Source organism: Miscanthus floridulus, chromosome 11 (genome assembly GCF_019320115.1).
Source record: "Miscanthus floridulus cultivar M001 chromosome 11, ASM1932011v1, whole genome shotgun sequence".
Lineage (NCBI taxonomy): Eukaryota > Viridiplantae > Streptophyta > Magnoliopsida > Poales > Poaceae > Miscanthus > Miscanthus floridulus.
Window position 1 is genome coordinate 98231253 of NC_089590.1, and position 72089 is coordinate 98303341.

The 72089-nt window shown below is 45.9% G+C and overlaps 1 protein-coding gene, 1 long non-coding RNA gene and 1 pseudogene across 2 annotated transcripts; 2 read left to right on the forward strand and 1 right to left on the reverse strand.

The window, feature by feature from the left end:
* The first annotated feature begins 35367 nt into the window (after positions 1–35367).
* LOC136492578 (uncharacterized) lies at positions 35368–36482 on the forward strand. The gene is made up of 3 exons (XR_010768126.1): positions 35368–35673; positions 35973–36150; positions 36246–36482. It is a non-coding gene; the product is annotated as an uncharacterized lncRNA (long non-coding RNA).
* Positions 36483–43475: 6993 nt separating this feature from the next.
* On the forward strand, positions 43476–47258 carry LOC136494164 (cell division protein FtsZ homolog 2-1, chloroplastic-like). The gene is given in 9 exon segments (XM_066490324.1): positions 43476–43744; positions 44285–44971; positions 45057–45077; positions 45079–45357; positions 45484–45574; positions 46130–46254; positions 46500–46592; positions 46765–46830; positions 46909–47258. Coding segments are annotated over 8 exon segments (1383 nt in total). The 5' UTR covers positions 43476–43744; positions 44285–44374; the 3' UTR covers positions 47020–47258.
* A 598-nt stretch (positions 47259–47856) lies between these two features.
* Positions 47857–55061, reverse strand: LOC136492522 (mitochondrial carrier protein MTM1-like; annotated as a pseudogene).
* Between the last annotated feature and the right edge of the window lie 17028 nt (positions 55062–72089).

Here is a 72089-nt window from a genome sequence, read left to right on the forward strand (position 1 = left end):
GCTTGGGAATCGAATTTGAAGCAAATCCAACCCAAGACTTGGTCAATTTCTTAAGTCTAAAAACAGATTGACAAAGCTATGTTTAGTAATTTTTGTAGAGAAATTGGGTTAAGGAGTGGTGTTGTATTATGGCTTATTTTAGTAGCCTAATATACCCTCTTAGGTATAGCAAAGGTGGTTTGGGAATTGGATCAACGGTTTAGGTTTCTCGAGTGCTTTAAAAGCCGTGCTTGGCGTGTTCTCGGGCTATTTTCCCAGTTGAGCGCGATCACCAGCACCCGGGGGCACGATGTCACCGCGTCGGGCGTTGGCGCGCTCGGCTGCCATCGCGGGCCCGGTGTCCTGGCCGTTGTTGCCGTCCTGCCCGACTGCTGCTCTGGCTGCATCGCTGGCCGCCTCGGGCCGCCGCCGTGTGGAGCCGTGGCCGGCCGACTCGTCTTGCCGTGCCGCCCCATCGCCCGCTGCCGCTGCCGTCGCGTCACCGTCCCGCTCTCGCCTGTCGCTGCACCGCGCTGTACCTTTGGTCTGCCTGGGCACTGTGCGCTTGGGGCTGGACCGCCGTCGCCATGCCATTTATGGCACTGCGGCACGCGGGCCACGCCGACCTCATGCGCATGCCGTCGGCTTGCGCCGGCCGTGGACCACACTGGTTGCGTCACCCGCATCGCGCCATGGTGCACTCACCAGCTACCCACCACGTCCTCACCGCCACTTGTCTCTCGTTTCTCCCTTGCCCGCCTCTGTGCGCCCGACCGCCTCTGTTTCCGCCGTCACGTCACGGCCATGGTGAGCCAGGGTGCAAGCACTTGCCTTCAAATTCGCGTGCTCGTGTATGCGCCTAGACGTCCACATGCCAACCGTCCCCACCCCGCTTTGAATTGAGCCACGACGAACTCCAATTTGGAAGTTCCCCCTCCGTCGTGCCATTAAGGTCGGGACCAGCCGTGGCCGAGGGCAGCCACCCACTGCTCCACCCCTCGTCAATCCATCTTCACCACAAACTCTGCCTCCACCTCCACTTCACCATGCGCACCTCACTAGCACCTCTACCACCTCGCCGTAGTCACTGACGTGGCCACGCCATCTCGGAGCACTGCCGCATCCCATCACCCGCACGTGGCTAGCCCTGTTCGGGGAACCTCCGGCCAAACCACCACCGCAGCCACAACTAGGGTAAGATAGTGATTCTATAGCGCTAGCTAGATCACCCCGTGGTGGCTTAGGGTGGCTAGCATGGTCACGCGCCATGGTCACCACTTATGCGAGCTCCACCGCTCCTGTAACCTAGGCTAGTGTAGGCGCTAGAGTTGTAGATAGGGGTTGGCCCGTTAGTGGAGCCAGCGTGGGTCCTAGTTGGCTGGCGTGACCGTCCATTGCCACTGCTCGTCGTGCCGGAGCGCACAGGGGAGGCCGAGGGTCTTGCTGATGTAAAGAATAGGAAGTCCCGAGATGTCAATAGAATACCATCGGCAGTCCTCCAAGGGGTATCCCATGAAGATAGATTGATCGACAGAGAGGCGTGTAATCAAGAAAAAGACGGCAACAGAGACACACGAGTTAGACAGGTTCAGGCCGTCAGTATGACATAATACCCTACTCCTGTGGTCTGTTGGTTTGTATTGGCTATCATATGATATTTTGTGAGTTTGGAGGGGGTCCCTGCCTGCCTTATATAGTCCGAGGGGTAGGGTTACAAGTCGGTTAGATCTGAGAGATAACCAGAAAGTAATAATAGATTACAGGAATCACGGGATCATACGTATCCTAATAGATCTTGTAGTATCTTTAGGATATCTTCCCAGTGTCTTGCGGGAGGCGTCGAGCAAAGTCATGTGGTTTGCCATGGGTATCTAGGGTCATACCCCCCATAGCTAGTCCCCAAGCGCCTTGTACCCATTGTGCAATGCCGTCTTGAGCTTGTCTGAGCAGGTGTGAACAAAGCCGAGCAGTCAAACTCATGGTCCGACCACTGTGATAAGTTGCCGAGCAGTTGTGAGCAATTGCTGAGCAGCGTGAACCATCGCCGAGCAGCTTGAGCCGTCGCCGAGCAGTGTAGCCCAAGTACGGCTTGCCATAAGGGTGTAAGGAGCTCAAGTTCAAAACCAAAAATTTCTTCGCAGTGAACCAAGTGTGCCTACTTAGAGTCCGACCTCGAGAAAGGGAGATAGTCTTCTTCAGCTTCAAGAGGCACAGAGTCTTCCAGATTAAAGCAAACACACTCACCGCAAGGTGAAGTGTGCCCACTTAGTCCCCGAGGTTGACAGTAGATGATGTAGTCATGTGGTGCCAGGGTCCAAAGTAGAAGAATAGTAAAAGACTAGCCGAGCAGGCAGCCAGTCCCCGGGCGTAGCCCCGAGGTGAGAAAAAGCACACTCACCGTAAGGTGAAGTGTGCCCACTTAGTCCCTGAGTCTGATAGTAGGTGACGTGGTCATGTGGTGCTAGGGTCAGAAACAACAGTCAACTGAAGAAAAAAATCCCCAATGCGGTGAGGAACCTAGACGTAATGCTGACGCAGTCCCTGAGCCACGAGAGGAAATCTTGGAGAAAACAAACCGCGGAGAAAAAATAGGAGTAATGGTTGTACAGTAGTAATTACTGAGCCATAACGGTTGGTGGAGAAGTCGGCGAATATTCGGCGAGCCATAACAAATTGCGAAGATAAATCGGTAATACAGGCCACGATTGCGCGAAAGCCCAGGTAACGGCCCACCTTGCTGTTGCAGAGAATTCTGAGAGGCGCAAATCATGGGAGCGGTTTCCCAAAAACCTTCGAATGCAAAAGGGTGGGGGGAGTGCTTTATAACTGCACCACCGCACCCCGCGCTCCCATCTTTACCACTTTGCCATTTCATCTTCCTCCTCAGCTCTCGCATTTCTAGATCCACATCCACGTGCGCTTCCGCTGCCAGTCTCCATCCGAATCTGAGAGATGGCGCCTAAGAGGGGAGTTGTGAACCCAAAGAAGACAAGCCCAAAGAAGGCAAGCGTCAGAGCCAGCCGTGACAAAGAGTGGGTGCCGTCGCGCACGGGAGAGGCGGAGCTCAACAGATTGGTGGAAGCGGGCGTTCTTCCTGAATGCGTCACCACTGGATGGCGGCCAGCCAACGGTGAGCTCTTCCTAATGCCTTATACTGATGAAGCAGTGGTGTTTGAGGATTATTTCTGGCGAGGGTTGGGATTTCCTGTTCATCCTTTTTTGAGGGATCTGTTGGAGTTCTAGGCACTTAGTTTGTGCAATCTCCACCCAAACACCATCTTGCATATCTCGATCTTTATCCACTTCTGCGAAGCGTATTTGGGGATTCTTTCGTACTTCAACCTCTTCAGACACCTATTCTAGTTGAAGAAGAAAGGCGGCGGCGGTTCCAAGGTGGTCGACGGTGTATATCTACAACTCTAAGATGGGATGGTGAGCGAGTACATCACTGTACCGCTGAATACTTCATTGAAGGGGTGGAACGCTAGGTGGTTCTACATGAAGTAGAGCCACATTGCAATCCGCTGCGACGTCGACCACATCCCGGAGAGCCAAAAGAGCTGGTCGAAAAAACCAAGCAATGCTGACATGGAGCAAGTGAAGGAGCTCCTTGGCTTAATAAAGGGCGTGAAGACCAATAGTGGATTAGTGGCAGCGAGCTTCATAGTGCACCGTGTCTAGCCCTGCAAGGAGAGGGCCCACACAACCTTTGATTTCAAAGGGGAGACCGACGGTACCCGGAAAAGGACGGAGATGCTATCGAGGGACATTGTGCAGGAGCGGGCCACAGAGCTATTCGCTCCACTTGCCTCATTCAACTTGCCAAGGCAGACAAGACCCTTTCACTGCCAGAATCTGCATCCTCAGGTAAATATCTCAATTGTGTGTTCCTAGCGCTTTTTATCTTTTGTCATTGCCGAGCAGTGGACTGATTCACTTATACAAAGATCCATTCGTAGGAAAGAGTGGTGTACTTCTCGGGCATGCCAAGGGGCGATTGACCATTGGCAGTAGATGTCCGGCCACTAACATAGCATGAGGAGGGAGCTGTCAGCATCTTGACGGAGAGTCCATCCCCGGTGTCGAAGAAAGTCTAGGGGGAAGAGGGTAGCGGTAGATGAGGCGGCCTAAAAGAAGAGAAAGATGGCAGGTGCCACTCCCCTCAAGCCGGGTGGTATCTCGTTTGGCGGTGACCAGACCACTCGGACGTGGAGTACCGCAATGTCCGAGTGGTCGGATGACGATTAAGTTCTAGTGGCTCCTCCACTGAGCATGAAGGCGCCTCCGCGCAGCACGCGCGCGGAGGAAAAATTGAAGGGAAAGGAGGGAGACCCCCAATAGCAGGTGATGGGAGTCCCTGAGCAGCAAGCAAAAGGAGTCCTCGAGCAGTAGGCAAGAGGAGTTCTGGAGCGACGGGTGGAGAGAGTCCCTGAGTAGTAGGTGAGGAGAGTCCTAGAGCGGTGGGCGGAGGAGAGGCCGACGATGGAGACCACAAGACCTCCACCCCAAGACACAGGAATCGACCCCAAGGCCATGGCTGAGGGCTCAGGTAGGCAGCGCCAGTTTAGGAAAATCTCTTAGAAAGCCGCTACGTAAGTACCCTTGTCTTAGAGTTATTTGGCTGTCATATCCTTATCCTTTTTTGGCAACTAACAAGCTGATCTGATGCAGCGCGAGGCATGCGAAGGATCCGACCCCGCCTGTCTAGGCTGACGAGCAGCCGAGGGCTGGTCCTGGGGCAGAGGCAATGTCAACGGCTCTCGTCCCGGAGTGCCTGGGCGCTCGGCAGCCGGCGGAGGAGTTAACCACCACTACTGATGGACTTGGTGGCGGCGAGAGGCTGGCGTCGATGGTGGTTGGGTCGGCGACGGTGCCCGGGGCAACGGCAGAAGCCATTGGATCTTTAGGAGCGGAAGCTGGAGTCACCGATGCCGCGCCGAAGGCCAGAGTGGAGAAACCTATAGTGCCCAAGGAGCAAACGACGCTCCCTAAAGCACCAAAGGGCATGGTCGGACACGCTATCCAGCCATAGAGCCCCTTGGTGGTGCCTCCAGCTACGGCGGGGGAGGATAAGGTGGAAGAGATCGAATGTGAGGAATCTCGACCCCAAGCTATCCGAATCCTCCACAAATGCGGTGACGAGGTAGTGGTTGTTGAGGAGGAGGACACCACTAGGGAGCTTAGGAGGCTGGAGTCCACCCTTGCCAGAGTGATGAAACATATCAAGGTCAGTACTGCATCTGTAATGTTCATCTTTAACGTTGGAGATTGTTCTTCTTCATAATTTTGGCATTTTTGCAGGGGATAACTCGGACTATTGAGCAGCGGCGCCAGCTGATAAAGAGGATGGAGCCCCTCACCGAGGAGAATGAAAAACTCAAAGAGGTGATGAAACTTATGGAGAAGAACATCTAGAGGGCCCCGCGTGAGCGAGACCTTGCTGAGTCCAACGCATGGGACCTAGAGTACCACAAGGGCATCCTATCCGAGCAGCTGGCGACCGTGTCTGAGTAGCTACGTGGCAAGTCTGAGTAGCTAGCCACTATCTCTGAGTAGCTATCGAATGCTTCCGAGCAGCTAGAGCGAAAGTTCGAGCAGCTCAAGAACGTATCTGAGCAGAAAGCAGGTATGGCGTATGGGCGGATGTGCTTTGAATTGTTGAACAACCATATTTTTGGTGATGACTGTTGTGCTTGTAGAGCAAGATGCGGAGCTTGACCAGCTGCACCAAACTGTCGGGCAACTCTAAGAGGAGAAGGCAAAGGAGTCAGGGCGAGTAAACAAACTAGCCGAGGAGCTAAAAGGTGAGTACTTCCTGGTCGGAGTTGCTGTTGAAGTAGTTTCCTTACATGATGGAACCTTGTAATGCTTGCAGACTACCATTAGAGGGTCAAGGCATAGTTTGATGTGCTGGTGTAGGAGTCCATGACCTAAAGGGACAAGTTCGATGCCGTAGTTGCTGAAGTCAAACCGGTGCTCGACTGCGTTGACCTGGAGGCGGCTCCTCAGCCCGATGACAGGCCGCCGCATTCAAACACTGTCATCGAGAGGTGCAAGGCGATGTGGGAGAACTTCAAGAGCTTCAACCATGATGCCATTGTTACCGCCATTACTCACGCCCTTACGGTGGTCCGGTCCCACTACCCAGCCATTGACCTTCAGGCGATAGGGGCTGGATTCGCCAGAGGGGTGGGCGAGGCAGAGCACCCGTAGCTGGAGGATGAGGTGGAGGACGCAGCGAAGAAGCTGGCCGGCGACATCGACCTGTTTGGCGAGACGAATGGCGATGGCGAAGCTTGGTGATCTGCTCAGAGAGTATGCTGTAATAACTGAATAGAGTAGTTAAAAATGCGCAAGGGCACAGACAAACATTTATGTGTATGTAGAAATGTTGACATGTGCATGTTTATGCAGTTTGTAGTGTTGCGGTGAATAAATCGTTGTAGTATTAACTCTAACGCAATTACATGCAGTATAAGTAGCGTCCGAGCAGTTAGCTCGTTACTAAAATCTTTGGCCTTAGGTAGCCCATAGTCCATAACGTTGAGCGCGGAGCCTGTGCACATGTTGGAGGAACAGGCGTGACCAAGGAACCGCAGCCGACCACCCATAACGCAGAGCGTGGAGCCCGTATCACGTGTAGGGAGAGATCGGAGACTGGGTCTTCTCCATAGAGAACAGAACAGAACGTGTGCTGCTCAGCGGTTGATGAAATAACTTGGAGATAAACGTAGTATAAGTGGCATCCGAGCAGTTAGTTCTTCACTGAGCTCTCGGCCTTGGCTAGCCCACAGTCCATAACGTCAAGCGCGAAGCCCGTGCACATGTAGGAGGAATAGGCATGACCAAGGAACCGCAGCCGACCACCCATAACACAGAGTGTGGAGCTCATAGCACGTGTAGGGAGAGATCAGAGACTGGGTTTTCTCCATAGTGCACATAATAGAACGTGTGCTGCTCGGTGGTCGATGAAACATTTCGGAGATATGGAGAAACGTGGTGGAGTGTTTATGGCGATCACATGTTGGAGATATAGAGAAACGTGGCAGAGCAGTTATGGCGATTTCGTATTGGAGTTCATTATGGAGTAGCTTAGAGCTTGGCGACCATAAGTGCAGATTAACTATAATGGAGAAATAATGGAGATAAATTATGGCGACCAAAACTTTATCCATCATGGATTAGAGAATACATATCTGGAGCGTTTCAAGGATAGAAACATATAAGGTGCTCGATGTGCCATGAATTGGGGATATCGATTCTGTCCAAGTCATGTAGGTGATAAGACCCTGGTCAGGTAACCTCTTTGATGACGTAAGGCCTTTCCTAGGGGGAGGAGAGCTTGTGCATCCCTTTAGTTTTTTGTTTTCTATGGAGAACGAGGTCATCGATAGCAAATGAACGACCTTTGATGTTGTGGTTCTAGTATCTCCGCAAGCCTTCTAAATATTTGGCCTTGCGGACGCAGGTGATCAGGCGTTCCTCCTCAGCCCTGTCGATGTCCTCTGTCCAAATAGCTGCGGCTTGCTCTTCATCATATTTTTCCACCCTAGGTGCTCGGAAGGCAACGTCCGTTGGTAGTATGGCTTCTGAGCCGTAGACCAAGAAATATGGAGATACACCGGTGCTGCGACTAGCTTGAGTATGCAGTCCCTAGACCATAGCTGCTAGCTCTTTGAGCCATCTACCCGAATGCTTCTCTTCTTTCTGATATAGCCTCTTTTTGAGGGTATCAAGGATCATGTTATTCGCCCGCTCGACCAGGCCATTGGCTCTAGGTTGGGCAACGGAGACGTATTTGATGGAGATTCATCGATCTTCGTAGAAGCCCCAAAAATGATGGCCAGTAAACATAGTTTCGAGGTCGGTGATAATGCTGTTTGGGAGACCGAATCTGTGGATGGTATCTTCAAAGAGCTCGACTGCTTTCTTTGCAGTAGCCGAGACGAGTGGTTTATACTCGATCCACTTGGAGAACTTGTCGATGGTGACATATACGTACCAAAAACCACCTGGCGCTGGCTTGAAAGGCCCGATCATATCCAGTCCCCTACATGCGAAGGGCCAGGAAGCTAGGATGGTCTGCAGTTCTTGTGCCAGCACGTGTATTTGCTTGGTGAAAAATTAGCATCCTTCACAACATCGGACGAGGTCTTCTGCATCGGAGATGGCCGTGGGTCAGTAAAAACCAGCTCAAAAAGCTTTGCCGACCAGGTTTCTCGAGGCCGCGTGGTTGTCGCAGGAACTAGAGTGAATTTTGAGAAGTATTTTCACTCCCTCTTCTTGGGTGATGCATTTCTGCAGTATCCCTTCCTTGACACTTTTCCTCATCAATTTGCTGTCCACCAGCACGTAATGCTTGCTTTGACAGATTAGGCATTCGGTTTCAGTCGTGTCGGTTGGTACTTTGGCGCTGGTGAGGTACTTGACGAATTATTCACTCCAATCGGCAGCCAGCGAAGGTACCGTAAGTACCAGCTGCTCAGCGGGGGGAATTTCCCGATGTTCCTTTTCTTCCTTAATGGATGGCGCCAAAAGATATTGAACGAAGACCCCCGGTGGAATCGCGGTGCGAGAGGAGCCTAACTTGGATAGGTGACCAGCGAGCTGATTTTGATCTCGTACCACGTGGTGGTACTCGATACCATAGAATTTCCCTTCAAGCTTCCTGATTTTGGCGCAATATGCATCCATCTTGTCACTGGAGCAGGACCAATCTTTGTTGAGCTAGTTAATGACCAGTGCGGAGTCCCCGTATACCATGAGGCGCTTGACGCCGAGCTCAATGGCTATACGGAGTCCGTGGAGACACACTTCGTATTCGGCGGCATTGTTGGAGGCCAGAAAATGTATTTAGAGAACATATCGGAGCTTATCCTTGGTCAGCGTAATGAACAGAATGCCCACATCAGCACCGTTGATGTTGAGGGTGCCATCGAAGTACATCACCTAGTTCTTGGGGCAAGTAGCGGTGATGGGCTCTTAGATCTCGGTCCACTCAGTGATGAAATCAGCGAGCGCTTGAGACTTGATTGTAGGTCTCCTTCTAAATTCGATGAAGTATGTGTCAAGCTCAACAACCCACTTGATGATGCGGCCATTAGCCTCTTTGTTGCGGAGAATGTCCTCTAGAGGGAACTTGGTGACCATGGCGATCTTGTAATACTCGAAGTAGTGGTGGAGCTTGTGCGACGTAATCAGAATGGCGTATAGCAGATTAAGGACCTCACTGATGAAGTAGACCGGACGTTGCACCTTGTAGGCATGACCGGCCTCCTCACGTTCGACGACGATAGCTGTGCTAATGACGCGAGAAGTGGTGGCGATGTAGATCAGTAGAGTTTCATCTGGTCGAGGCACCGTCATGATCGGAGGCTTTGTTAAAAATAACTTGAGCTGCTCAAAAGCTGTATCCGCCTCCTCCGACCAGGAAAAGCGCTCAGTGGCCTTGAGGAGTTTGAAGAAAGGTAGTCCCTTTTCATCGAGGCGCGATATAAAGCGGCTGAGCATAGCCATGCAACCTATAAGCTTCTAAATATCCTTGACGCATGTTGGGTGTTTCATGTTGGTGATGGCGGAGACCTTGTTGGGGTTGGGTTTGATGCCACGTGCGCTAACAATGTAGCCTAGGAGTATGCCGGATGGAACTCCAAAGATGCACTTTGAAGGGTTCAACTTGCATCTGTACCTTTTCTGGTTGGCGAACATTTCTTCAAGGTTGGCAATGAGATTATTGGCGGTCTTGGACTTGATGACTACATCGTTGATGTAAGCTTCGACGTTATGGCCGATCTATTGATCGAGGCCCATCTGGATTGAAAGCTCTAGTTTGGTTTTGGTTAATTGATGAAACCCTAAGTGCTAACCTAGTTTATCAAAGTGATTATGAGATAGGTAGCACTACTCCAAGTGATGAAGCAATGGCAAAGATCATGACGATGGTGATGATCAAATGCTTGAACTTGAAAAGAAGAAAGAGAAAAACAAAAGGCTCAAGGCAAAGGTATAAATAGTATGAGTCATTTTGTTTCAGTGATCAAGACACTTAGCGAGTGTGATCATATTTAGGTTAGATAGCCATACTATTAAGAGGGGTGAAACTCGTATTGAAATACAGTTATCAAAGTGCCACTAGATGCTCTAACTCATTGCATATGCATTTAGGATCTAGTAGAGTGCTAACACCGTTAAAAATGCTTGTGAAAATATGCTAACACGTGTGCACAAGGTGATACACTTGGTTGTTGGCACATTTGAGCAAGGGTTAGAAACTTCACCGATGCCCTATACAGAAAATACAGGGGTTCACAGAGTGACCGGACGCTGGTCGTGTAGTGACCGGACACTGGGTTTAGAGTCCGGTCGGTGACAGCAGTAAGCACACAGTCTCAGTCTTGTGACCAGACACTGGCGTGTAAACTGACCAGATGCTCATGGTTTGAGTCCGGTCAGTGCTGACATATGCCAACGTGAGGCACACAGAGGGAACATTGAGTGAGCGGACGCTGGGTGAGTCCGGTCAATCATGACCGGACGCATCCGGTCATGAAATTTCGTGTTTGGAACCTTACTGGAAACGACCAGATGCTAGGGTCCTGCGTCCGGTCACTTTCTAACTGACACGTCCGGTCATCACTTGACCGTTGAGATCGGGCGATTGACGTTTGAAGCTGATGACACATGGCAAGCATCAGGCGACCGGACGCTGGGGTCCTACGCCCGGTCGAACTGACCGGAGCGTCCGGTCACCCCGAGTTGTGCCTAGTGAAGGGCTACAACGGCTCTATTTCATGGGGGCTTCTATTTAAGCCCCATGGCCGGCTCAAGCTCACTCTTTTGGATTTTTGCATTGACATAGCAACCTTGTGAGCTTAGCCAAAGCCCTCCCACTCATCTCCATCATTGTTTCATCATCATTGTGAGATTGGGAGAGAATCCAAGTGCATTGCTTGAGTGATTGCATCTAGAGGCACTTGGTGTTCGTGTTTTGCTGCGGGATTCACTTTGTTGCTTTTGGTGGTTGTCATCACCTAGACGGCTTAGTGCAGCGGAGGAGGATTGGCACGAGTCGGTGATTGTTTGTGGCCATCTCCGGTGATTGTGAGGGGATTTGTACCTTCCCCGGCGGAGCGTCGAAAGTTAACTCTAGTGGATTGCTCGTGTCATTAAGTTACCTCACTTGTGGGTAGGTTCTTGCGGTGTCCAAATTGTGTGGATGAGGTTTGTGCAACACCTCTTAGCCGCCGAACCACCAAGTGTTGGTCGACACAACGGGGACGTAGAGTATTGGCAAGCACGTGAACCTCGGGAGAAAATTGGTTGTCTCTTGCCATTTGGTATTCTTCCGGTGATTGATTTAATATTCACCTTATGATTGGCTCACTCCTCTACACGGTAGTATAATCACCCTACTAACTCATTTATATTCTTGCAAACTAGTTGTGACAAGCTCTTTAGTGTAATTAGAATTAAGAGCTTGCTTTGTTATTTTAAATTCATCTAGTAGAGCTCTTTAGAGTAGCAAGATTGAGAGCTCTTAGTGAGTAGTAGCATTGCAAGTTGTGTGCTTAGTAATTATTACAACTAGAATTATTGGATAGGTGGCTTGCAACCCTTGTAGAGCTAGAGCATGTTTGTATTTCGCTATTTGTCATACTAATCAAATTGCTCTAGTTGATTTATAGATTTTTAAATAGGCTATTCACCCCTCCTCTAGCCATATTAGGACCTTTTAAGTGGTATCAGAGCCGTGGTCACCGTTTGATTGAAGGCTTAACAACCTCGGTGTCAAATTATGGCTCAAGTTGTGTTCAACCATGTGGAGGGCAAACCACCGTTCTTTGATGGCACATGCTATGATTATTGGAAGAGAAAGATGAGGATGTATCTTGGTTCAATCAATGATCAAGTATGGGAGGTGGCCGGGAATGACTATGCTATCATTGATCCCGATGACCCCACCAACCAAGACAAGACCAACAAGTAATGCAATACAATGGCTCTCAACACCATATACAATGCCATTGATTCCAAGGTGTTTAAGCAAATCAAGGATTGTGAAAGATCAAATGAGGTGTGGAGGAGATTGGAGGAAACATATGAGGGCACACCGATGGTGAAGAATGCTAAGTTGTACATTCTCAAGGATAAGTTGACAAGCTTCAAGATGAAAGAAGATGAGAGCATTCTGGAAATGTTCCATCGGTTGCAAGTGATTGTAAATGACTTGAAGGCCTTGGGAGAGAAGATCAAGGATGATGATGTCTCTCATCGGTTCTTGATGTGCTTACCTCCAAGATTTGAGATGTTGAGATTGCTTATCATAAGAGGAGGATTGAAGGAGATTACCCCTAACCAAGTACTGGGTGATGTCATGACCCAAGAGACATACCGTGTGGAAAGGGAGGGGGATGACAAGGATGACAAGAAGAAAGAAGAAGACAAGAAGAAGAAGAGTATAGCATTCAAGGCTAGCTCATCATCATCCAAGAACAAGGGTAAGTCCAAGAAAGAATCAAGTGATGATGATGATCTTAGTGATATTGATGATGAAGCTATGGCCCTCTTTGTACGCAAGATGGGAAAATTCATGAAGAAGAAGGGCTATGGTGCAAGAAAGAGAAGAGATCACACCAAAAGTAAATAATATGTGAGAAGATGCTACAATTGCAAGAGTCCCGATTATATTGTAGCAAATTGTCCCTACAATAGTGACAATGATGAGGATGAGAAGAAGAAGCACAAGAAGGATAAGAAAGAAAAGAAGGAGAAGAAGGAGAAGAGAATGACCTTCCAAAAGAAGAAGAAGGGTGGAGGCTATGTGGTCACTTGGGATAGTGATGGCTCTTCGGATAGTGATGACTCTAGTGATGATGGCAAGAAATCTATCAAGAAAGCACTAGCAAGCATCGCCATCAACAACAAGCCCTCCATCTTCGACACTCCTTTAACATGCCTCATGGCAAAACCCACCAAGGTAAAATATGATGTGATTGATGATGATGAATGTGAAAGTGATGCTTGTAGGAGTGATAATGATGATGAGGAGTACTCCAAGGAGGAGCTCATGGACATGTGTGAGCAAGTGCATACTTGCTATGAGATGAAGAGAAATGAGTGCAAGGAATTGAACAAGAAAGTCAAATTTCTTGAGCAATTCCTTGATGAGCTCAATGCCACTCATGAGAGGCTAATGGAAGCCCATGAGAAGCTTGGCAAAGCTCACTCTAAGCTTGAGAAAGCTCACTCCTCTCTCATCGAGCAAGTCAAAGAGGAAGCCAAGAAGGAGCGAGTGATTGTATCATATGATGTGGGACTAACATGTGATCTTATTGATGAATCTTTTTATAAGCCCATTATAGTTGCTCCCACTAAAACTTCTTGTAGAACTACTACTTCTACTTCACCTTTGAGTGATGGTCTCACTTGTGATGCCTCTTTAATGGTGGAAAATGAGACCCTCAAGAAGGAGGTGAATGGGCTCACTCGTGCCTTAGGCAATGCCTATGGTGGAGACGCGCGCTTGCTAAAGTGCTTGGGTAGCCAAAGGTTTTCTCTCAACAAAGAGGGATTAGGCTATACCCCCAAGAAAGGCAAGGCGGCCTTTGTCACTCCCAAAGTTAACTTTGTGAAGAGCAATGGTCGGTTTTGTAATAGATGCAAGCAAGTTGGGCATGTAGAGCAATATTGCAAGATTAACAAGAACAAGCTACCTATTGTATCCTCAATTAAATTTGATTCTTGTTACATGCTTATTAAGGGTGCTAATGGTGTGAAGGCTAAGTTCATTGGTACACCAATTGTGGGCCCAAAGAAGAAGGCCATTTGGATACCAAAGACTTTGGTAACTAACCTTCAAGGACCCAAGCAAGTTTAGGTACCTAAAAAGAATTTATCCTCTTTTGTAGGTCAATTACAAAGCCAGAGGAAGACATTGGGTGCTTGATAGTGGGTGCACACAACACATAACCGGTGATCTAAGAATGTTCAATTCAATCAATAAAAATAAGAGCAATGGGATTGATAGTATCACATTTGGTGACAATGGCAAAGGCAAGGTCAAAGGGCTTGGTAAGATTGCAATATACAATGACTTGAGTATTTCCAATGTGCTACTAGTAGAAAGCTTGAACTTCAACCTTTTGTTGGTAGCTCAATTATGTGATCTTGGTTTCAAGTGCATATTTGGTGTGGATGATGTAGAGATTATAAGTGTAGATGGCTCTAACTTGATATTCAAAGGATTTAGATATGAAAATCTATACTTGGTTAATTTCAATGCTAGAGAATCTCAATTGACAACATGTTTGATCACTAAGTCTAGCATGGGTTGGTTATGGCATAGAAGGCTTGGTCATGTTGGAATGAAACAATTGAACAAGTTGATTAAGCATGACTTAGTTAGAGGTTTGAAAGATGTCACATTTGAGAAGGATAAGCTATGTAGTGCATGTCAAGCCAGAAAACAAGTTGGTAACACACATCCTAAGAAGAGCATGATGCGCACATCTAAGGCATTTGAGTTGATGCACATAGACTTGTTTGGACCAACCACATACACAAGCATTGGTGGAAACAAATATGGATTTGTGATTGTGGATGCTTTCACTAGATACACATGGGTATTCTTTCTTGTTTACAAGAGTGATGTGTTTGCAACATTCAAATCATTTGTTAGGGGCATTCACAATGAGTTTGAAACAACTATCAAGAAAGTTAGAAGTGACAATGGTAGTGAATTCAAGAACACTAGAATTGATGAGTTGTGTGATGAATTTAGAATTAGACATCAATTCACGGCCAAGTACACTCCATAATCAAATGGCCAAGTTGAAAGAAAGAATAGAACTTTGATTGATATGGCAAGATCAATGTTGAGTGAGTACAATGTGAGTCATTCATTTTGGGCCGAAGCAATCAACATGGCTTGCTACTATAGCAACCGACTCTATTGTCACCCCATGATGGAGAAGACACCTTATGAGCTATTGAATGGAAGAAAGCCCAACATAGCATACTTTTGGGTTTTTGGTTGTAAATGCTATATATTGAAGAAATACACTAGATTGAGCAAGTTTGAAAAGAAATGTGATGAAGGTTTCTTGCTTGGTTACTCCACTACTAGCAAGGCATATAGAGTTTAGAATTTGGCTAGTGGTACTCTTGAGGAGGTTCATGATGTGGAGTTTGATGAAACAAATGGTTCTCAAGAGGAAGATGAGAATCTAGATGATGTAAGAGGCACTCAATTGGTCAATGCAATGAAGAACATGGACATTGGTGATATAAGGCCTAGAGAGATGATTGATGTTGAAGATGACAAGAATCAAGTGCTCTCTAACACAAATGTGCAAGCTAGTGGTTCTCATGATCAAGTTCAAGCGAGTACTAGTGATGACAAAGTGCAAGATCAACAACAAGTGGCTAGTTCATCATCTCAACCAAGTGATCAATCAAATGCAAGCAATCAAGTGCAAGTGCTTCAACCAACCAATGTTGCAAGAGATCATCCTTTGGACACTATCATTGGTGATATTTCAAGAGGTGTGCAAACTAGATCAAGATTGGCTTCATTTTGTGAGCATTTCTCATTTGTGTCATCCATTGAACCTAAGAAGATAGATGAAGCTTTGAAGAATGTTGATTGGGTCAATGCTATACATGAAGAGCTAAATAACTTCACAAAAAATCAAGTATGGGAGTTAATTGAGAGGCCTAAGGATCATAATGTGATTGGAACCAAGTGGGTCTTTTGGAACAAGCAAGATCAAGATGGGATTGTAATAAGGAACAAAGCAAGATTAGTGGCTCAAGGTTACACTTAAGTTGAAGGTCTTGACTTTGGAGAAACATATGCCTCGGTTGCAAGATTGGAAGCAATTAGGATCTTGTTAGCCTATGCTTGTGCCCACAACATCAAGTTGTACCAAATGGATGTGAAGAGTGCATTTCTCAATGGGTACATCAATGAGCTTATGTATGTTGAGCAACCTCTTGGTTTTGAAGATGAAAAGAAACCCAACCAAATTTACAAGTTGAGAAAAGCTTTGTATGGATTAAAACAAGCACCTAGAGCATGGTATGAGAGATTGAGGGATTTCCTACTCTCTAAGGGATTCAAGATGGGAAAGGTTGACACCACTCTCTTCACCAAGAAGCTTGGAAATGACTTGTTTATAATGCAAATCTATGTTGATGATATCATATTTGGGTCAACAAATCAAGATTTTTGTGAGGAGTTTGGTAAGATAATGGCAAGTGAGTTTGAGATGTCTATGATTGGAGAGCTTAGTTACTTCCTTGGTCTTCAAATCAAGCAAATGAAGAATGACACATTTGTGAGTCAAGGCAAGTATATCAAGGACATGCTCAAGAAGTTTGGAATGGATGATGCTAAAGCTATTAGTACACCAATGGGAACAAGTGGAAGCTTGGATAGTATGCTAGTGGCAACATGGTGGATCAAAAGATGTATCGGTCTATGATTGGAGGCCAACTCTATGTGACCGTATCAAGGCCGAATGTGATGTTTAGTGTATGTATGTGTGCTAGATTCCAAGCCTCACCAAGAGAAAGTCATTCGAAAGCAACAAAGAGAATATTGAGGTACTTGAGGCATACACAAAATGTTGGATTGTGGTATCCTAAAGGAGCAAGATTTGAGTTGATTGGATATTCGGACTTCGATTATGCGGGATGCAAAGTTGAGAGAAAGAGCACATCGGACACATGTCAACTATTGGGAAGATCACTTGTGTCTTGATCATTAAAGAAGCAAAATAGTGTAGCACTTTCAACCGCCGAAGCGGAGTACATTTCGGTCGGTAGTTGTTGTGCTCAATTACTTTGGATGAAGGCTACTTTGAATGACTTTGGAATTAAATTCAAGCAAGTGCCATTGCTATGTGACAATGAGAGTGTCGTAAAGCTCACCAACAACCCAGTTCAACATTTAAGAACAAAGCATATTGATGTCCGCCATCATTTCATAAGAGATCACCAACAAAAAGGGGATATTTGCATTGAGAGTGTGGGCACCGAAGATCAACTTGCCGATATCTTCACCAAGCCACTTGATGAAAAGAGGTTTTGCAAGCTAAGGAATGAATTGAACATACTTGACTTCTCCAATATGTGTCGATGCACCCCCCATTATATGACATGCCTCTCCTTCGAGCAAAGCAAGGTAAAGTTGATTGACATGTCATCCATCCATTGCTAAGGACTTGTTTAGTGCATCTAGTTATTCCTATCATGTCCTAGGCTCATTCATTAAAATCAAATAAATTTGATACTTGTATGGTACCACTATTGCTTGTATGTTAGAAATGATCTAGTGGTAACATATGACATATTTGTGGGCTTGTAAACCTAGTGTTTGATCTAGAAAATAAGCTACAAGTGTTTAACTCAGCATGGTACAAGATAACCCTTATTTGGAGGTGTGAAGAAGCTTTTCCTTAGATCAAACCAAGTTAAATATCTTTTGCAAGTAATCTAGATTGAACCAAATTGGGAAAATGATCCTCATTTCACATGGTTTTATCCCAACCTATCTATAATTTGAGCTCACCTTTTGTGCTAATTATTGACAAAGGAGGAGAAATTCACAAAGATAGTAAGATAGAAGGAGCAAACAAATGAAATGAAATGACATTGACATTGTAAGGGGGTCATAAAAACAAAAAAAAATGCACACAAGTAAGGGGAGCAAGCTCATATATTTGCATTTCATATATTTGCTTGCATGGCACAAGTTCTAAATTTCAATATCCATGCTTGTGTGGTGTATGCTAGTTATATGCTTGAATGGTGAAATAAAAAAACTAGCATGCATAGGCTAAAGTAACTAGACTTATGTTCATTTTATGGAAACTAGACCCTTGCTTGTAATGTTGATCTCATGGGGTATTCTAGTTTTTGTATATGTATAGTTACTAATGGTGCTAAGGATGGTACATTGGTGCACTCCGATTGGTATCACGCTTCAAAGGTCCATCTCTTATACCTTAGCATCATACGGTAGAAATTGTCTCCTATATTTCCTATCTAAGCATATGTGCAAGCTACAATCCAAACTCTTAGCACATATGTAGGGAAAGCAATTGCTACCATTTGGAGTTCATGAAACTTGTCCATATTCTTTTACACATGGTAAATATGCTTGGGCAAGCAACATGGATTCAATTAAATCTCAATTCATATCTTTGTGTAAGGGTTGTCATCAATTACCAAAAAGGAGGAGATTGAAAGCTCTAGTTTGGTTTTGGTTAATTGATGAAACCCTAAGTGCTAACCTAGTTTATCAAAGTGATAATGAGATAGGTAGCACTACTCCAAGTGATGAAGCAATGGTGAAGATCATGACGATGGTGATGATCAAATGCTTGAACTTGAAAAGAAGAAAGAGAAAAACAAAAGGCTCAAGGTAAATGTATAAATAGTAGGAGTCATTTTGTTTCAATGATCAAGACACTTAGCGAGTGTGATCACATTTAGGTTAGATAGCCATACTATTAAGAGGGGTGAAACTCATATTGAAATACGGTTATCAAAGTGCCACTAGATGCTCTAACTCACTGCATATGCATTTAGGATCTAGTGGAGTGCTAACACCCTTGAAAATGCTTGTGAAAATATGCTAACACATGTGCATAAGGTGATACACTTGGTGGTTGGCACATTTGAGCAAGGGTTAGAAACTTCACCGGCTCCCTATACAGAAAAGATAGGGGTTCACAGAGTGACCGGACGCTGGTGGTGCAGTGATCGGACGCTGGGTTCAGAGTTCGGTCAGTGACAGCAGTAAGCACACAGTCTCGGTCTTGTGACTGGATGCTAGCATGTAAACTGACCAGACGCTCATGGTCTAAGTCCGGTCAGTGCTGACGTACACTGACGTGAGGCGCACAGAGGGAACATTGAGTGACCGGACGCCGGGTGAGTCCGGTCAAGCATGAAATTTTGTGTTTGGAACCTTATTGGAAACAACTGGACGCTGGGGTCCTATGTCTGGTCACTTTCTAACTGACGCATCCAGTCATCACTTGACCGTTGAGATTGGGCGATCGGTGTTTGAAGCCAATGACATGTGACAAGCATCGGGCAATTGAACGCTGGGGTCCTGCATCCGATCGAACTAATAGGAGCGTCCGATCTCCTCGAGTTGTGCCCAGTGAAGGGCTACAACGGCTCTATTTCGTGGGGGCTTCTATTTAAGCCCCATGGCTGGCTCAAGCTCACTCTCTTGGATTTTTGCATTGACATAGCAACCTTGTGAGCTTAGCCAAAGCCCTCACACTCATCTCTATCATTGTAAGATTGAGAGAGAATCCAAGTGCATTGCTTGAGTGATTGCATCTAGAGGCACTTAGTGTTCGTGTTTTGCTGCGGGATTCACTTTGTTTCTCTTGGTGGTTGCCACCACCTAGACGGCTTGGTGCAGCGGAGGAGGATTAGCACGAGTCAGTGATTGTTCGTGGCCATCTCCGGTGATTGTGAGGGGATTTGTACCTTCCTCGGTGGAGCACCAAAAGGTAACTCTAGTGGATTGCTCGTGTCATTGAGTTACCTCACTTGTGGGTAGGTTCTTGCGGTGTCCAAATTGTGTGGACGAGGTTTGTACAACACCTCTTAGCCACCAAACCACCAAGTGTTGGTCGACACAACGAGGACGTAGCATGTTGGCAAGCACGTGAACCTCGGGAGAAAATTGGTTGTCTCTTGCCATTTGGTATTCTCCCGGTGATCGATTTAATATTCACCTTGTGATTGGTTCACTCCTCTACACAATGGTATAATCACCCTACTCACTCATTTATATTCTTGCAAACTAGTTGTGATAAGCTCTTTAGTGTAATTAGAATTGAGAGCTTACTTTGTTATTTTAAGTTCATCTAGTGGAGCTCTTTAGAGTAGCAACATTGAGAGCTCTTAGTGAGTAGTAGCATTGCAAGTTGTGTGCCTAGTAATCATTGCAACTAGAATTGTTGGATAGGTGGCTTGCAACCCTTGTAGAGCTAAAGCAAGTTTGCATTTCGCTATTTGTCATACTAATCAAATTGCTCTAGTTGATTTATAGATTTTTAAATAGGCTATTCACCCCCCTCTAGCCATATTAGGACCTTTCATGGATGGCCCTTGGGTAAGTTGCCCCAGCGTTCTTGAGTCTAAAGGACATGGTGGTGTAGCAGTACACACCGAAAGGCATGATGAACGATGTCTTGATCTGGTCTTCTTCCTTGAGGGAGATCTGGTGATAGCCAGACTAACAGTCAAGGAAGGAGAGCTGTTCGCAGCCGGCGGTGGAGTCTACAACCTCATCTATTCGAGACAGACCGAAGGGGTCTTTAGGGCAGTGTTTGTTAAGATCAGTGTAATCAACACACATTCTCCATTCTTTATTCTTTTTCTGAATAAGAACAGGGTTTGCTAACCACTCAGGATGATACACTTCTTTTATGAATTCGGCAGCTAGGAGCCATTTTATTTCTACCCTAATAGCCTCCTTCTTGTCTGGCGTGAATCATTAGAGTTTCTGCTTGATCGGTTTGGCGGTCGGCGAGACATTCAAGGAGTGCTTGATCTTCTCCCATGGTACCCTCGGCATGTCTATAGGTTTCCAAGCAAACATGTTAGTGTTGGCACGTAGGAAGGAGACGAGCGCACTTTCCTATTTGGGGTCGAGGTGAGCCCCAATCTTCACGGTCTTGGAGGGGTCATCGAGGCCGAGGCCGACCTCCTTGGTTTCCTTGGACTTGGCGGAGGCGCGATGAGGCTCCAGCGATGGGATCTCTAGGTCATCAGCGGGCACCATTTTGGCGTCGGTGACCACACTAGCCATCTAGATGGAGAAGTCGGTGGCTTCGACGAGGGTGAGACTCTCTGTCTCGCAAGCGTAGGTGATGGAGAGGTTGGCCCGCATGGCTAGGACTCCTACAGGTGAAGGCATCTTCAGCACCAGATAAGCATAGTGTGATATAGCCATGAACTTGGCTAGAGCTAGCCGACCAAGTATGGCGTGATAGGCGGTGTTGAAGTCGGTGACATAGAAGTTGATGTGCTCAACGCGGTAGTTCCTTGCCATGCCAAACTGTACTGGTAGGGTGATCTCTTCAAGTGGTTTGGATGCCCTGCCAGGTACCACACCCCAGAAGGAGGAGTCTGAGGGTGTGAGATATGTTATCCCGAGGCCCAACTCCTTTAGGGTTCCGGCGAAGAGGAGGTTCAGAGCGCTCCCACTGTCGACGAGCACTTTTCTAAAAAGCACTTTTCTAGATGGTTGCGTCGAGGACGATGGGTAAACGCCCTGTGTAGGGGATGTCTACCCACTGGTTGGCCCTGGTAAAGGTGATGGGGACTTTGGACTAAGGGCGATAGCTGGGGTTGGCGGCGGCGTCTTCTATAGTGACGGTGAGCACCCGGTGGGCGGTGAGTTTCCATTCCCTTTTGCTCTCAGTGGAAGCGAGGCCCCCAAAGATGGTGGCGACCACCTTGTTGTGATCCTAGAAGGCGTTGTTGTTGCCCCCAGGTGGTTGATAGCCTATGGCTCCATCATTGTTGTCGTCGTCTGGCTTTTTGGCCTAGAACTCCTTAGCCAAGCCGAGGCAGCCCTTCATCTTATGCTTGGTGTTCTTGTGGAGAGGGCACGAGCCATCGAGGATCTTCTTGTACTGTTCATCATAGTTGCGCTTAGCTCGAGGCTTGTCAACAACGACGATGATATGGTCTGGTCGGCGGTGGCGATGTTGACTAGACTTGGATCCTTCTGTTCGATCATGGCCGTTGTCCCAATGATGACTATGGTCGTCGTAGCGGTGGTCGTTGTGGCATCTATCATCGGGGCGATCGTCGCTGTGGTGAGTTGGGCGATGAGTGCCCACATCTTTGTTGAAGTACACCTAGGCTTCCTCGGCATCGGTGTACTAGTTGGCGGTCGTGATCATCTCGCCAATCCCTGTGGGCGGCTTGCGTTTCAACTTGGAGCGAAGCACGCGGTGATGGAGTCCTCAGATGAAGGCAGTGATGACCTCAGCTTCCATGATGTTGGGAATAGAATTCCTCATCTCGGAAAAGTGTTGGATGTAGCTACGAAGGAGCTCAGATGGCTTCTAGTAGATGCGGTTGAGATCATGCTTGGTGCCCGACTGAGTACACGTAGCCATATAATTGTCGGTGAAGACTTTTTTCAGCTCTTCCCAGGATCCGATGGAGTCTGGGGCAAGGCTTGTGAACCAGTTCATGGTGGTTGGCATGAGCATGACAGGAAGATAGTTTGCCATGACATTGGTGTCTCCTCCGATGGCATGGACAACAGTAGCATAAGCCTGTAGCCACTGTGTTGGGTTCATCCTTCCCTCATAGGGCTCGACTCCAGTGATTTTAAACCCACGGGGCCACTGAAGTGTTCAGAGCGCCTTCGTGAATGCTAGGGGCCCTTCAGGGTTGTCGGTGCCATCGTCTACAGCATTGCCAGCGTTAAGCGGCTCAAGAGCTGAGTCTGGGTTACCGTACTCTTGCTCGTACTCCTAGTGGCGGTGTACTTCTTCTTCATGGTGACCGAAGTAGCGTTCATCGATACGTTGTTGTGCATCTCAGAGATTGTTGAGGTGCACTCGGACATCTTGGTCGACCTCCTAGTCGTGTTGGCGGTGATGTTCAATGCGGTTGCCCCTAGCTCCACCCTAGAGGGGTTGCCTATCGTCGTGGTGCTGGTCGGTGAAGCGACTTGGACGGCGATCGGATCTTGGTGCAGCTGATCGGTGAATCGAGGTTGTGGAGTATGAAGGTCTCTGATCCTGGTGGATCTCGTTGACCTGATGGTGTGCCGCTTTAAGCATGGCGGTGACCTTGATGACCTCTGGTGTCTGCAAGAGCCATGCGAGCTCATTGGTGGCCCCTACCAGATTGGTGCTTGGAATCTTATAGACATCGTGGCCGTCAACACGAACAAACTCATCGTCGAGGTTGTGTTGGAGTGGCCTTCCTTGCGAGTCAACCTGTTGCTCGGCCATCGCAAGGGCAACCTTGTTTGCTCGGCGCTGCGCACGATTGATGTTCCTATTGACGCGGGCGGCGCGGTCCTCCTCAGTTTCCCCTTCCCGCGGGGGGCTGTCGACGCTAACATTAAAGATTGCGCCACCATGGAAAGGAGGGAGAGGAAGTAGTTTGGCGGTGGTCTCGGCGACAGTCTTCGTAGAGCCCTCATACTCAGAGTCTGGATTCTCCTCCAAGATGGTTTGGAGGGATACTCCAGGGCATCAGCTTACGTGTAGCATGTTGACAGTCAGTGGGAGCTAGTCGGCGAGTAGGTCGGTGATCTGGTCAACGTGAGGTTGGACATCTCCAACCTGGTTGGCGAACTTGCCCCTTAGGGCATCCTGGTAGGCGGCAGCGATGTTGGTGAGCCTGAATGGTAGAGCCGCAACCCCTGGAGTTTTCTAAGCAGCCTCTGACAGATCTAGATTGAAGGGTGGTCGGCGCTGAACCAGAGTGTTTAGAGCTGATTCTGCGATGGAGAGGCAATCAGCGAGTTTCTGGCCAACCTGATCGATGGATGCGATTAGATCATCGTTGTTGATCTGCCTCCTCTGGTAGCGAGGAAGCGGGCGGTGAGTTGTCGATGAAGGTGACCTCGGAGGCGGTTTCAGGATTGGATCTGCAGTCGCAGGTGTTGGGGTGATTGGCGTAGAATCGATCTGCACTGGCTCAATGAGCTCTTTGACTCTGTCAGCGTTGATGATCTATGAGATCGATCCGGCCATAAAGATCTGGCCGGGCTGCGGGAGGGATGAAGAGCCTGTGGAACGTACCATCTTGTTCGATATAGAAACAACACGCACACCCCTACCTGGCGCGCCAACTGTCGACAGAATATCGTCGGTAGTCCTCCGAGGGGTATCCCACGAAGGTAGATTGATCGGTAGATAGGCGTGTAATCAAGAACAAGAAGGCAACAGAGATACACGAGTTAGATAGGTTTAGGCCGTCAGTATGATGTAATACCCTACTCCTGTGTTCTGTTGGTTTATATTGGCTATCGTATGATATTCCATGAGTTTGGAGGGGGTCCCTGCCCACCTTATATAGTCTAGGGGCAGGATTACAAGTCGGTTAGATCTAAGAGATAACCGGAAAGTAATAACAGATAACAGGAATCATGGGATCATACGTATCCTAACAGATCTTGTAGTATCTTCAGGATATCTTCTCGGTGTCTTGTAGTAGGCGCCGAGCAGAGTCGTATCCCGCAAGGCTTCGTCTTATGGGCTGGGCCGCCCCTAGAGGCGTAGCCCATGTGGTCTGCCATGGGTATCTACGGTCGTACCCCCCACACGAGGGTTTTGTTGCAAAGTCGCAGTCTGTAAGAATAGTGTTGCGGATCTCGGGTGGAATTGCCGGTAGCTCAAGGGTGTTTTTGCAAGAGTACCAGCGCACGTGGACTTTCTTGTCATGGGCCGTCTCTACGCGTGGGCCGCGCTGCGCCTATGGGTCGTCGCGCGCTTGCGCGCGCACGCGCGTTGGGCCGAATTGAGTTTATCTTTTTCGTGGAGAGTAGAAATAGGTTTTTATTTTAGTTCTAACCTAAAACTTTGGTAAATCATATAAAATCATGTAGGTATCCAAAAATAGTGAAACAAAATTTGTTAGGTTCATCAAAATGTGATCTATCTATTGATATAGTTAGTTTGCATTTATCTGTGAGTATGTTAGGTCCATTAATTTATTTAGGAAAGCTTAGCATTATTTAGATTAATATTTGTGGGAATTTTTGTGGCAAATTGGTAATAGCTTTAACCATGAAATTTTTACAGTAGGTTCATTGTATTATTTTGTACTCACTGTAATTTTTGTAGCCTTAGAATATATTGAGAAATATGGTAGCTAAGTACTCCTTGTTGTAGTATATAGGAAATCCTTAATAAGAGTAAAGAGTGTATTTTAGTTGCTAAGTAGCACTTGTAGACGAAACCCTGCTGGTTTGATGGGAATGATGATTAGCTTGGTATCTTAGTCATTAGAGCTAGCTTAGTGGCTTGGTAGATGTATTCTTATTTTAAGAATTATTGTTGCCTTAATATTGTGTGTTGCATTGTCATTGCATGCATGTAGAAAACGAGTTGGTGGAGTTCATGACCGCGAACGAGTAGAAGTACGAGGAGGTGATTGAAGAGTATGTGGAAGAGATCCTCGTGCAGGAGGAGGTCCCAGAGCCGCCACTAACTGACTGAGCTGACACCGCGCCTGCCCAAGGCAAGCCTCGGTGCATAACCCTTATTTTGAATAAGCATTGAATATATATATATATATATATATATATATATATATATATATATATATATATATATATATATTTGTGATGTGCATTTACGTTATAGGCATTTTATGAAAACCACCTGCATAAATATACCTGTCCTATGAGTCCTACTAGTATAGGTGCGAGTAGCTGCTATGCTTAGGATTTTCGGTAGCGTGAGTAACCTGCCGTTACACGCAATAGGTGATTATGATTATCACTCTCATGATAAAATGGTGAAAGAAAAAATGGAGACCGGGCAGGGATATGGTATGGGTATTGGTGGGTGAAAGAGGTTGTGTCCCACGGTGAACAGGGCATAACTTGGTTATACTGTTTTCCATGTCCGTGTCGGTTAAGGACCGTTCGTTGCATTGTGTTCTAGGCAAGTCACAGATTTATTATCCCGAGCACATACTTATTTATGGGAGCAGAGAAGACTCGTTGCTCTCTTGTCGTGGGTTCCGGCTCTTTCCGGACCGACTGATTGGAGGTGGGGATGGTGGAGGTCTAAGCACCACACTGAGTCTGGGACTCATGTGTGAGGGCTTGGAGTCCAAGTTTGGACGGGGACCTAGACCCCTTGACAGGAGAGTGGTGGGTTGGTCCTACTTGTGCCTGGGGTACAAGCGGGGCATGTGTTTTTAGGGTACCCAGCTGGGCACATTGATTCACGAATCGCTGGGTAATCCGGTACGGCTTGGCTACAGTCTAGCACCATAGTAAGAACTAAAAGATGAAAGATGGTGAAATGAATATATTTGCTCAACTCTTGCTTGAAAGTAGAACATGTGCTTACATACAAGGGTTAGCTAATGAACTAATCATAACTGCTAATAAAACATATACCTAAGGATTCACTACTAGTATGGCTTTTTACAAAAAGGAAACCCAGCAAACCATAAAGCTCCTCATATCCTTTGGAGTCGGAAAATTATTCTCACTAGTCGGGTAAGTCTTGCGAGTATATTGTATATTCAGGGTTTATTTACCCCTGTTGTAGGTGCAACTTAAAGAGTATCTGTTGTGTGGAGGATTCTTCTGATGGGCACAGATGGATCCTTGTATTCTCCTGTCAGATGTTTATTGTAATTTCGCTGTTTAAATTCCACACTCTAAACTTTGTACTGTAATAATGTATTTCTAACAACTATGGTTGTATGAAATGCACTAAGTATTATAAACTCGTTCTCATTATTGGATCATAGAGGAAAAACATGGATTATTCAAGTTCTCCTTTAGGGTGTGCTCGACGGAACTGCTCGAAGTATCTTGCTTTCGAAGTGCTTAGTGTCTAGTGGGAGACGAGCATCTCCGGAAGCGTGCTAATTCAGACGGTTCTGTGACAAAAGCTCCGCTAGGTACTAGCATCTGACCCGCGGCATTGGCGTTGATGTCTAGCCCAGACGTGATTGTTAGGGCGAGAACCAAACAACTATATTTTCAAATGGATGGTTTATATAAAATATTTTTTTTTCAGTCAATCTACTAACTTCTATCTATTATCTGCTTATTACATATCTTATTACTACCTTGGTTTTCGGCATATAGATATAGTTTCTTGTATAAAAAAAACAATCTTCTTCTCTCTCCTCTTTATCTTCAATATAATATCGTTCTTTTGTTTGTTTGACATTCTAATTAATGACATGGAAATTACCATAGCCATCTCATTGGAGTGCTCTAATAAGTTCGGATTTGAACTGTTGCCACATCTGTGTATTTAATTTGCCTAGTTCTCACTCATATGAGCACGGATCGTAAATTCATATCAAAACACAGATCATGAAATCATACTAGTATTGGCGCCCTCTCTTGGTTTTGCTTCAAGCTAGCTCTGTCTGTGTTCTACTCTTATATGTAACCTTCAATTCACCCACCAGAGTTATGTTACACACATGATATGTATGCTTGCTTTGTTTATAGAAAGCTATAGTATGATCATTTTTATCATAGCCTGTGGCCTGTGGGTTGCATGCATTTTCCACTGAGAAAGCTAATAAGCCAGATCATGCGACGAAAAGTACGACGAATTAAATGGCGAGAGACGTAGCTCGATCGGTGCATGCGTGCCGTGTGCCGACATCGATCGATCTGTATTATTATGATTTCTTGCTTGCAGCGGGCTTGTTATTATTATTTAACTCACACAAAACATGCATTGTGGGCTGGCATGGGCTCGTTTTCCTTTTGACGCCGACACCATATTGTTCTACTACTGGATCCTCAATATATAGCAGATCTTTGACCAGTAGTGTTTCCTTTATTTGTCCAGCATGTATATATGTTGAATTTTATTCTACACCCACGTGTAAAATAGCAAAATAGTGTACGTATGTCTGTCTGTCTCTACATGATCTGATTTATCTCTGCTGGTTACTTGGGAGAAGGATGATTTTACAGCAATCTACTGATGGTACAGGTAGGCTTTATAAGTAAAGGTCATCGGCAGGCATGCATAAAATCAAGCTAGATGAACAATGTGTTGGCATGAGACTGACTTATTACCTCAATGAACAAAACGTTGACTGTCATTATCAAGGATGAAAACTCTGGTGATGTGTGCTGTTAGTTATATATATACACGCAAGGCAAGAATCCTAAATGAGACTCTCTGCTCTGCTCTGCTCTGCGTCTGCGGGGTCTGCTCTTGTTAATACTTCTGTTGACTTAATCAATCAACGCAACGCTGGATCGAGTTGTCAGTCCCGTAAGCTGAAATCTCTGACCAATGCCACCGGGACATTTCAAAACATTGACTACTCATTCCCGTAAGCATGCAGATGAGATGAGATCCAGAAGCACCGAATGCTTTTTTTTTTCTTTCGTCTTGCGCTGGCTTTTGACAAACTCTGTTATGTACCTTCTTTTGGATGACTCCTAAATGTATACTCTGTCTGTTCCCAAGAAAAAAAAATGCAATTCTTAGTATGAATTTCAACAAATGCTTGTCGAGATTCATACATGAATTGCATTCTTCTTTAATAGAGGGAGTATATAAGATTTGATTGGTTGCATACAATAAGAGCTATCTAGACTAGTGAGCTGCAAAGTGTTTGGTTGCATGTATAAAGACGTGTACTGACTCAGGCTCCTTATAGCACCATTCGACCTGCATCGATGTACACACATTTCAGATGTGTACTAGCCAATGCAGATGCAGGTTGCGCAAGTGTAGGGCTTGCACCCGCCCTGCACCTCGAGCTCGCTGGACTTGGTTGGGGGGGGGGGGGGGGGGGGGGGGGGGGGGCGGAGGGGGAGGGAAGAGGGAACCACGGCGTTTCACCACATCCATTGTCGTTGAACCTCTTGAAGTAGAAGACTTGTTATGAAGCTAACAAACACCATATGTGTATTCCTATATGCAGCCTAGCTTCCAGTGTAGGCAACCAAACATGTGTACAACCAAACACTACATCTATGAGGACCCTCTAATTAACTAACCTAGATCAAGCTACCATGCTATGATCAACTCTCGATTTAACCTAATTAATCCGATCATCCCTAGATAGCGATCTGTGCTAGCCACTACGCGCAGCAATTATCCAGGTTCATAGTGCAATACATAACTTAATTTGTAGATTACAAACCCTTGATGACGAACTCTTTGCGGCAACAACGATCTAATGGATCGTTGAATCCTCCCCAACGAAGTTGTCAAAAGGTGTCTTGATACAAATTTGGTCCCACACCCAAAGGGCTAGCAAGCCTGGATTATGTGAGGGTTGTTTGGATAGCTCGAGGATTGATTCACAGTAAAGCTGAGAAAATCAGCTTAGTCGGTTTCGGTACATCTATCATGAAGAACCTAGAAACGCCTTCCACGAAGAAGCTCGTCGTATCTAGGGTTGTTCTAGGGTCATCAAGGCCGTTTAGAATGTCCATAGCATCGAAATGCTTATAGAACAACATATGTGGTTAGAAAAGTAGGGTTTAAGGGATAAGAGGCATACAATAGTAAAGAGATAAACCATAGATCAATTTGGTGCCATTGGATCCCCTCAATTTGGCCATGGCCCTTATATTTGTGGAGTGGGGTGTGTCAAAATCTCTTAAGAATCTATCAAAGTACAATTCAAACTCGCTCTACCGCTTTGGCCTCCGAGGTTGATCTTTCGGGAAACTTATTTTCCTCATCTGGATTTCAAATTTGGCTTTCTATATATGCATTCTGATCATCTCGATGAGAGGAATTCAATGGTAAAGTCCAAATCGTATTTTAAGAAAGTTTCAAAACCGGCTAAAGCATTTTTCCTAGAATTAGCCGGAGTTGCAATTTTGAGTGTGAACTGATAATATATTTACATAAATATCATCTGACACGTATGGCCTGAATTGGATACAACCTATCAAAGAAAAATGGCCTTACAGGCCAAACCAACCTCCCACCTGGTGTGACCTGGTTGCTAGTGCCGCCCGGTGCTGCATGCTCGCACCGGACCGACGCTCGCGCTCCGCCTAGGCGCCTGATGCACTTCGCCCGGCGATCGGCAGCGGGGTAGCAAGCAGCAGAAAGCGAGCGACGAACGAATGGTGGAAGTGACACAATTGGCCGGTGCCAGCTCCTCCTTGCAGCCCTACTCCACCCTCCGCACGAGTTTCATATTTCACTCTATTCACTGCCTCGGTGAGTCTGATACATTGTGATTTGCAGGGGGTTACCTGAACATGGCTAATGCAGCCAACTAAACAAACAAGTTTGCGCTCCCCTAACTAGGCTAACCAGTTATGCAGGGAACCAATCACGCGCATAGTAGTATACAACTCCATATCCAGTTGAACTAAACAACATCAAATTGCATTGTCTAACGCAGGATAATGGTATGCTGCATATGGTCCATATGCTATGCCAATCAGGCCCATATTTATACTGCTATTCACCATAGGTATATAAAATACCATTCATTGGATCAGATGAGACATATAGCCTTGAGTTTGTGATTTTTGAAAAGAAACGATCAGAGCTGATAGAAAATCTGCATACCACCTATCCTATAGTATCATATCAGCTTTGGATTGGCAAAGAAAAGTTCTAGCAAAGAAAAGTGCCGACAATGTTTATCCTTCTTTTGAAGTAGTCATGATCAAGAAAAGTCGCCATGGGAAACGATCGATCATACCACCTATAAGAGGTCCTGCAAAAAGACATTAGCACAAGAAAGATCATCTTCTGTTGCAAAAGATACACATCTACCACATGTAATAACCATATCATCCAAGAGGTTGAACGGCCAAAGGGGCATTTGGAGCCTCCTAGATTGGGGCGACTCGGGGTGCGTTCGCCCCCCCCCCCCCCCCCCCCCCCCCCCCCCCCCCCCCCCCCCCCCCCCCCCCCTCCCTCTGAGCCTCCTCTCCGGCCGTCGCTGCCGTCGCCGCCCTCTGGCATGCGGCGGAGGCGACCCACGGCGGGCCCTAAAAATAGGGCGTCGTCCGACCCCTCCACTCCCTAGATATCTCTCCCAATTTTTCTGCCTTGTCTTCCTCTTCACCGATGGTGTCAGTGGCCTCCCCTCCTCTTCCTCGTCTTCGGCTGGTAAATATGAGATCTTTTTTTTTATTGAAAAACACTAAGGGACCATTTGGATCCCTTCATTTTGGGTAATTGAAATCCACTTTATGGATTATTCTATTTAGCTTAGAATTTGAGATATAGATTCGATAACTTTTTTAAAATTCACATATAAGCATATCTCAAATTTATAGGTGGAAGATGAAAATTGATTCTCTATCCTCCAACTTATTGCACGCTCTTTAACTCGCTTTCCTATAGTAGAAATGCAACATATAAGCATCTCTCTTGCATGGCTAACAATAGTATATAAATATATTGCACATACAATCATATTAGCTTATTTAATATGTGCCTAAATTATAATTTATTAGAATGAATTCAATTCCAAGGATAAAACGGGCTAAGTGTATAATTATAATTTTCCTGTTCATTATAATATGTTAGCCTATCCTATAGTCTCTGTACTACTATTTTCCTTCGATAGCAGCGTACATGAGACTTATGTTCAAATCCTATAGATACAATATTTATGCCATGAAAAAGGCAACAGTATTAGTTCCGAGTGAACAATTATAATAAACGATACTGCATCGGGTCCATTTTATCTAGTATACACGCATATCAAGATTCAAACTTTAAAAACTTTGACTAATAATTAGGCTTATAATTTTTAACTATTATAATACAAACTATAAATGATTAGATTTGTAAGGAATTATACTATCCAACGATTATAAGTTCGTAAGTATAAATAATATAATATAAAACAAATGAATGATCAAAGTGTAATCTAGTAGATCGTGTTATTCTAACTTACGCCAGATAAAATGAACCGGAGGGAGTATTTACTGTATAATATATCCCGCGTAATTCACTTAATATCATTACTGATTATACGTACATGAACTGATAGATTAACATCATTACTGATTATTAACAACGTGCTCATGCACCTTGCTGTTTAAGCTACTCGGAATCTTTGCTGTCGACAGTTGTACCAAAGGCTACTAATCGTTCGATCTAGACATCTCGTTATTTAAACCGTCCTTCATCCGAGATCTTACATGTAAAACGTAAGATTTCTCCTAACCGTTTGATCTAGGCGTTGTGTTATATGACGAGAAAGAAGACCCGGAAGGTCTTCTTGCCGTGGCTCCCACCGTCGTATCAGGCCTGATACTCCACGAGTCCACATATTCGGCAGCCCAATAGCAACCCACGAAATCTAGTCTGCAGCCTACTTGGTTCGACTGGCCACGCTGTGGTCGCGACCGCCACCGCCACCGCCAGCTCACCTAGCGCACGTAGGAAACCATGCCGCCGTCGCTTGCCCAGCGCACATAGGAAATTGTGCCACCGCCGCTGCCTAGTGCCCCGCAGGAAACCGCGCCGCCGCCCGCTGCCTAGCGGGAAAAATTGGGTGGAAACTGTATCCACCATGCCTCCCTGCATATATGCTATAAATAGTTGCCACGTATCCAGTCTTAAAGATCCAACAACGCATCTATAAGAGTTCCCCGCAGACTCCGCATGCTCTGATCGTGGTCTCCCACGTCGCTGCTTTTCCAACACCACCATGCGCCATTGAATCTGTGAGAATAAACATATGGCAACTATTTATAGCATGTATGCATGAGATGCCATGGGTTTCCACATGGGCGCTCGCCCAAGTAGCGGATTTCCACCCAATTTTTTTCCTGCCTAGCGCCCCGCGCTCTCGCCCAAGTACTGAAGTACTGTCCCAGCCCAGGCATCGATCCGTCTTGCGTACCACGTCGTCCCTGATCCAATGGTCTGTGGAGAACTGAGAACAAATCGATAGCACGCACACCACTGGACTCCGGCATGCCGACGTGGCGTGACGCCGAGCGGCCGACGGGGACGTGCAAGGCATAGAGGCCACCATCAGGTTTGTTGCGGCTGTGCTGATTCTCATCTATTTCTTTTCTAAAAAAACTGCATACATAATTACTACTTATCAATAAATTATTTGTGTATTAGGATGATTAGTTAGATCACCATCACTATTAGAGATTAGTTCGCGGTTCGCCCAATATTAATATTATTAGAAGATAAATATCATGTGAGTTTTTTATATCATATATGATTGTATCATGGCACGTGAGTTTCGTTACATTGAGTCATCCGTCATACATGATCTTACTCTTCCTCTATAACAACCGTTCGATATACAAGTCGTGTTATATGAGTTTATTTAGACATATACGTGCCACACAAGTATAGGTGCCCAATTAACGTACATATGTTCCCAACGTACGTACGTGTCCAGTGTCAATTTGTATTCTGATATATCAACTATTTTAGTAGGACTGCACGTAGAGATTTGGTTTAAAGAAACTCAAAATATAACATAATTATTAATAAATATTTTAGTTGTTTATTAATATATCAAACATAATTAAAACTCTACATAAATATTTCAATGTATATATGCATTTGTAAAATAAATTAAAATTTATAAAAGGAAAAAAGAAAGGATACAATATAATCGGAAAAGAAAGAGACACGGAAAGGGAAAAAAAAAGGAAGGTTGTGCATGCAAAGGAGCCATCGCTCGTCTTGATAACGTTTCCTTTTTTCTTTTCCTAATGCAACTAATAAATAAATTACGTGCGATGCATAAGCTTTAAGTCTAGCCCTGTTATTAGCAATTAAAAGGAAAATAATAAAAATCTGAACACATGTTACTTTGTTTGTTATATGACAAAATAGGAAGAAAAAACTAACACGTGAGAAGATGCCGACTACCGAGCCTCTTCCAATGTGCTCCACATCCAAAAATAACGGATTGACCTTCCCTAGATTCGGTTTTTTTTCATATAATTAGAAATTACAAATTGAATTCCTTAGTTCATGGGCCAGTCGCAGTCGCATTAGGCAGCCCAATAGAGCACTGGTCCTTCTAAGCCTTGTATTACTTATAGTACCACATTGTGAATGAACCAGCTACAACATGAGGTGAAACTAAAACCAAAGCACGTAAAACAACACAATTCACACGTGAGGGACATACAATCCCCTAAATCCAAATAATGTATAACAAAAAAAGGTGAAAAAAAATCTTAACATGTTTGTAAGAAATAATAGAAAAAAATCATGTACATGTGCTTTATCCTCTACTTTATGGGGCAAAAAAGGAAAGAAACATAAAGTTACGTTGTTTATGGGGCCAAAAAGAAAAAAATATAAAGTTATGTTTAGATGGACCTACTATATATAAAGAAATTAATGCTATATTATTTAAGTCAAAATTATTTTGCATCCTTTATTTATATCTGGTCATTTAGGCATAATCTTATTACATCATTAAAAAAGTCATAATTCCTCACATTATTTGTACGTGTCTACAATAAACGTTGGGTAGCCAAGTATGGAAAGAATAACTGCTAAAAACATATGAATAGTAAGTTCACTCTAATATGAGTGCTCTCTTCTCTGACCTTCACAGAACCTCCGATAGCACAACTAAGACTACGACGGGTTCTCCACCCATACGATGATGGTTTTGACGGAATTATGGAAATAGAAAAAGACAGGGGCAACACGAGCCTTTTAAAAAGGTGCAGTGCATCGATATATGCAGCTGAGGCATACTAACGAAAAAACGATTTGAACCTTATTCCAATGTTTTCTTAAACGGTAAATGGTCTTTACACGGTCGCTATTCGTTTAGCGTTTAGGCCGTTTACACGGTGTTTAAACGAAGTTAAACGGTCTAAACGGTTTTGTACTTTAAAAAAATACATATAATTATATATGTGCATGCAAAAAAATCAAGTATTCTAGCATTTATACATATTTATCCGAGTAAAAATCAATTATTTTGGTATGTATATATATTTATGCATGTGAAAAGAACCAAATATAGATATTTATGCATGTAACATATCAAGTGTACACATTTATAAATATAATAAACTTAAGTATACAAATTTATCCATACAAAACTGAACTAGATTTACCTCGTGTTCGCCTAAACAGCCATTTAAACAGCTGTTTAGCCCGTTTAATACAGTTTATCTCCGTTCCGTTTTAGGCCGTTTAGACTATTTTTCCCGTTTTTTTACCGTTCAAACGGTCAACCGTTTAATTTCCGTTTACCCCCTAAACAAAACAGTTTACCACCATTTACCATTTAATGGCCGTTTAATCGGCCGTTTAGGCGAACACTGCCTTATTCTAAATGACTCGATCAAATCGATCAAGGGCTTGTCGTCTACCTTTATTATATATCGATAATTCAATTAACATTTTCATTGCATTTAAAATAGTTTTTAGAAACACGTGCGTGTTGCACGGGCATATTTGATAGTATATATAAAAAACCAAAAAAATCTATTTGCGAGTCATTGTTTTTCTCTTCTTATTTCAGGAATATTTTATGAATGGAATTTCGTCGCAAACTGAATATCTAGCTTTTTTGAGTTACAAGCCTGTCTCTCATTAGTAGAGAAACGACCTTTGATCCAGCTCGAAATTTGGCTTTAGTCTCGATATTTTTCGTGCCCAGGACTAGAGAGATCTTTAGTCCTAGGTTGTAGCTCCAACCGGGACTAAAGGTCCCTGCCCAACGGCTACTGCGGTAGGCTTTTGCTGCAGGTGACCTTTAGCCTCGGTTGGTGCTATCAACCGGGACTAAAGGTTAACTTTTACTCCCGGTTGGTTCATCCAATCGGGAGTAAAAGTCTACTCCCGGCTGGAGGCTCTATTTGGGACTAGAAAGGGACCTTTAGTCCCGGTTGCTGTCTCCAACCGGGACTACAGTTCCCCTCCTATATAGCCCTTCTTCCTCCCCGAGGCCGAGCTACTTTGAGCTCAGTGTTCTTGCTTCATCGTCGGCCTCTCTTCTTCGTCATCGGTTCTAAAGGTTACCAACTTTATACTCTGATGTTTCATCAGTAGCATATCTTATTTTGTGGACTAGATATATGTGGTTTTTGATGGTGGAATTTTTTTATTTATAAGCCATTTAAGCTCAAAATCACTTTAAAGTTTGCATATTTGGATGAAGGAAGGTTAAAGTAGTTATTCAAAACTAGTATTCAGCTTTCATTTCTAGCATGCATAGCACACTTCATGGTTTAGAGATATAGAGAATTTTAGAGTTTTTTTAATTTTATTTGTTTATAAAACGAGAAATTTATATTATATAAAAAATAAGTATAGAGAGTAGATGGCAACTGTTTCCGGGTCCTCGGCCTCTCATTGGGTTCCAAAGCGACTGAGGCCGAACCTCCCTCTCATTGCATGCGGCAAGTGTGAGGAGAAGATTGTGATGGAGTACCGGGTGAGGAAGGAGTGTCCCAACAAGGGCCGTATCTTCTACAAGTGTCCGGATCGCAATGTGAGTTATTTTGTCGCATTTGATGATTATGGTTAATTTATACTTATTTTCATGATGATTGTGATTAAAGTACTATTTTTTTGTTTTAATTTTAGTGGGATGGCACTGGATGTTCAGGCTGGTACTAGGAGGAAGAGTATGTTGAACACGTGCAAAACTCTCTTGCACAGGCGGCTACGGCGGCTGATGAGGCAGTGATCCTGAGGAAGAAGCCCATAGATGTTGAACAAACGCTTGATCTGTCTATTTTAGTTGGGATTGGTCGCGAAATCCTTATGCTGCTGAAGTGCATTTTAGCTTTAGTTTTTTTAGTGGTAGTTGGGATTATCTACATTGTAGCGAGACTTTCATAAATTAATACCTTGTGTGGTGACATGCATATCGTATAATTAACTAATTATGTTCTAGGTTTTAATATGATATGTATGTCATGTAATGCAGATGAGCCGGTATTGGATGTATAATGCTGATCGTCGCTTCCAAGAGTTCATTGAGGACGTGCATTCTTTCTTACGTGTGGCCGAGGCAAACAAACGCGATGGTTTCATGTGCTACCCATGTGCCATATGTAAGAATTTGAAGGAATATGCTAGCTCAAGGAGTCTTCATTCACACTTGTTGAAGTCGGATTTCATGCCAAACTATATTTGTTGGACGAAGCACTGAGAAACCGGGGTTGTAATGGAAGAAGGTGAAGAAGAACAATGGGACGATGATGATATTATTGCTGAACATGGTGCCTTTAATGATACTGTAATAGGGGAAGCTGAAGAAGAGGTAGTGGCAGAAGATGAGCTCGCTGATGATCTTGGTCAGGCCATTCGTGATGCACAAAGAGAATACGAAAGTAAAAAGGGAGAAGATCAAGTTTGAGCGCATGATAGAGGATCACAAGTAATTGCTATACCCAACTTGTGATGCGGGGTAGAAAAAGTTGGGTACCACACTGGAATTGCTGCAATGGAAGACAAAGAATGGTGTATCTGACAAGGGATTTGGGGAGTTATTGAAAATCCAAAAAAAAGATGCTTCCGAAGGATAACGAATTATCCGTCACTACGTACGAAGCAAAACAGGTAGTCTGCCCTTTGGGATTAGAAATCCAGAAGATACATGAATGTCCTAATGATTGCATCCTCTACTGTGGCGAGGAGTACGAGAAGTTAGATACATGCTCGGTATGTCATGCATCGCAGTATAAGATCAGGCGAGATGACCCTGATGATGTTGAGGGCGAACGTCCCACGAAGAAAATCCCTGCCAAGATTATGTGGTATGCTCCTATAATTATTTACATTATGTTAAATATTTATACGGTAAAACAAAAGAGTTTAGGTTAAAGATTTTTCTTATGTACAATAATGCAAAATCAGGTCCCGGAATTCTTTTTGTAATTTTTTTGCTAATATTTTATTTACTAGGCAATTAACAACTCTCTGCATATTTATATAAAAGAAATATATAAAAAAGAAAAAACTTCTACAAACTAGCGGGATGCCAAGCTGCAGCCCACCTTTACTCCCGGGTGGACCAACCACCCGGGACTAAAGGTCAGACCTTTAGTCCCGGTTATACCCATCACCCGGGACTAAAGAACCTTTAGTCCCGGTTCTAACCATCACCCGGGACTACTAAAGATGGGCTGCCTTTTCGCGGCCCGCCAAAATCCCATTTACTCCCGGGCCGTGGCTACACCCGGGACTAAAGGTCAGACCTTTAGTCCCGGTTCTAACCATCACCCGGGACTAGTCCCGGTTCTAACCATCACCTGGGACTATAGGTCCCCTTTATAAACCACACCCTTCTCCCTTAGTTCTCTTCCTCTCTATCTCCGCCGCCTTCTTCTCCAACTGGATCCTGTAGCCGTCGAGCCTTCTTCTCCGTCGCCTCATCTTCTCCACTAGATCGATCTGATCCATCAGCGCCGCCGCCCCCAGGCGACCACCCTAGCCTCGCCTCGTCACGCGTGCACGCTGTCACCGACCCCACGCGCACGCGCGCTTCTTCTCCGGCCGGCCAGCGCAGTCCTCGCGTCGTCCTCGTCCCCAAGCGGTTCAAGGTTCTTCGAGGTGTCTTCTCCAAGATCCGCAGGCCATAGCATCTCTATTACGACACGTCTTATCCAGGTTTGGCCCTCGTTCTTGTGATAGATCCGCGAGATGCAGTTAGTGGTTTTCGAATTTGTTGATAGCAATGTGATCTGCCTTGTTTTTTTTTTGCCCTTTTAGAAATGAATACCGACATGCTTGCATTAAGCAAGATACTGTATTGATGTGATGATCTCAATATATGTCATTGTTGAATTTGTCTACTATGGCCTCTTTATTAGTTTCCTGATAATCTTTAGGTAGGTCATTTGGGAAAGTTTGCCTAGCTGGCCGAACCCTTTGTGATCAGAGGCGCAGGCACTTAATATCGTTTCTATGCATTGTTGTGTGATTGAACAAAGCGCTTGTAATTTCATTGCTTCTTGGTAATGAATTTTGGCTTTGCTGTTGTGGATAAAAAATGACAATTGTTTATTATTTCTTGATAATTATGTCAATGGGTTCTGCTTGGCCAGCCCACTATGTACTAAACTAAAATTGCTTACTAATAGCTATTTGATCGATGATAATCATCATTGATTTGCTTTCTGGTGATGATTGAAGTTTTAAGTGTCTTTTCTGTCTGGTATTAGGCCCTTGTGGATGCCCCCGACATCAGTCCTGTAATGAAAAGAGCATCGATATGACCAATAGTCGGTTGAGCATCTTAGACTCATTAAGAAAAGAGCAAATAGAGTGCCAAGACATGATAGATATTATCCAAGGGTAATTTGGTCTCTCTAGCAACTATATATACCCCGATTTCTTAACTGCAACAATTATTAAAGGCCAAATTAATTTTTTATTTTATTAGACGCAGTGTTTGAAAAAGTTTCATTGAGGAACACCACATGAAACATTGCAAAGCGCCACTGGATGTAATCGCACACAAACTAAGTACTAGCTACATACACACACACACACACTATATATATATATATATATATATATATATATATATATATATATATATATATATATAATTCAATTAACACCATGCATGCTTTCAATTCACCGGATCTTTTTTCTCGTAAAAGTGGGTTCTGAGACAAGAACAGGAGAACAACTACTGCGGATACTATGTTTGTGAGTTCATCATGGCGTACTAAAAAAGAACTTCTAAAGAGAACCTCAAAGTACGTTATATAAATATATTCATATATTCACAATTTCTTTTATTGCTCATATATATAAGTAATCACGTGTTTTATATATATATATATATATATATATATATATATATATATATATATATATATATAAATACTTTTCCTTTAACTTTTATTGAAGACTCTATGGTTGAAGGAAAAAGTCATACGACGTGACCAACTGAAAGCAATTCAAGAGATCATAGCAGGATTTCTTAATGATCAGGTTCTAAACCCCGCCGGCGAGTTCTACAATGACGTGAACAAAACATGGAAGCCAAACCAGATGGAGTGAATTTGTTATGCCAAGAATATGATAGAATATACAATGCAAGCTTTATTTGTAATATATATATATATATATATATATATATATATATATATATATATATATATATATATATATATATATATATATATATATACATGTTATATGTACATAAAATAACATACAATATATATATGCATGTAATATATACGTTAGTTTAATATTTTAGTTTGTACAAAATGTTCGAACATTATAAACGTGTAGAATACGTATATTATTAGCAGCGTAGAATGCGTATTCGAAAACCTATTCGAAAACCAAAATGAATCATCAATTGAAAATAGAAACAAAAAAATGAAAAAAAGAAAACCTTTAGTCCCGATTTACCAACCGGGACTAAAGGTCCGGCCCACGTGGCTAGGCTGGAAGGCCTCTTTAGTCCCGGTTGGTATTACCAACCGGGACTAAAGATAGACCTTTAGTCCCGGACGCGAAACCGGGACTAAAGGATGGGCCCTTTAATCCTGGATTCGTGCTCCCGGTTCTAAAACTGGAACTGAAGAGGGTTGAGAACATGGCGTACAGCCTGTTTCTCTACTAGTGTCTACTACATACAAGGAAACAATCCTTGTTCTTTTGCTAAAAAAGGCATGGTGTATATGTAATGTTATAGACTCTGCTTTATCCTCTACTTTATGTGGCAAAAAGGAAAGAAACATAAAGTTACGTTATTTATGGGGCAAAAAGAAAAAAACATAAAGTTATGTTTAGATGGACCTACTATAAATAAATTAATGCTACATTATTTAATTCATAATTATTTTGCATCCTTTATTTATATCTGTTCATTTAGGCATAATCTTATTACATCATTAAAAAGTCATAATCCCTCACATTATTTGTACGTGTCAATAGTAAACGTTGAGTAGCCGACTATGGAAAGAATAACTGCTAAAAACATATAAGTAGTAAGCTCACTCCAATATAAGTGCTCTCTTCTCCGACCTTCATAAAACCTTTGGTAGCACAACTGAGACTACGACGGGTTCTCCACCCATACGATGATGGTTTTGACGGAATTATGGAAATAGGATAAGATAGTGGCAACACGAGCTGTTTAAAAGGTGTAGTGCAGCGATATATGCAGCTGAGGCATACTAACGAAAAAAACGATTTGAACCTTGTTCTAAACGACCCAATCAAATCGAGCAAGCGCTTGCCATCTACCTTTATTATATATCGACAATTCAATTAACATTTCCATTGCATTTAAAATAGTTTTTAGAAACACGTGCGTGTCGCACGTGCATATTTGCTAGTGTATATAAAAAACCAAAAAACCAATTTGTGAGTCATTGTTTTTCTCTTCTTATTTCATGAATATTTTATGAATGCAATTTCTTCGCAAACTGAATATCTAGCTTTTTTGAGTTACAAGCCTGTCTCTACTACATACAAGGAAACAATCCTTGTTCTTTTGCTGAAAAAGGCATGGTGTATATGTAATATCATAGAATGTGTAGTTGTAGATTGAATAAGAGGTCATGAACTACTAAAAAAACTAGAGCCCTTATTCAATCTACTGAAACTGGAACTATATGTAAGTATTTTGGTGTAAATTATAATCCAGCTAGCCACGGATACATAGAGCTGTTGATGCAGATCCTTATGCAGAACATATCATCATCTCTCTACGTGCTAGTACCATTACATTGGCACCACTCTGTCCTATACTCCATTTGATAGTTGACATGATCAATACTCTACAAAAGATATTCACAACAAACTAACTATGAGTGGTGTACCGAAAGATAATAGTAATGCAAATTGCCATCAGGTATGGACAAATAAACCCATATTCTCAACACATGGGTTTGAGGAAACTAATTCTCCCATGCACGCAGACACAAATTTCACAGTATGTGAACAATAAGCAAACAAACAAGAACACGGGCGATCACGCCACCAATCAATAATCGAACAGGTAGCCAATAGCGAGTGGGTGGATGAACCGATCGGTCAGGGATGCAGGGAGAGCTTGATGCTTACACGGAACGGAAGAAGGCTTCCCAGAGAGGAAGTCGAGTGGCACACCCGCGCGGACGAGGAAGAGGAAGAGGAAGGCGACACCGGCCGCGCCCCTTGGTGGAGGCTCGCCACTCTGGGTGGGCCTCGCCGTCCGCCAACCGCGTCCTTCCGAGGCTCGCTGTCCCCTGATGGAGACAGATCAGGGATCCGTGTCCGCTTCCGGCACCGGAGGGCGACCTGCGCGCTGGACCACGCGGCTGGGCCTGCTGGCTCCGGCGGCCACTGCAGATGCCCCCGGACGAGACGGTGCGTTCCGTCGATAGGGCCGAGGACTACGAGGTACGTCTCCTACGGGACCGTTTGGTTCACTGCCTGTCTCGGATTAAAGTCTGGGTAGACTTTGGATTTGGTCTCATCAAGCCAACATGTTTGGTCGTATGGACAATCTAAGGCTGATTTAGAATTAGTGTTTTTGGTTTTCCGACCTGGCTTGAATAAAATCACCTTATATACTTCCTGGTATCTTCACCCCCTGTAGCCTATTTTATCAAGTTTGAATTCAGTTTTCCATTTGTTTTTCCTGTTTTAAAAACTTAGAATCATTGAAACCAATAAGTTTTTTATGTTGGTCCTTTAATCAATATTAGAGATCTCAGATCGATGAACAACTTTGCATAAAGATGATCATCAAGTTATTTTGCAAAATCGAGAGAATGGGAGAGAGGAAGATGTGTTGTTAGTCACTACAGGAGCACCTTCTGCTTCACCGCCGGCAATCTCCATGCGCTGGAGAAATTCGTCGTCGCAACGCCACCTCCGCCCGATTCCTCTTGCACGCAGCTTCGCCTCTCCCTTGCGCACCACCCTGGCCTGCTCGCGTCGCCTATAGCCGCCGGAATCGTCCCCGGTGCCGGTTGCCGCCATGACCGCCGTCGGCAGCAGCACGACAATGGACGCCCTCCTCACCGTGGCCGCCACGCGCAGGCGCCCAACGGCTCTCCCGCGGCGGCGCCCAAGGCCCCCGCGACCCCTCCCCCGACGATGCCGCTCCTGACACAGGCACCGGTCGCCGACCCTGGCCTCCAGGATCCGCGAGATCCATGGACGAGGTTGCCGAGGGCGGCGTGACCACCGGGGGCGCGCGCGGACGTGCATGAGTGCAGCGTCAGGGATGGCTTGCGCTCGTGGCCACCGTTGGGGAGGGCATGTTCACGGCGGCGGAGCAGGGCACTTGGGGGCGCGCGACTTGCGAGGGCCGACTGTGGGCGTGAACGGCAGCAGCGAGGGCGTGGAGGGCCAGAGGTGGAGCAAGGCGCTCGCGACGGCGGGGTAGGGCGACGCTCGTTGCCGACGGTGGAGAACGCACGGCACCGGAGGGAGGGAAGATGACTCAAAGGGAGGTGACGGGAGCGGAACCTATGCCCGGCCAAGCCTGACGGTAGGAAAACGGATCAAGATTTCGTTCATGGGGAGCCAGGCCAAGCGGCGTAGGGTGGCTAGCTTTAGCCAGGCTAAAGCCCAACTACAGGCAACTAAATAAGTCTAAGTTGGCTCCAGTAGACCAGACCAAGGTTGAGCACCCAACCAAACAGGCCCTATACGAAAGAATCCTGACCGTACGTAAGACGCAAATGAACGGCGATGCAAATAGCAGCTTCGGCTAATGCTACGGAATAGCCTGTTTGCATTTGCGATGCGACCGAGAGGGAGGCAGTCTCCAGTCACGTATAACCACCGCCACTCCGCCAGGTTGGGCTCGTTTTTGTTTTTTTTAGCCGGCGGCCACCCAACACCAGTTGAGCAACCAAAGTGCCAGCAGATTCCCCAGATTCGGTTCGGCTGTTCATTCTCAAAGACTGCCCACTCCACCACCTCACCTCACCTGCGAAAGCCCCAGATCCTTCTTCCCCTGCACCTGCTCTCTCTCTCTCTCTCTCTCTCTCTCTCTCTCTCTCGCCTCTCCCGTGCCACTCACTAGTGGCGACGACTGGGCGACCGCCGCCGCCGCCCGCTAGGAGCCGTGCGTGCCCAAAGTCTCCACCTTTGGGCGCTTCGCCCACCAGGTACGCCCGCCACCCTGCCTCTTCCGTTCCTGCTGAGCGAAACCGAGCGCTCAGCAAACCCTAGCTCAAGCGATTCGGATTCGGATCTGATCCGATCCCACTGCAAGTGGATTATCTATCCCTACAGGCTACCGACCTTGGTTATTTACCGGGTCCGCCCCTCCTGCTATATCCGGCCTGTACTGTGTAAATCCGTTCACTCTCAATGTGGTATAATTTCGTAATTGCTTAGCCTATGTTATCTTGCCCTTGTGGACATGATTCATTTTGTACTTAATTGTCTTGTCCTCTGATACATTTTGTTATTTGTATTTTGGGCGAAATTTGAATCTCTCTCTATATTTATATGTATATACACTTATCATCAGTGCATCACCTTTCGGTGAAACATATGTTCTCGCTGATATTGTCTTGCAAATATCCACATCTACAACATTTGAACCCCCTTTATATTGATGTCATGCATTTCATTGTTTTTGGTTCCCATTTTCTGTCTTTTGTATAATTGCCTAATTCTTTTGGTCCCAATTTTTACTGTAGATATGAGCAGCTGACAACTCGACTCTGAGGCCCATTATTTGATACCCCAGGAGAAGTGCACCGATTACCTGGCCATTTTACCTTGTTGAGATGGCTACACAGTTGCCGTGCTTCACACAGCTCAGTCCACCGTCTTCTACATGGATAAAAGATGTTGGGAACTGCAAGGCTGCGCCTGGTAGGGTGGTCAGAAGTGCTCGAGCTTTGGGCCACTGTCACTTCCGGTGCTGTGCAAGCCCCCGGAGTGCCAACTCTTTCAAGAAGAAAGACTCTTTCCTTGAACTTCATCCGGAGGTATCTCTGCTCCGTGGCGAGAAGAGTGTTGAGGTTGAGCCAATGAAAGGTTCCTCTGATGGGAGTCTGTTAGAGGGTCCGGGGGCACCGCCGGACCGGAATGATTACAACGAGGCTAAGATCAAGGTAGTTGGAGTAGGAGGTGGGGGATCAAATGCAGTCAATCGGATGATTGAGAGCTCCATGAACGGTGTTGAGTTTTGGATCGTGAACACTGATGTGCAGGCCATAAGAATGTCTCCTGTGCTCCCCCACAATAGACTGCAGATTGGTCAGGAGTTGACTCGAGGCCTGGGCGCTGGGGGAAACCCTGATATTGGGATGAATGCAGCAAAGGAGAGCAGCGAGTCCATTCAGGAAGCTCTTTTTGGTGCTGACATGGTTTTTGTGACGGTAAAATTCTAACTGATAGTTGGCTTCACATGTGAAATCATTAGGCACCTGAGTTTTGACAATGCTGTTTTGATCCATACTGCAGGCTGGAATGGGTGGAGGAACCTGGAACTGGAGGTGCTCCTGTAATTGCTGGTATCGCCAAGTCCATGGGTATACTTACCGTTGGCATTGTCACAACGCCTTTCTCGTTTGAGGGGAGGAGACGGGCAGTTCAAGCTCAGGAAGGAATAGCAGCACTGAGAAATAGTGTGGACACCCTAATTGTCATCCCAAATGATAAGCTATTGTCTGCTGTTTCTCCAAATACACCTGTAACTGAAGCATTTAATCTGGCTGATGATATTCTTCGCCAAGGCATTCGTGGCATATCTGATATAATTACGGTAAATATGGTGATGATATTCAGTTTTAAATCACCAAGTTACACAAGTGAAATTCAAGATATTATATTTGAGCATTTCAGAGATATTTAATTTACAAAAGGTTAACTACCTCTTCTCCTTTTTCAGGTTCCTGGATTGGTTAATGTTGATTTTGCTGATGTGCGTGCTATCGTGCAAAATGCAGGGTCATCTTTGATGGGTATAGGGACTGCTACAGGTATTACATTAGGAATAAGCTTTTATTTTATTAGTACCGTATGATCTAACTCCATTCATTCTGCAAGCTAGAATTCTGTTTTATTTACCCTGCTTGTTGGCAAAATTTCTGATTCAATAAGGTAGGAGAAGCATTGCTAGAGAAAGAAGTCTGTTGGTATAGTTTGGTGTTGAACAGAGTATGTAAGACTCGTGTAAGAGCACTTCATATCCTATCATAACTTGAATCTTTTAGGTTTGGTATAGCTTCCAAATTTTATTTTCCCTTTGGCATCAACTAAACAGCATTGAATGTTTCCTCCCACTTGCAGTTAGTGTCAGCTAATATGCAAAGTTAATTGCCTGGATATTGCTACTGAAAATTTTCATGAGAACCACTTTGATATTTGCACGAAAATATGTCTATTGATGATACTTGTCATGTTGAGAGCAATGATTTAAGTTTAGGTTGCTTGGCGCTACACTGCAATTTTTGTACTTATATACATGCAAAGGTCATTTATGTCGGTTGAATTATACCTGTAAGCTCATGTTTCATGCCACTCAATTTTTTCAGGAAAGTCAAGAGCAAGGGATGCTGCTCTTAATGCCATCCAGTCGCCACTGCTTGATATTGGAATTGAAAGAGCTACGGGCATTGTGTGGAATATCACTGGGGGAACTGACCTGACTTTGTTTGAGGTTTGGTCCAGCCATTTTCTAGTCTTGTCCTCACAGTGTAGATTTGTTTTCTGACTTGAATTTTGTTAACCTGTGTAGTCCCCATACATCTAGCTAACATGACAAAATTGAGCATGCTTTGCATTTGACTTTGCTTGCCCTTTCATGTTTCAAAAGACTGGAAAAAAAATTCATGATCAACTCCTATTAATGTTTTATATGCACAGATTGAGAAATCACAGCTACTTGTATTTTTGTTGTTTCAGGTAAATGCTGCGGCCGAAATTATCTACGACCTTGTTGATCCAAATGCTAATCTGATATTTGGCGCTGTCATAGACCCGTCACTGAGTGGGCAAGTAAGTCTTCAGTTTGTTTCAGTATAGGTATACCCAATATGCAAAAAACAACTCCTATATCTTGGGATTTCGTGGAAAATGCTCTCAGTTCTGGGAAATGAGAAATGAGATTTACTTCGTCATTTGGGGTTTGTTGGAAAAAATTCTTATTCACATAGTTTTGTCCATGCAGGTGAGCATAACCTTGATAGCTACTGGCTTCAAACGGCAGGATGAACCAGAAGGTCGCGCTTCTAAGGTAACTCTCGTCGAACAATTACTAGGGCCCCCTAACTTGGATGTCATGACCTGTTCTCACATTTGCTTGCAACCAAAGGGTGGCCAGCAAGGTGAGAATGGCCGACGCCCGTCCTCTGCAGAAGGCAGCATGGTGGAGATCCCAGAGTTCCTTCGACGAAGAGGACCTTCTCGCTTCCCTCGAGTTTGACTGTCCAGCCATGCTCCCTGCTCCTGCCCTGCACCTGTATAATATGCCTCACTCTTAGGTCAGAATTAGATGTTCTTGTATGGCACCAAGCCTTCTGTAGGCATCAGTCTCTAGCAGTTCTTTCTAGTTTTGTTTTGCTGATAATTTTTTCTCCCGCTGATTCTTACGGTGAATAATGTGTAGCTGCTGTGAGCTCTCTAGTGCTATATATAGTCCATAGAGAATGTGTTTTTCCCCTCCATTGCCTGTTACACTGGATCTGAATGGATGATACAGTGCGGCTGGTCCTGTGACCTGTCGACATGGTTAGCTGAAGAAGTGAAGATTGCCTGCTTGGCTGTGTTTTCTTGGCTCTGTGACTGCCTATGTTGGGGATTCGGATGCCACACGACACTGTAAATTTGTAATGTGACATGTCAAGGCCTTAACCGTCGCAGTCCAATCAAACGGTTCAAATTATCAATTGCACCCTGTGTCCCAATCGCAAGAATAAGTGTTATTCTAGCTATGAATCATCCATCTCTACTTTGTCAGCGGTCATGTTTGACCAAGTCAAGAGAGATTGACAAGGGAGGGGCACATCAGAACATCATATCTGAATCAGTACAGTGCTCTGACGCTAGAGGCAGTTCAGTTTATTTCAGTCACGTTCGTGCTTGTGCGATTCCGATCTGTAGTAGTTGCATAAATGGCCTCATTGGCAGGTAATCCCTCCATTCCTAATCCTACCCACGTTTACCAAGATCCGATCTTAGGTAGCAAGAATTTGGAATGGAATGGAGGGAGTAACATTTATCTAACGTTTAAGAAGAAATAAGTAATAAGTTTAAACAGGACTATTGTAAAAATGTATTTATTTGAATAGCAGACATTCCTAATCCTAGCTCTTCTTCCGATCCTGACCAGGAAGTCAGGCAAACGTAAAGCAGACTCGTGTCATTAGCAGAGTACAGCATGTACAGTACACGGTGTGTTAATCTCGTTTGTTTAGCAAATCATAGGTCTGCACCGCATGTTTCCTGTGCATGATGTGCTTCATAACTTCATAGGAGGAGACGACGATGCCCACCGACGGGCCTGCTCGCGCCATTCGAGGGCCTGCACCTCTGAACAGACCTTCCAGACCTTCCTTCCTGCAACGGTATACAAAGTGTTAGGCCTGTTTAGTTTCCAAAAATTTTCACTCAAAAGTGTCACATCGAATCTTGAGGCACATGTATGGAGTACTAAATGTAGACGAAAAAAAAAACTAATTGTACAGTTCTCGGCAAAATCGCGAGACGAATCTTTTAAGCCTAATTAGTCCATGAAAAGCCTTAAGTGCTATAGTAACCCACATGTGCTAATGACCGATTAATTAGTATCATTAGATTCGTCTCGCAGTTTCCTGATGGGTTCTGTAATTTGTTTTTTTATTAGTATCCAAAAACCCCTCCTGATATCCTTCCGACACATCGATGTGACACCCAAAAATTTTCATTTCGCGAACTAAACACACCCTTATTCACATTTGTTTGTGCAGTAATTCTGGAAGAACTAAAGCTGGAGATCTACAGAGTTGTCAGACAGCGAATACGCTTGCACTTGAAATGCCTGCCTAACAAGATACTTATGTTCATGATATGATTCAGCTTTGCACCATCCAGCGATACCATGACAACAATGGCACTGACTGGCAACCAAACTAGGACTTGAGAATTTATTTGCAAACCAAGATCTTAGTTAAACTTTTTCTTATGAACAGATCCCCTGTCAATCTTCTACAGGGGGCAACTGAATGTGTGTCGCTGCTAACAGAAAATAAAAAAGGTTGGGTAGATACCTCCAAACCTCAAGCAACACGTGCCTTGTGTTCATGCTTAATACCCTTTCAGGATCCTTCTGTCATCAGAATGCAGGATTCATCGGTAAGTTGTTGTCACTAGCTGACTCCAAGTTACTTAGAATGCAAAGACAAACCAAACAAGTAAGTAGAAGAAGTCAGAAAAAACTGAACATGGAATAGAGAGAATCTAGCCCAAATCCCTACACTTGCCTCTATTTGTCTGCGTGTCTTGGCAACATCAAGAGGGCAGGTAGCACCAGCAGAGATAACCCCAGCAATGAAGCCCGCAGAAAAGTTTGCCCCCAATATTACTGCTGCATTGCTTTGATCACTGAATAGTCGCGTCACATGTCTTCTAATCTGTACAAGTAGCATTTGGAAGATGAAAATTAAGGTTGTCACAACAAGCCATATATTCTTTTTCTCAAACAGTTCCAACAGGTCTTGCTAAGTCTGAAACTTTCTTAAGCTAAGGTATAGCATAGAAAACTTAAGTAGAGTAGTAGCTCACTGGTTCAAGAACTGTCCAACATATAGCTGAGTAGGGGGCATCACGTGCTAGTTGTGCTCCCAGACCAGTCCATAGGAAGGTGGTATCCTCGAACTATTTTCAATTTCCAAAGAACATAGCTCAATATTACATGATAAATGAAAACAAATGCTGCAATTCATTCAAAGTTTCATATGTATGCATTTGTGCAGACAATGCGGTCCATGTGAGTCAAGTTTCGATGAATCAGTGTTTGCATCTTTTAAATATCATGACAATAACTGTATGCATTGTCAATTGCAACTAAAAAAACAGTGGAGTAGCATGGTACATACCGTTTTCAGGGCTCCTGATGTTTTGTCTCGATGAAAGCACACCTATCAAGGTCTTCCACATTCCAGGGGGCTTCCCTCCAACATTTGATGCTTTGAAGGCCTAAATTAAAAAACAAGCAAACATTTCTATACAGAATGGGAGGCAAAAATATGTTCTACCCAGATAAGTACAGAAACCAAGTTCTCGCATTATTAACTGAAGTATATTGTCAACTTAGGATTTGAGTTCTTTCCTTGGCTATTAAGAACAGAAGTGAGGTGTTATTTTAACTTGAATGCTAATAGACAACCATGCAAGAAAGTCCAAGATGCTGACCAGCATACGTGTTCTTGCTAACTCAATAGGGGAACAAGCTATGCATGCCAATGATCGTGCAATAGAGCCAGAAATAAGAGGAGCATATAGTCTAAGCTTGGGACAATTGCGGTCTGAGTATTCTTCAATCCGATTGCGCAATAAATCGTAACAAGGCATATATATTCCAACCTGAAGGAGCAAACATAAAATAAAATAAGCTATTACGGCGTGCCTACTAAAAACACATAAGGATACTTCAAAATATGAAAACAAGTCTGTGATGTTTACTTTACTAGAGTACAAGTCAAATAGGACATGGAGAGAGACAAAATATTCATGAATCAGGATCGCTGGAAGTGTGGTTAAATGAAGTTCCAGATGCAATACATGTGCTGATACAATATGCATCACTGCCTGGTATGCTGTAATATATTACAGTTGATATTACAGGGTAAAAACATGATCAGCTGAAAGAATTTACCATTGGTACAGCCAATGCCAGGTTTGCACCTGTACCTCTCCATAGTCTAAAAATTCCTTCCTGCAGATATGCTAATTTAATAGGTGATAGATAGAAAAGAGAAGAGCACAATGAAGAGATATGCTCAATAAGAACTTGCCTGTCTAGTGACTTTAGAAAACACGTCCATAGTTCCTCTGTACTGAAAGCATTCAGGACTGGACGGGCCTAACCATTGATTCCACCAGTGCTGCATGATGGGTTGCACCTAAAATCTGACCATATCTGAGCAATTTATTTTAGAGAAAATAAATATTTGCACGTGCACAATTCATCTGGCAGATGATTTTCTGGAACACACTCGACAGAATTATTTGAACTACAAGAATCGATAGAAAAGTGATTTCTCTGTACTGTTCAAAACCTGCAATACTTGTTGAATGGATCCAAAGAGATTCTCTATATGATTTCAGCTTTACAACTACGTAGTATAGTTTCACCCTATTATTTTTTTTGAAGAGAAGGCACTGGAAAGTTTCGCATTGGAAGCACTAGTATCATCCATTGAATTGTGAGCCACGCTTACCGGGCTATAAACCACTCCAGCAGCTTGTGCTTGCAACCTCGTCTGCAAGAGGAAACGAGGACCGAATGGACATCAGTATCCGTACACATTCCAAGCCCATAAGCAAAATAGCAGAAGCAGCCTGAAGATCTCTCCGCGAGAGGTAGTAGGTTCCAATCCACTCAATTCAGTGACGAATCATGTGGGCAAAGATGAATAATTTGTCACGCACCCGACAAGATTCTCTTCTCTAGAAGCGATAGAGGCAACGAGGGGATCACCGGCGTACCTTGGCGACGTCGAGGGGGTTGACGAGGACGGCGGATACGACGGCGGCGCCGGCCGCCGCCACGGCCCGCTCGGTGAAGCCGATGTCGCGTTCCGTCGCAGGCGGTGGCGGCGGCGGCGCCCCGGGGTCCCTTGGCCTTGCTCCATGGCTGGCCGGCCGCGGTGAGAGCGGAGGCGGGGGAAGGGACCGCGAGGCCGGGGCCGGAGGGAGGAAGGGCGCAGAAATAGCAGAGAAATTCTCGAGGGCGGGGAAGAAGGAAACCGAAGATGGTGGACCGCTCCGCTCGACACGGCGCCTCCGGAGAGAGAGCGACGCGTGCGCGTGTCCGGGCGTGACACGTGGCAAGCTCGCGACGGCGTGCTGCTTCTCTGCGTCGGCGCGTACTGCTGTGCTGTGACCTAGTAGGAGAGATGACGTGGTTTTGCTTGGAACCCGGACCAGGAATATATACTTGCCATTGCCAGAGAGGGTAGGAGCTGAGCCGAGGTAGCAACAGCGAGCAGAGCACACTGCACACACGGCTTCAGATCAGAGCTTCTAAAAGAAAACATCTCTGCCCTCTGATCTCTGAACGCAAGAGAGGCACCATACCAAAAACCTGTTCTTGCTATCTGGGGACAATGGTGATGGAAACTGAGTTATTATTATAGTGCCACATCACATTTGCTCTTCATGCAAGCAGTACGCATTGGGCCAGCATAACATTCATCAGTCAAGCAACAGCACAGCAAAATGCCCGAAAACCTTGAATGCATGGTGCTGCACTGCTGCTCTTCTTATTAAAATAGCAATCATGAACTGCTCAAAATGTGTCATTTGAGTGGATAACGTTTCTGTTCAACACATTGGCTAGTTGTGCCACAAGTACATCTGCCATGGATTCAAAAGGGCATATCTCACGCTACATTAACATCCTTAATCTTACCAATCGCGCCAGATCACAGAACTCCTAAGAGATGATAGTAGATTCCTAAACATAGAGAGATTTCTCCTTGCCGAATGCTCAGGGCTTCGGGTCGCTCTTTGGAGCTTCAGTGGGATGTGGTGGAGATTGGTTCCGCCAGCGAAAACTTCTTCACCCTCTGCATTCCGACAACAGAGCAAAGGATGTAATGAATCTCATCAGCTCTTCTTACGAGCAACAGGGAGGAGAGCCAGCTTCAAAAAAAAAAAATCTATACTATAAAGGACAGATTTTTGGTTGAATAGAATAGGATTAGTTTGCATATACTCTAACAGAAACAAACAGCAACAAAGTAGTTTCAGCTTCTGAATGAATTATCTGGTTGCAACTAAAATAACATTAGGCATTACCTGTTCCATATTTCTTCTAAAAACAGATAGATATCTGCAGGGCCCAGCCATATATATTTTTTAGGAGTCACTAAGGGCACAGCCCCACTAAGGGCACAGCCCCACAATCATTTGTCGACCAAATTCAAGCATGCTACTACTCAGAATCAACTACCAAGTACCAACTGCCCTAGGGGCAATTATCTTGTCCAGTTACATTTTGGATATTGACTTCGACATGATCATCAGGGAAAATAACCGGAAAACAGATGTCAACAAGACACTGGCACTTGTAAGGGGCCAACTTTAGTAAACATTACAAAATCATCAAAGGGAATAAACTCTAAGCAGAACCCTCATGAAGTAAACTCTAAACTAAGTAGAAATAACTGGCTATCTAAATGGACAAAAAGACTGTGACTAGCTAAAGCTTCAATTAGCATGGCAGCATGGGTCACCATATTTTCTATCAAGAAATATTGAGCACAAAAATGTTAATTCACTTAGCCACCATACTTGGAAGTCCTGTCATTCCATTCAGAAAAGAAAAAGAGTTTGAGGTCGTTAACTGACTGCTCACTGTATTACCACCTACAAATAGATTGAACATATCTCCGCACTAACAACACAAGCTAAGATCACAGAATACGTCACATTTTGGGAAAAACTTCAGTTTGACCAGACAGTAGAGGATGAGGTTCGATAGAGGTGGACTACAGATGGAGAATACGTGATACAGAGTGCTTATAAAATTCAATTTGAAGGGACCTACAGTAAAATCAAAATCAAGCCGATGTGGAAAGCTAAAACAGAACCAAAATGTTGGTTCTTCGCTTGGACATCACTCCACAAAAGGATCCACATGGCCAACAATCTAAGCAAGCGGGGATGGCCCAATGATGCGATCTGTAAGCTTTGCAGATCTAACCCGGAAACTCCAACTCACCTTTGTAAAGATTGCCCTTTTACAAAAGAGGCATGGGCATTTATTAAACAGTGGTTTTGTTTTTTCTAATCTCAACACGGTCAACATGACAGGTCCCCTCCATAAGTTTTGGCATAAATATCGGATCAAGTTTGACAAAAATGAGAGAAGATATTTTGATGGCATTTAATCTAGGGAAAATTGGTTCTATAGCACCGAAAAAACTCCACTTCCGTAAAATACCATTGAAAGACGTTCGTCACGTAAAATACCACTGAAAGACACAATGTTACCTCTATCTAGCATTCTGTCACGGTGGGATAGCAACGTCGTGAAATCCACCTCCAAACGCCTGAAAGATGCTGGGTTCCTGGTCCTCCCCTGTTCGATGTGGAGCGCCAGCACCAGCTCATGCTCCTCCTTCGCTGCCGACGACGGATGCTAGGCGGATTTCCAAAGTTGTCGCCGGGTCGCATGAGGTGGCCGTCGAGGAGTGCGGCAAGCTGGTTACAAGCGAGACACGGTGCGGCGAGTGCGGAGTGGCAGCGACAGCGACGACCTAGCTCGCCGGCCGACATGGGTAAGGACGGACCTCCGGAGGAGGCGGCCAAGGCCAAGAATTCGGCGCCGGCGCTGCCGTCGTTTGCCGGTGTTCATGCATGCGGACGTGGTGCTCATGGTGCTGGGCCTGGTGGGCGCAATAGGCGACGGCATGTCCACGTCCAGTGATGCTTTTTATCACCAGCCGCATCTTCAACTTGCTCTCCTCTCCTACTTCTCGACTACCAGAACACGCGGAATCTCGTCTTCTTGGAGCTCGGCAACTGGATCATGCCGTTCCTAGGTGAGCCAGGCCGGCGCTGCACATGCATGCACCCGTGCCAATGCCACCGCCTGTGGTTTGCTTGTGCATGCATGTTGGGGGCATGGCGGAGCGGCATGCACCGTGCTGATAATTGTGGTCCACAAGTGTGGTCGGCCTCGCGCTCGAGGAGGCCCGTGCGGTGGCGTCGTCCTTGGGCTAGGGGCGCACGTAGGGGGTAGCTTCGCTGCCAGCCACGGCAGTGCGGGCCAAGAGGCAGCGCAGCGCTCGTTCAGGTGCAGCTGGTGTCCGTTCTCGGCATGCACCACATGCAGAGCTCGCACCCGTGGCGATGAGCCCAGCGCGCCATTGCCATGGTCCAGGTCCCGACACTCCACCTCCATGACGTTCTCTTCTGTTACGTGGTCGTTCTCTGCGGCGCGTGAGTCCATCTCGGAGCTCCGGTGTCCTGTAGGATAGCTTCAACTCCCTCGAGAACGCAAGAGCTCGCAAGAACCATGAGCACCACGTCCGCCACGTCTGCGAACACTGACGCGAACGACTGCAGCGTCGGCGCCAAATTCTTGGCCTTGGCCGCCTCCTCCGGAGGTCCGTCCTTACCCATGTCGGCCGGCGAGGTTGTCGCTGTCGCTACCAATCCGCACTCGCCGCACCGTGTCTCGCTTGTAACCAGCTTGTCGCGCTCCTCGACGGCCACCTCGTGCGACCCAGCGACAACTTTGGAATTCTGCCTGAGCATCCGCCGTTGGTAACTGTTGGCCCACAGGATCACCGGCTCAGGTGAGTGAACCACTCACCAGTCTTGCCGAGCACCCACTAGCTAAGCCGACCACGAACAAACGTTGTCCGTCCCCACACACTATGGCTCGAGGTTGAAGAAGAGAGAGAACAGAGCATACACACACAGTACAAGATACCAGCGTTGGCCGAAGCCCTGTATGAGAGATGGCAAATCTAAACTCTCTTTACTGAGTTGTCGTGGTAGTCTATTTATACAACTCTATCCATCTAGTCCTAATACAACACACATGCTGTAACAGTAACTAGATAACATACATGTTTGACTCTACGCCAGCCTCTACATGTGGCTATAGTGCTGCAGGTAAGCCGTTCGGCGCCTGCACCTGCAGCGGCTACAGTATCACAGCAGGGAGCCTTTTCGGCGCCACCTTTCCCTTGCTGTGTGTTCACACAGAGAAGCAGTAGATTATTCTAACAATTTTTCCCCTAATCCTACTGCTATCTCTTGTACCCCCTCCATGCCGATCATCTCCTTCAGCTCCATGAGTCGAAGACGTTCGAGCGGCTTGATGAGGACGTCTGCGAGTTGCCGACCAGTTTCGACGAACTCGATGGCGATCTGCCCTCCATGACACAGTCCCTGAGGAAGTGAAACTTCACGTCGATGTGTTTGCTCCGGTCGTGCAGAATCGGATACTTCGTGAGGGCGATGGCGGGCTAGTTGTCCACCATCGGTGCTGGCGGGTGAGCTTCCATGCCGGTCAGCTCGCCCAGCAGCCGGCGCAGCCACACAACTTGGCACGCCGCTGTGGCCGCCGCTATGTACTCTGCCTCGCACGTAGATAGTGCCACCACCTTCTGTTTCAGCGACAGCTATGAAATTGGGGCCGACCCGAGGAAGACGAGCACGCCAGAGGTGCTCCATCGTTCGTCAATGTCCCCCGCCATGTCTGCATCGCTGAACACAGTGAAGCTGCAGCCTACTCTCGCAGGTCTTGGAAAAGATGATCCCTTGATCCACCGTCCCCCTTGACGTAGCGTAGTAGCCGCTTCACCGCAGCCCAGTGATCCTCTCTGGGATCCTGCATGAAGCGACTGACGTAGCCCACGGTGAACGTAATGTTCGGCCTCGTGTGGACTAGGTAGCGCAGACCGCCGACGATGCTCCGGTAGAGTGTTGCATCCACCTTCACCGCGGCGCTGGCCTTCGTCAGCTTCAGCTGCTCCTCCATCGGAGTCACGCATGGACTTGCACTCAGCCATGCCGCTCCGCTCCAACTAGCTTGGAGGCATACGCGCTCTAACCGAGCGTGAGTTCTTCCTTCCCTTGTCTCACCTCGATGCCGAGGTAGTAGGAGAGTGCGTCGAGATCGCTCATTCGAAACAAGCAGCCATCTCGTGCTTGAAGCCGTTGATGTCCTCCGTGCGCGTGCCGGTGACGATTAAGTCATCCACATACACGCCAACGACGAGCTCCTCCTTCCCCCATTCGCCACGTGTAGAGTGTGTGCTTGGTTGCGCACCGTTGAAACCCAAGCTCGTCCAGCGTGGCGTCAAGCTTGGCGTTCCATGCTCGTGGGGCCTGCCACAGCCCGTAGAGCGCCTTACGCAGTCGGAGCAACCTGTGCTCCTCTCTCTTGACGGCGAAACATGGAGGTTGCCCGACGACGACCGTCTCCGCCAGCTCGCCGTTGAGGAAGGCCGATTTAACGTCCAAGTGATGGACGCGCCAGTCCTTTGCTGCTGCCAAGGCTAGTAGCAAACGGACCGGCTCCATGCACGCTACTGGCGCAAAGACCTCCTCGAAGTCTATGCCATCGCGCTGAACAAAGCCTCGGGCGACGAGGCGCGCCTTGTGCTTGACAATGGCGCCGAGCTCGTCCCGCTTGACCTTGTACACCCAATTCAGGCTGATCGGACGGTAGCCTGGAGGTGGATCGACGAGCTGCCATGTCTTGTTTTCCTCGATCGCCTTTATCTCCTTCAGCATCGCCCGTCGCTAGTTTCCGTCCCGCTCGGCCAGCGCGAACGTGGGTGGTTCCTCTGCACTGATGAGCAACAGCTCTGCCTCATTGAGCAGCCTACCCGCCAGGCCTGAGGGCCCTGTGTCGCCAACGATGTTGTCCAGCCTGCGGAACCGCACCTCCTCACCTTCGTGGAAGGCATCCACAAACTCAGTGATGTTACTTGAAGGTGAGACGAACTCGATCAGTGTTGACGGAGTTCCCTGTTCCGCCGGAGTGCTCGGCACAGCATCTGGAGTGCTCGGCACCCTAGTTGCAGTGCTCGGCACTACTACAAGAGTGCTCAGTCTCAGTCTTGGTGTAGTCGGCACCACTGCAAGACGTCTTGGCCCCGCCACGGGAGTGCTCGGCATCCGTCCTGGAGTGGTCGCCACCACTGCAGAACCGCCCGGCGCCACTCCTGGCGTGCTCGCCATCCCTCCCGAAGTGCTCGGCACTACCCCAGGAGTGCTCGGCTCTGCCGCTGGAGTGCTCGGCGCTCCTCCCGGAGTGCTCGGCACCTCTACCCCAGCGTCTCCACCACCGTGGATGACCAGGTGCTCGACGACGAAGGTACTGGTGAAGCCGCCAGCTTCCCCCGTGCTCAGACTGTTCCAGTCCCAAGCTGCCTTCTCGTCGAACACGACGTCGCGCGAGACAAGTACCTTGTCTCCGCGTGGGTCGTAGAACTGGTACGCCTTGGTACCCTCCGCGTAGCCCAGGAACACCATGGGTGTGCTCCTGTCCTCTAGCTTAGTGAGGTTCGGCTTCGTCTTCCTGACGTGGCCGATGCAGCCGAATGTCCGGAGGAAGGACACGCTCGGCTTGCGCCCATACCAAGCTTTGAACGACGTCTTGCCCGTCAGGGCTTTGGTAGGAGCGCGGTTGAGGATAAACACCGCCGTGGTCACCGCCTACCCCCAGAACCTTGCCGGCATGCCGTTGGCCTTCATCATGGATCGGACCATGCTGACCACCGTCTGGTTCCGTCGCTCCACCACGCCATTCTGTTGTGGCGAGTACGGCGCGGTGTGGTGTCGCACCACCTCTTGATCCGCGCAGTACGCAGCGAACTCCACCGAAGTGAATTCGCCGCCGCGATCAGTCCTCAGCACGCGGAGCTGCTTGCCGCTCTCGGCCTCCACGTGCATCTTGAACTTCTTGATCGCCACCGCCGCTTCGTCCTTGCTCGTCAGGAGTTGCAGCCACATGTAGCGACTGCAATCATCCACGAGCAGGAGGAGGTACCGCCGACCACCGTTTGTAGCAGGCGTGATCAGCCCGCAGAGGTCGCCGTGGACGAGCTCGAGAGCGTCCTTCGCGCGATACTTGGCCGCCTTTGGGAATGGTAGCCTCCTCTGCTTCCTGGCCAGGCAGCTGTCACACAGCTCGTCTTCGAGCTTGATGTGGGGTAGCCCTCGAACCATCTTCTCCAGCCGACCAAGTGCGTCGAAGCTGAGATGTCCGAACCGGGCATGCCACATCCACAGTTCCTCGGTGTCTTGCCGCCAGGCACACCGGCGGCTCTACCTTCAGGTCGAGCAGGTACAACCGGTTCAAGGACCTCTTCACCTTGGCGAGAAGTCGCTGCTCCTGGTCCCTGATCCTAAGGACTCCGTCCTTAATCAGTACCTCGCTACCGCGCTCATCCAGCTGACCAATGCTGATGATGCTGTAACGCAGCTGCGGGATGTAATATACATCCGTTAGCGCGCGGTGCTCACCGTTCTGGCACCTGAAGATGATGGTGTCGCGCCCTTGGATAACCACCCTTGAGCCGTCACCAAACTTCACCGTACCAGTAACATCGTCGTCGAGCTCGGAGAAGGATGCCTTGGAGCCCGTCATGTGGTTACTGGCACCAGAGTCCAGATACCACCGCTGCTCCTGGTCGGCGCCCACACGTCCGAGGTGGACTTGGGCGCGTGGTTCGTCGAGGTTGATAGTCTTCAGGGCCTTCCCAGGTCCTTCCACCGTCCTCGCCTCTTCCTTCTCCTCAGCCTCGACGTCGTGCAGTGCACAGAGCGTCGCCATCAGGATAGTGGTCTCATCCTCATCATCAGCTTGCGCCAGATGAGTCTCAGCCTTCTTCTCCAGCTTGCGATTTGGGCACTCCCGTGCCCAATGGCCCATCTTCCCGCAGCGCCGACAGGCGTTGGGGTCGACCTGCTTCTTCTTCTCCGAAGAAGCCTTGCCGCGGCGCTTGCCATCGCCACCATGGCTGGAGGAGGCTGCCTTCCTGAGTTCCTCCGAGCAGCCCACTCCTCTTCCGTCAGCAGCAGTTTGCCGTTGTCCTTCGTTGCTGTCGCCTGCTCTAGGTGCTCATCCATCGCCCGCAGACGGCCTGTCACATCCTCAATGGTGAGGGTGGACAAGTCCAGCATCGTCTCTATGGAGAGAAGCGATCTGGATGTACTTTGCCGGCACGGAGTGGAGGTACTTGGAGACCGCCTCCTCTTCATCGACGGTGACGCCGTGGCTCTTCAGCTTGCTGATGAGCGTCTGCAGGCGGAGGGAGAAGTCCTCCACCGATTCACCATCCTTGAACTTGAGGTTGGCGTACTCCTGCTTCAGAAGCTGGGCCGTCGCCTTCTTTGCGTGGTCGGAACCGACGCGCATCGCCGCAATAGCCTCCCACGCCTCCTTAGCAGAGCTCTTCGCCCCCAACGGCTCCCTGTACTCCGCCGGTACAGCAGCGAGGATAGCCTCCAACGCTGACATGTCATCTTCCTCATTGTCGGTGCCCTTGTCAACAGCATTCCAGAGCCGTCAGGGCTCTGAGCTTGACCTTCATGGTCACCGACCACTTCCATAGTTGGTGCGAGTCAGCGTCGGCCAACTAGTGCTGCTGACCTCCCGCACCGTGCGAACAACGACCTCCGGTCGTGGCTGGACAGCCACAATAGTGCCACTGTTGTCACCCATCTCCGAACCGCCCGTCATCGCCAGCAGTTAGTTTGGCGACGTCGTTTGTACGGCTCCGATACCACTTGTTGGCCCATAGAATCACCGGCTCAGGTGAGTGAACCACACATCAGTCTTGCCGAGAACCCGCTAGCTAAGCCGACCACGAACAAGCGTTATCCGTCCCCACACAGTATGGCTCGAGGTTGAAGAAGAGGAAGAACAGAGCATACACACACAGTATAAGACACCAGCGTTGGCCGAAGCTCTGTATGAGAGATGGTAAATCTGAACTCTCTTTACTGAGTTGCCGTGGTAGTCTATTTATACAACTCTATCCATCTAGTCCTAGTACAGCGCACGTGCTGTAACAGTAACTAGATAACATACAGGGCTGACTCTGCGCCGGCCTCTGCATGTGGCTACAGTGCTGCAGGTGAGCTGTTCGGCGCCTGCACCTGCATCTGCTACAGTATCACAGCAGGGAGCCTTTTCAGCGCCGCATTCCCCTTGCTGTGTGTTCACACAAAGGAAGCAGTAGATTATTCTAAGAGTAACGAGGAGGAGCATGAGATGGTGCTCTGGCGCTCCACATCGAACCGAGGAGGACCAGGAGTAGGACCCAGCGTTTGTTTCTATCAGGCGTTTGGAGGTGGATTTCACGACGTTGTTGTGCCACCGTGACACAATGCTAGATAGAGGTAACAGTGCTGTCTTCAGGTGGTATTTTACGTGACGAACGTCTTTCAATACTATTTTACGGAAGTGGAGTTCTTTCGGTGCTGTAGAACCAATTTTCCCTTTAATCTACTTCTGGTGGAACATTTGGAAGTGAGTGAAATAGGAGAACGTTTCAACAAAAAGGATTTGCAACCACTGCAATGCTATGCAAAGATGCTAGATGAAATCCAACAGTTTCATTTGGACTATGCACCCAAATCAAGACTCAAATTAGTGGGTTAGTCGTTTGGTTTTCTCGGTTTCTTGGAGTCATTTTCAGTCGCTAGTAGGCCAGGGTCTCTCACCAAGTACTTTTTTTTTTCCTTTTCTTCTTTCGGGCTTTTTAGAGTTGTGCTAAGCTGTGTTCTAGGGACTTGGCTAACCCTCTTGCCGTTCCTTCTAAAAAAAAACATATTAGTTATTACCACCTCTTATTCAAAGATGACAGTAAGTGCTTCATGGGTGCAGATGGACGAAACCAGCTAGGAAAATTAGTAGCTCACTTCTCATTCGTAGAGTAGATCCTCTTCAGTAGTCAGCAATGCTCATATACTTGCCCAAACTCTATCCTAGCAGGTAGCAGCAATGCTGAAAGATGCTAAAAGGAGGATGTACTCCTAAACTGTAAGCGTCTCGTCGAATATGCATCTCTTTAATTTTTTCAAAACAACAAAAATGCATCTCTAAAATGCAGAAAACAGCCGCTCAAAACAATTAATAATTAAAGGAAAGCTGAACAGTATAATTGAGGATGATGTTTTGAGGAAAGGGGCTTGGGGGAGGAAGTAAGGTGAGGCAGGTGAAGAGCACCTTGTGCACGATGCATTCACGGAGGGCGTCGACGAGGGCGAGGCACCTATCCCGGTCGTAGGGGAGCGAGGCGACGCAGTTGAGCAGCGCCAGCGACTCCTGCGCGCAGACCGGCTGCGGCGTCGTCGTCGTCTTCTCCATGCCGATCCAAACAGGAGGAGGCTTTGCCTAAGCCAGAGAGAGGGAGAGGGAGAGGGAGCGCAGGCCGCTACCGTGCCGCGAGGCCTTTAAGCGCCGGCTGGCGCGGCTTGGACGAGAAGAAAGAAAACCAGCGGCGGCCGGCGGCCGGCGGCCGTTGATGGAATCGCAGCTGGAAAGCTCTCGAGCCGTCTTGCTCCAAGAAGCTGCTCCTCTCTCCTCTTCTCGTTAGCAAATGCGTCCGGGCCGGCAAGGCTCGGCCTGGCCCATCCCAGCTGGGTTCGACTTCGGCTCGGCTTGTGGGCTTTATGACAAGCCCGCCGGCCTCGGGTACGTCAAGCTCTGGGTCGCGGCGACCCTGACCAAGGTGGATAGGAGCCTGCACGCCATCCGCAACGCGCTCGAGGACCTCCGAGTACCATTTCGAGTGCTCTCTCGTGAGCCCCCCTGAACTTCCCTCTTCCACTCCTGGCTCCTGGGCAATCTGTCAGGTCTTGCTCCTGCTATCTGAACTTCTGTGTTCGATGCGAGTTGCGAATTTGTTCACGTGTTGTTTAGGTCTTTAGGACTTAGGATTTTAGGCCCGTAGCCTTAAATAAGGCCTGCTGGGTTGGCTTAATTCTTGCCCGACCAAAATCGTGACAAGCCAAAATTTTAGTCATTAATTGGTTCAACCCTGGTCCTAAAGAATTGGTACATAAATATTTATGGCCAAAGTTTCAAGTAAATCTCTACAAACTTCTTAAATTGTATAAAAAATGTGCTTTTCTGCTATGGTTAAAGCATCTCGAGCAGTCCCCTAATCCCACCTCTCATCCCCATAAAATTATCATATTGGAGAAGATGACTCACTTTTTCTTCTCCAGCAATCCCCAATAGCCTCTTTTTCATGGCCACCAAAAAAACACTCCTCCGTCCCTCAAATGAAGGGGAGTTCCATCTCGCCCAATATGGTGGGGCCATCATAACTTCTCACCACCGACCAATACCAAGCGTCTGCGGCCAGAGAGAGGACATGCCAAGGTGAACATGGCGGAGAGGAGTTCGTGTTCGTGGGCGGAGGACGGCGAAGATCCAGAGGAGCTCGCCTAGATCCACAGCGGAGAGGAGCTTGCCTAGATCCAGAGGACGTCGCAACCGTTGCGGAGGTGGTGACCACGACCGGTGGCGGAGATGTCCAAGGCGGAGTTGGCTAGGCGCATAGGTGGCCGGAGCCGTGGCCGCGGCTTGTGCGGTGGTGGCCGCGGTTGGTTGCGAGACCTCCACAGCCTCCTCCTCCTCCCACGGATGAAAGCTCTAGTTTGGTTTTGGTGAATTGATGAAATCCTATGTGCTAACCTTTACTTTAAGTGATCATGAGATAGGTTAGTACACATTCCAAGTGGAGGAGCAAATGGATGAAGATCATGAAGATGGTGGTGATGGCCATGGTGATGATCAAATGCTCGGGCTTGGAAAAGAAGAAGAAAGAGAAAAACAAAAAGCTCAAGGCAAAGGTATATTTGATAGGAGCTCTTTGTTTTGGTGATCAAGACACCTAGCGGGTGTGATCACATTTAGGATAGATAGCCGCACTATTAAGATGGGTGAAACTCATCGTGAAATACGGTTATCAAATGCCACTAGATATTCTAATTTATTGTATATGCATTTAGATTCTAGTGAGTGCTAACACCCTTGGAATTGGCTTAGAATGTTGCTAACTCACGTACATATGTGGTGGAATACTTGGAGTTGGCACACATGCACAAGGGTGAACTGATCGCAGCTTGTCTCGAGTGAAAAATAGGGCGTTGGCACCCTGGTTTTCCAGGGCGTGGGACTAGGCTCTCCCTGGGTCCGACGGCTAACCCTAGCGCGCATAGAAGTGAACCAAGCGTTGGACCCAGGGATTTGACAACGTCGGACGGAATGAGCGCACTGTTCCTCCACGTGGGAAAGAGCGCAGCGCACGAAGGTGTGACATGTGGTGACGTCGGACCATGAGCCGAGTCTGACGGTGAGCGTCGGACCTGAATCCAACGGTTTTTCATGTTTTGGACTCTCTCTGCATAGATTTCACGGGCGTCGGACTCAGGGCGTTGGATGGTCCGACGTTGGGTCCGACGGTGGTGATCAACGCGTGGCAGAGGACCGTTGGCGGCAATGGTCGATTTCATTTGAATGGGACGTGTGGCAGCACATGAGTAGATGCGAGAGGGCATCGGACCTAGCGTCGGACAGTCCGACGGCCCATGTCTATGGGTTCGATGGTCACTTAAGTGACCCAACAACTATTTGCTCTTTGGGGTGTCTATTTAAGTGAAAGGGCCGGCCTTGGGTGCCCCCTCTTGGCACCTTGGCATACTTTTCATCCCTTAGAGCTGAGCTACTCTTCTCCATCCACTCCTACTTGATTGATTCATCATTTGGTGAGATTGGAGAGCATACAAGTGCACTGCTTTGAGTGCTTGCATCTAGATGCACTTGGTGATTGTGTTTCATTGTAGATTTAACTTGTTACTCTTGGTGGTTACCACCACCTAGATGGCTTGGTGCAGCGAGGATCGTCGAGCGGAGGAAGGTGATTGTCTCTGACTTCGATTATGGTGATTGTGAGGGGTTCTTGACCTTTCTCCAATGGAGAGCTAAAAGGTACTTTAGTGGATTGCTCGTAGCTTGTGGATCCCCATCTTGTGTTGGTTGTGCGGCACCCGATTGCGGGTTAGGCGTGTGATGTCTATTAGCGTGTGAACCTCTAAGTGGGTGAATCGCTACACCAGGGACTAGCTTACCGGCAAGCAAGTGAACCTCGGTGAAAAATCATTGTGTCATCTTGTCTCTGAGGAATTCATTTGGTATTCATTGCGATTGATTGATCTTCTCTCACCATGGCGGTATAACTCACTATCTTTCTTGTGTATTTACTTTCCTAGTGCAGCTAAGCTCTTTAGTGTAACTAGTTTTGAGAGCTAGCTTGTGTCTTATCTAGTTTGGTTAGTGAGGCTCTTTAGTTAGTCTTTGAGAGCTCACTAACTAGTGGTAGTGACCTAGCCTTGTGTGTGACATAGAGACTATAGAAACTAGAATTATGAATAGGTGGCTTGTATTTTTAGTAGGCTAGCTGCAAAACTTGCTTCGCCTCATATTTATCTAACCACTTGGCTTTAAGTGTTGTTTGTAGAAATTTTTATAGGCTATTCACCCCCCTCTAGCCATTAGAACCTTTCAAGTGGTATCGGAGCAGTGGTTATCCGTGATTTGAGGCTTAACAACCTTCGGTGTCAAAATAGCTCAAATCAACAACACCAAGAAAGCCACCCCAATTTGATGGCTCAAATTATCCTTATTGGAAGGTAAAGATGACCACCTATATCAAGTCAATCAATAGAAATATGTGGAAGGTGGTAGAGACTAAGATTGAGGTAGCAAATCCGAAAGCTCTCTCCGCGATCGAAGAGGTGTTGCTCCAAAATAATGATATTGCTCTTAGTGCTATTCATGATGCCATGGATGAGAGAATATTTGAGCAAATCAAGAACATTGAAATGGCTTATGAGGTATGAAAGAAGTTGGAGGAATCATTTGAGGGCACTCAAGCGGTGAAGGATGCCAAAGCATATATGCTCAAGGAGAAGTTTGCTAGCTTCAAGATGAAGGAAGATAAGAGTATACCGGAGATGTTCCATAGGCTATAAGTGCTTGTCGATAATCTCAAAGCACTTGGTGAAGAAGTGAAGGATAAGGACTTCTCTCATAAGTTCTTGAGATGCTTGCCATCAAGATTTAGCACATTGGTCACTTTTCTAGTGAGGAGTGGTTTAGACACCATGACACCAAACTATGTGTTGAGAGTTGTGATGACCGATGATACATATAGAGATGATGATGAGAAAGAGGAGAAGAACAAGGAAAAAAAGATGACAAGAAGAATGAGAAGAAGAAGAGTGTGGCATTCAAAGCCACATCATCATCCAAGGGCAAGGCAAAGCAAGAAACATCAAGTGAAGATGAAGACTCAAGCTTTGATGAGATTGATGATGAGAAGATGACTCTCTTTGTGAAGAGATTTGACAAATTCATGATGAAGAAGGGCTATCGGGCTATAAGGAAGAAGTCATTATCAAGGAATAAGGATGAATCAAGGAGGTGCTTCAAGTGTGGTAGCAAGGATCATCTTGTTGCTCAATGCCCCAACAATAGTGAGAATGAAGATGATGACAAAAAGAGCAAGAAGAAGGAGGAGAAGAAGGACAAGATGATCTTCAAGAAGAAGAAGAAGGGTGGTTCATATGTGGTCACTTGGGATATCGATGCTTCCTCAAGTGATGATGATGATGATAGTGATGATGACAAGACCACCAAAAAGAAGGCTCTTGCAAGCATTGCCATAAATGAGAAGCCTTCTCTCTTCGACACTCCATCAACTTGCTTTATGGCTATATGGCTAAGACCACTAAGGTATAATCTCATGATGATGGATGTGAAAGTGAAAGTGATAGTGATGATGATGGTGAACCAACTAAAGATGAACTATTTGACATGCTTAAAGATGCTAAAATTCACTTTGACATCAAGAGAAGGGAATGCAAAGACTTACGTAAGGAACTAAAAGCCCTTAAGCAAGCCTTTGATGAGCTTAATGCATCCCATGAGAGGCTAGAGGATGCCCATGAGAAGCTTGGCAAGGCTCACACTAAGCATGAGAAAGCTCATTCCACTCTTGTTGAACAAAAAGAAAAAGTAATTGAAAAATGTGACATAGGCTTAACTTATGATATAATTGATGAATCTTTCTATAAGCCTATTGTTGTTGCTCCCACTAACCCTTCTTATAGCATTTTCACTTCCACCTCATCTAGTAGTGATGGTTTCACTTGTGATGCCTTACTAATGGTTGAGAATGAAACCCTCAAGAAGGTAAATGAGCTCACTCGCGTCTTAAGCAATGCCGATGGTGGTAAGGTCCGTTTGCTAAAGTGCTTGGGTGGCCAAAGATTTTCTCTCAACAAAGAGAGATTAGGCTATACCCCTAAGAAAGGCAAGGCAGCCTTTACAACTCACAAGACTAATTTTATGAAGGGCAATAGTCGATTTTGCAATAGATGCAAGCAAGTTGGGCATGTAGAGCAATATTGCAAGAACAAGAATAAGAACACTAATGTATCCACAATTAAGTTTGATTCTTGTTATTTGCTTACCAAGGGTATGAATGGAGTGAAGGCTAAGTTTGTTGGTACACCTATTGTGGGCTCAAATAAGAAAGCCATGTGGGTGCCAAAAAGCTTGGTCACTAAGCTTTAAGTCCCAAGCAAGTTTAGGTACCTAAAAAGAATTTATCTTCTTTTGTAGGTCAATTACAAAACCGGAGGAAGACATTGGGTTCTTGATAGTCGGTGCACTCAACACATGACCGGTGATGCAAGAATGTTCAACTCAATCAATAACAATGGCAATGATGGTTATGATAGGATAACATTTTGGTGATAATGGCAAAGGTAAGGTCAAAGGGCTTGGTAAGATTGCAATATCTAATGACTTGAGCATATCTAATGTGTTGCTAGTAGAGAGCTTGAACTTAAACTTGCTATCCGTGGCTTAATTGTGTGATCTTGGATTCAAGTGCATATTTGGAGTAGATGATGTAGAGATCATAAGTGTAGATGGCTCTAATTTGATCTTCAAAGGCTTTATATATGAGAATCTATACTTGATTGATTTCAATGCTAGTGAAGCTCAATTGTCAACATGCTTGTTCACTAAGTCTAGCATGGGTTGGTTATGGTATAGAAGGCTTGGTCATGTTGGAATGAAACAATTGAATAGATTGATTAAGCATGATCTAGTTAGAAGCTTGAAAGACGTGGTATTTGAGAAGGATAAACTTTGTAGCTCTTGTCAAGCTGGCAAACAAGTTAGAAACACACATCCTAAGAAGAGCATAATGAGCACTAGCAAGGCATTTGAGTTGTTGCACATAGACTTGTTTAGGCCAACACAATACACTAGCATTAGTGTAAACAAATATGGCTTTGTAACAGTGGATGACTATATTAGATACATATGGGCATTCTTTCTAGTGGATAAAATTGATGTATTTACAACTTTCAAATCATTTGTCAAGGGCATACACAATGAATTTGAGACAACCATCAAGAGCATTAGAAGTGACAATGGTAGAGAGTTCAAGAACATTAGAATTGATAAGTTATGTGATAATTTTGGAATTAGACATTAATTCTTGGCCAAGTTGTAGGATCTCTGGTTGGCCTAGAGGGGGGTGAATAGGCCTATCAAAACAAACACTCAAACTTTTATTAAATTCACCCTACGGCACTGCCGCTCTAGAGGGCGACACTGCCAGACTGTGGCACTATCAGGCCAGAACAGCGGTACTGCCACACCTACAGACAACTTTGAGTCACAGTTCAAAATCCATGAACAAAAACTTAGATCGGAGAAATTTTCTAGCTTACTATAGGTATAATAATCATAGATCAAGAGCTAGAAGTGGTAGGAACACCACACACAAGTAGATCGACTAGAAACCCTAGAAATCACCTCAACCAACAATATAAAATGCAAGTAATGTAAATCAAGCACAAGTGACACAATGATTTACTCCGTGGTTCGGCTTACCACCAAGGCTTGCCTACCTCCACGTTGTTGAGGTTAGCCACTAAGGCTTAGGGCTTTCCAACCCTTCCTTGTTCTTAAGTCAAGAGACTTAACTCTTGAGATGAGAGGTGAGTTTACTAGCTTCAAGAGATGGTTACAAACCTCCTAGGGCTGCCACATAAGTTGGCAAGCTCCATGGGCTAGCTAGGAGCCAAGCTCCAAGAGTAACAAACACAACTGCCAGCCAAAACATAAACCAAGTGCTCTTTAGAGTTGGGAATCAATGGAGCTGCTCTCTAATCGAGTTTAGGACCCTTTTCCCTCAAGGATTATTGGGGAAATCAATGGATTTGCTTGGGGGCTTGAGGTCAACAATGGAGGGAGAGAGAGAGAGAGCTCCTTGTCTACTTTGGGTGTGCTGAAGTGAGGAAGAAGAGGCACATAGCCATTGGAGAGGAAGGGAAAAGGTATATATACCCCCAGCCCCCAACGGTCACCGCACCCAAGGGGTCATGCGAGACAGAGCCCGTGACTTTGGGCAAGATGGAACCCACGGCCTCGAGGTCAGGCGAGACGGAGCCCATAACTTTGGGCGAGATGGAACCCACATCCTTGGGGTCGGGCGAGACAGAGCTCGCACCTTAGGGGTCAGGTGAGATGGAGCCTACGGCTTCAAGGTCAGGCGAGACGGAGCCCGTGACCTTAGGGTCGGGCGAGACCTTTTAATACATCTCGAGCCATTCAGGGAAGTCAGCATGGGCGCTAACTTCCTTGTGACATGACTCAAGTGCGGTGTGCCGCACCACGCAAGACAATGTTTGCACCAAAATTTGGAAGAAGAATCACATGGACTCAAAAGCTCCCAAGATCATGTCATCAAGGAATCAATTGCGTGTAGATCGGTATCAGCTGATTCAAATGCAACACTGGAATCAGCTTTCTTCAGATAGCGCCAGCAGATAACGACAAAGGCTATGATCGGCGATGGAACAAAGCATGTTGGACTCTACAAAAAGGGAAAAATTAGAGTCCAGGTTATCTTAAATTAGGAATATTTTCTCTTAGGCTAAGAAATTGTAACGAGTCGTGCTTAAGTAGGATTCATGCATAGGTTCCGGGTATAAATATTGGACCCCGGCTATTGTAAAAATACACACAATCAAACAAATACAAGTTACTTACTTTTTTTGGCTTCGGCCACCCCTTAGGAGTAGAAGTAGAGTAGATCTCGGTGAGTTCTTTAGCAAGTATGGCTGTATCGATCTAGTCGACCTCCACTGCTTGTCTATAAGTACCATCATGGCTTATACTTCTGTTCGTATGGCTGCATCGATCCGGTCGACCTCCACTACGACTCTGGTATAAGCTAGTTATCGACTCTTGTCTAGTTCAAGTAAGGCTACATCAATCCGGTCGACCTCCACTGCTCAAACTAGATTAAGGTTAAGTTATCGGCTCTATCTAAGGGTGGCATTCCTTCGGATAGATTCATTAAGTTACCGATATTGCTTATTGCTTCCATTATTTATTTGATTATAGCAATATCACTTCACCCGATTGGGATTGATCTAGATCGGCCTTATATCCTTTTTAACCCATCGTTTGTTAATCCGAATTTGATCTAATCCGCACTTTAAATGATGAGTTATGTTTTATCGGCCGTTTTATGTCAATCTTGACCGCGCATAGTGTGCGGTTAATGTGTGTTTTGTCTTGAGTAGATCTGTTGGCTAATGAAAACTGTTTCATGGCCCGTTATAACGGCCTGTGTGATTCTGCCTCACACTCCACTATTAGCACCGTGGAGTGGGGATCGTTACTCGGTAGATTTGTTCCTGATAGGGCATGACCTTAACTGTGCGCTATGTCTGAATCGGCTATTTTAGCCGATATCGAGTGCTTTCATGAACAGTTCACGTCACAAGACCGTTGATGTAAAAATAGGTTGAAAGATGTATTAGCCCCATGATCTTATTATTGTATTACGACCTGCATAATTCTGCCTCATGCCCTACTGATATTAGTAATAAGTTAGGGTCATCGAATCTATTATTGTTTCTACGGCCTGCATGATTCTACCTCATGCCCCACTAGTCATAGCGATAGATGAGATCTAATATGTTCATTAGATTTATCTTTATTAAATGGTTAAATGATGATGAGTTGTTACTTTTATATAAAAAGGGATTCGGTTACTTACAGTCATTGGCTTAGCATAAATTAATCGTTGTTGACATCCTTTTGCCATTGACTAATGTTTGTCTAAATAACGAGATCTATCCTGAATGATAACAGATTTACCTTCCATAATTTCATGAGCCTTAATTGATTTATTCTTATGAATATGCTGGAATCGACTCTTTAATTATTGATTAGCTTTCTAGCAACACCGGCATGTTTCATCTTAAATTACTTATTAGCTTTCTCTCCTTGTCAATTGTAGGGTCAAATTGACTGTCACATCTCGGGAGAAGTGCATAGGATCGACCATCTCTGCGCTGAAGCTAGGTGGATCTCTAGCCCCATCGAGCGGACCCTTCCGGCTTGCTCGTGTGCCCTCGGCACAGAACAAAATTTCTGTGTCAACACACGTTCTTGGCACGCCCGGTGGGACATCACAATCATCATGGCGGTTCACAACAACAACGACATCCTTATGGTATATTATGAAGATCTACCTGATGGAGATAAAGATGTCATCGACAAAGCTATAGAAGAATTTCAGAATAAGTGCTTGTTGTCCTACACCAAAACACGTGACAACACAATTGTTCAGAAATATCCACTACCAAGAGTTCTATTACATGAGCAGACAGATACAGTTGAAGCTGAAGATATGTGTTTCTTTACGGAAATTGTAAACAAATCTGTTCATGATGCCATATCAAGCCATAATGAAGCTTTCTTGGACACATTCCATAACGCCATGAAAGAGGCGATTCATGGGTTTCTAGTTGGTCAAGCTAGGTTGGCTTATTACAATATTCCACATCCGTCGACCTAAGAGACTAATCAAGTCGGTACCTGTCATCAAGAAGCAGCACCAGCTGGTAATGATGATGTCAGGTAGTTCAGAGTTTATCTGAACAAGCTCAAGGTACTACTACGAATCAGACATAGTATAATTCTGGATCGTTAGTGCAGCATGTGCAACAGCCAGCGGGGCAAGGTCAGAACCAGGTGATTAATTTTGGCACATCAGGCCACATACCGTCGTTAGCTCAAAAATAGCACCATCAATTCAAAGGATCTGTAGAGATATAGATCCTCATGTCTACAATCAGAGACTTCAAACAGCAAACCAGCAAAGGACCTAGTAGATAGAGATTCCATAGGGGTATCATTATGGTACAGATTATAACACCCTTCACATGATTCCAAATCCAGGGTATTAGGGCACATGGGATTTCAATCCACAGATGGGTTAGCAGGTGCAGAGAAATCCAAATTCACATGCTGACGAGTTGTTGCTAAAGGTGACCGAGATGATGAATAATTAGTTCAATCTAAAGCCAAAAGGGCTAACCTTTTTGTACCAACGCCCATATCTAGAATGGTACGATTTGGTCACTCTTCCTGTAAGTTACAGGCTTCTAGAGTTTGATAAGTTCACTGGCTAAGACAGTACAAGCACAATAGAACATGTTAGTCGGTATCTTACACAATTGGGTGAGGCATCAGTTGAGGAGGCCCACCGAGTTCGTTTCTTCTTCCTATCACTGTTAGGACCAGCCTTCACTTAGTTTTCATCACTGCCAGTCAACTCCATTGCCAATTGGGTTGATCTGGAAAAGAAATTTCATACATATTTTTATACTGGGACTGGAGAAAGGAAGATTACCGATTTGACAACT